Source organism: Mercenaria mercenaria, chromosome 2 (genome assembly GCF_021730395.1).
Source record: "Mercenaria mercenaria strain notata chromosome 2, MADL_Memer_1, whole genome shotgun sequence".
In the NCBI taxonomy this organism is placed as follows: domain Eukaryota; kingdom Metazoa; phylum Mollusca; class Bivalvia; order Venerida; family Veneridae; genus Mercenaria; species Mercenaria mercenaria.
In genome coordinates this window covers 93,721,499-93,784,346 of record NC_069362.1, presented here as the reverse complement: position 1 = coordinate 93,784,346, position 62,848 = coordinate 93,721,499, and the positions used below count along the sequence as shown (strand labels likewise).

At 35.1% G+C, this 62,848-nt stretch overlaps 1 protein-coding gene across 3 annotated transcripts; it reads left to right on the top strand.

Moving 5' to 3' along the window:
* The first annotated feature begins 14,609 nt into the window (after positions 1 to 14,609).
* Positions 14,610 to 42,354, top strand: LOC123564607 (mitotic spindle assembly checkpoint protein MAD1-like). 3 transcript variants are annotated; one of them, XM_045358309.2, is made up of 17 exons: positions 14,610 to 14,724; positions 21,884 to 22,108; positions 22,824 to 22,981; positions 24,931 to 25,113; positions 25,888 to 26,012; positions 27,630 to 27,711; positions 28,610 to 28,740; positions 29,145 to 29,259; positions 30,220 to 30,284; positions 31,567 to 31,653; positions 32,565 to 32,709; positions 32,984 to 33,181; positions 33,947 to 34,035; positions 36,170 to 36,260; positions 37,778 to 38,000; positions 38,933 to 39,123; positions 41,939 to 42,354. In XM_045358309.2, exons 2-17 carry the CDS (start codon positions 21,931 to 21,933, stop codon positions 42,095 to 42,097), a joined length of 2,220 nt encoding a protein of 739 aa, XP_045214244.1. In that variant the 5' UTR covers positions 14,610 to 14,724; positions 21,884 to 21,930; the 3' UTR covers positions 42,098 to 42,354. The 3 variants fall into 3 exon arrangements, with proteins under 3 accessions (XP_045214244.1, XP_053393249.1, XP_045214246.1); XM_053537274.1 differs by having other exon boundaries at positions 14,619 to 14,756; positions 30,220 to 30,278; XM_045358311.2 differs by having other exon boundaries at positions 14,619 to 14,756.
* The last annotated feature ends 20,494 nt before the right edge of the window (positions 42,355 to 62,848 follow it).

Here is a 62,848-nt window from a genome sequence, read left to right as displayed (position 1 = left end):
AAATAGTAATACAATATAAACTGACCGATTAGGAATTTTGTTGAGTGTATACAGATAGTAAGGCCAAAGCAGATGTATTAAATCGCCAGTTTTTAATCAGTATTTACACCAATGTCACCTCTTAAATTAGGTCATCTGTGCAAAATGAAAATACAAACTCTCCTGAGTAATACCCTACCCCAAAGCTTAAAGTGTTAATATCCGATAATGTCAAAGGTCACTGCTGATGTTAAAGGTGTCCAAAAATTACTGTCAACCTTAAAAACCGACAAAGCATGTGGCCCTGATGATTTAAACCCAATTGTTCTAAAAAATTGTGTGTCCAAATAGCCCCACTAGTTACCAAGTTATTTAAAAAATCCCTTGACACTGGTACCATGCCAGCTGACTGGTCCAAAGCAAATGTCACTTCTCTTTTTACAAAGGGGGATAAAGGTAACACTGCCAACTATCGGCCAATTTCTTTGACATATGTTCTCCGTAAACTATTAGAGCACATTGTTGCATCCAATATTACAAAGCACTTCCATGTCAACAATATTCTTTATGACTTACAGCATGATTTTAGAGAAAAAAGGAACTGGGAAACACAGATCCTAGAACTTGTTGAAGATCTGTCAAGAAACTTAATCCAGGTCACCAAACAGACTTAGTGCTAGGTGCTAGGTGGGCGTGGGCAGTGTTGCATTTTCCATTACTGCTCATGAACAGACTCAATCAAACCGAGTCTGCAATTTTCACTGTTTGCCTTGTTTTCGGTGCTTCCGAGGGATCTACTTTTCAGATTTTAGTACTATTGGATTTCTCGAAAGCATTCGATAAGGTCAACCACCTAAAGCTTCTCTTTAAACTGCATCAACATGGCGTCCAGGGCAACACTTTGCAATGGGTCAAATACTTCCTGATAGGCCGTCGCCAGTCAGTCTTAGTTGATGGGGAAACGTCAGATAAAGTCCCAGTAACATCCGGAGTACCTAAGGTTCTGTTCTAGACCCTCTTCTCTTTTTACTATACATAAACGACCTGCCTGAAAATATAGCTTCACAGGTCCGGTTATTTTCTGACGACACTGCTGTTTACATCACCGTCAAAAACTCTTTTCATGAAAGTATTCTTCAGCAAGATCTTGACGGGTTACAGGTCTGGGAAAGCAAATGGGACATAGAGATTAACTCCTCAAAATGTACAGTGATAAATATCACTAGATCAAAAAACCCATATAGGTCCAAATATTCACTCCAAGGCCAAATCCTTGAAACAGTAAGTGATGCAAAATATTTTGGAATCACTTTCTCCTCAGGCCTTAACTGGAACAAATATGTTAATCAGGTCAACTCCAAATGAAGCCAAACTCTTAATTTCCTGAAAAGGAACATCCCCACTAAAAGTGACAAAATAAGAGATATCACTAGAGCAATATACTATTTATAAAATTGTAAATGGACTGGTTGCAGTGCCAATGCCCCCTTACGTTATACCCCCTACCGGCTTCACTAGACACATGCAGCCCCTGTCTTACAAGTAGATCATTACACCCTGTTATTTTAACAAATTCTCTTTCTTCCCAGCTACTCTTCCAACCGAGGTTGTGCAGGTCTCTACTTTGGAACAATTCAGACAGGGAGTGACCAAATGTTCTTACACGATCTAATGTGAAAAATGCTGTTTTTAATCTCTTTTAACTGTTTATACTCCTCTTTCAAATAAAACTGTCATCTTGATGTTCAACACTTCACAAATACATCTTTTAATTCTTTTGAACAGACGCGCACCTGCACGTAATACTCGAAAAAAGAGCGTGGCAGTATAAATAGATAGATAGATAGGGTACATCCTCATTCGAATGGGAGAAATTTACAATAGGCCTATTGAAATTAAAATGATCCCTCGATCTTGTCATTATTTTTGGTATGTATAATATTGTCATAAATACAGAGATGCTTATCTAGAAATGAAGCAGTAGTATCCGAATTGTTAGTTTTATACAACTGGAGCTCCACCAATTGAGAAAAACGGATTATCCATATTAAGAATATCATTCAGATAGCATACGATGTATTATTAAATGCTTTAATAATGTTTGCCTGCAGAAAAGGAGAAAGACTAAACATAAAGTCTCTTTCATAACAACATGAAAACAAATCTGCGACAAGGGGTACACAATTTGTTTCCCAGGGAATACAAATTACTTGTCTAAAACTGTATTCCAAAACCACCTGACGTAAGTACTGTTCAACAAAAAGGAAAGAACTTTACAAACTTTGTTGCAGGTCTACATAGTATAATTTTTAACAATGCAGCTAGTAAAAATGCTTTATCGAAATTACAAGCGGAAAATGTAGCATTTTCCCTGGCAAAGGTCTTTTGAATTAAGGCAGTTAGTTTTGGCGTGGGGAGTGAAATTTTGTTTTGCAACTTGCCCTTAAAAGCTAGAGCCTTGGTGCTTTGACTTTAGACACGTTATTGAGTATATTGCTCTAGTGATATCTCTTATTTTGTCACTTATTTTTATAGCTTTAGGGAATTATTTTTTTTACATCGTTTTGCATAACTTGTTGAAAATATGGAAAATATGGTATTAAAGTACGTGCCCTAAACGGATTTTAGCTCCCAGTTTCTTTTTAATATAGATCAATGACCGTTCTAAAACAGTGCCTCAGTTTTATTTGTTCGTTTTGTATGATATGTTATCTATCTATTTTATATACTAGCCCGGCTTATAAATCCTAAAATATGGCCGAACCTTGCACATTTTAGTAGAGACTTAAGGTAATACATTTCTTAAAGAACAATACCAGAAGATAAATTCTGGATATGGAACACTCGAATGAGTCAACCAAGAAAGCCTGGTCAAACTGTTTTATGACGTCATCTTTAGGACTACTGAATTCGTAAAAAAATATTTGATCATGTTCAGCAAAGTTAAAAATTTTATCGCCCTTTTCGAAATTTCTAATAATCTGGTGACAAAACCATTGGGCTATGTAGAGCTTCTCAAAGTTACATTATTTTAAGAAATTTCAAAGAAAGGTTACTTTTGGGATAATTTGTATGAACAGGGATAAATTATCTAAAACGACGTATCACATTTTTTTAAAACTTTATATCCTGTTTTCAAACAAGGACAATTTTTTTTTATAAAACAGTGTTATAAAAAAGAGGAAACATGTGTTCATAATTAGATTATATCGCCTTAGAATTCTTCCGACTATAAATGCCTTTTCGGGTCATTTTAAACTTGGCCACACACACGGGAGAGATGCCTCATATTTTGCTCATTCTAAATGTTGTCATAATGGACTTCATAATGCTGTCTTACCGGTCTGCGCGTCAACCGTAGTTTATCGCATATTCTAACACAACCGAATTCATTTCCCTAGCTGATTATTGTGTATTTTTATATATCAATACATTTTCCTGACGTCACAATTATTACGTCAGTTGCACAGGAAACGAAATCAACACAAAATAGAAAATAGGCAAATACTAGCATTTGATGGATATCGTCAAGGATGTACTTTAAAGTCCTTCGTAAAGTGTTAGAATCGAAATAATATATCAAATTTAGTGATTTGCTCTTCATTGTTTGTCGTTCAGATGCGTATTATAATATCACTCGAGCTACGCCCACGTGATATTAATTCTTCTTTCTTAAATATACAGAGATTGGCTACTTTCTTCTTTGTTTAACTTCTAATCAAATCCAGCTATGTCAGAATGTGCAATTTATTTAAGTAAACGGTAAATCGCCATGAATGATTCCATTCAATTATTCTTTCTGAGACCACGAATTTTTTAATCTAAATACATAAGTGCCTGGATACTTGTAACTAACCAATATTAGAACACATTATTCACGGTAATGCGACAAATATGCACAGTCTATTTCCATTTACCGATTACCCCCCTTTTAATTGCGTTGACTAATGTTAACTAATTTTTTTTCTTCAGGAAAATGATATATTCGATCGCGGATAATGTCACAAAAGTGTAATAAGTGTTGTTTTAATGGTTTTTTTTATTGAAAAATGAGTATTATATTACAAACGTTTTACGGTAATTTTGATAATAAAGAAGGACCGGTAGCTGTTATAAACCACAATGAAAAATTTTGTCTTTTTCTGAAATATATTATTTATTTACATTATTTCAATTTTGCATTCCTTTAAAGATAAATTATATTACAGTTTTGTCAGGATTCATTAAAAAATGTAATTACTAAGAGCATTTTTATCAAAATAACGGAAGTCGTTGCGCATGAATAAACTTGGCAGTAAACCTGCTTTTAATACTATAAATAGAAAGATATTAACACAAAACACTTAAATCCAAAAAATCTTAAAGTTTTATTAAAAATTGAATGAAATATGACAATTTAAAAAGAAATTCGCTGAAAATATCCTTTATATGAGTTGTCTGCCCCTGACAAGAGAAGGTGCGAAAAGTCAGTGTTCCATATCCAGATTTTTATTTGACATAACCTTCAATCATTTTATGTTCATGGTTTGTCTTTACTAAAAAGTGCAAGATCGAATGACTTATAAGCCGGGCTATACTGTCTAAGGTACCCTTACAGCTTCATGTCAGTGCAAAAAAAAGACAAACAGATTAAAAATAAAGGAGACTTCATATAGGTAAGATAGTGGGGTAGATAAAAGTATGATAGTATTAATCATCAGGAAAGGTAGTTTCAATAAATAATTCAACAGATAAAAACATCGTTACTAGCATTCAAGGGCCGCAGGGCAGCGCAGAGCTTGCAGTTATGCTTGGACTGCCCTACATTTAAACATTTTAACATATGTTATTCATTAATATTTCACCCTGTATATATTCTCTTATATAACTGGGAGATGGATAAGCATCATCAGTATATTCCAGATCTCACTAAAAAGTTTTATATCAAAAAAGAAGAAACATTTGTTTTCAAGGACTTCATTGGAGTCGTTGAGCGGATCATACAATTAGAATTATTATGTCAGTAGGGGAAACTTCCCGTTCGGAAAATCAATTTATAGTTTTCCTGCTTCCCGAACAGGAAACTTGTTACTAAATATAGCGACTTGTTTCCCGTTCGGGAAGGAAAATCATCATTTTTTTTACTTGTTTCCATCGAAAGGCCCGGTGCATAAGAGTTTATATGGTGTCATTAAATGAAATATGCCAAGTTAAATTAAGATATATTTCTACCGTTCAGATTTTATTTAAATGCCTTAACAAAAATTTTATTTGACTTTTATTTTTATTAATTTCAAAGCTTCCCGAACAGAAAACATTGCTTCCCAATCGGGAAACACAGATATGTACATTTACATTGAATTCCATTCAGTCAGAATTAGTACCCCTTTTCCAGTCAGAAAAGTCCTTTTTTTGTTGTTGTTTTCAGGTAATCAGTAGGGGAAACTTCCCGTTCGGGAAATCAATTTATGGTTTTTCCCTACTTCCCGAACGGGAAACTTGTTACTAAATATAGTAACTTGTTTCCCGTTCAGGAAGCAAAATCATCATTTTTTGACTTGTTTCCATCGAAAGGCTCAGTGCATAAGAATATACATGGTGTCGTTAAATGAAATATGCCAAGTTAAACTTGGATACTTTATCTAACTTTCTACCGTTCAGATTTTCTTTAAACTTTTAAAATTTTATTTAACTTTTAAATTTATTGATTTCAAACTTTCCCGAACAGGACACATTACTTCCAAATCGGGAAACACAGATATGTATATTTACATTGAGTTGCATTCAGTCAGAATTAGTCAGAAAATTCTTTTTTTTTTCTTTTTTTTTTTTTTGTTTTCAGGTTTTTGTACAGGTCCATATGAAACTTTTAATGATGCATACTATTGCATAAAATCATTTTGGGCCAGTGTGATTTTAAGCAATAGAACATTTAAAACAAGAACTGCATGTGTACGAGTATAAAATGCCAATTTGTCACAAAAATAATGCTGAAGCAAGGCAATTTTAAGAAGTGTTTTATTAGTATTATTTGTGCAACTTAAGTACTCTATAAAAGACAAGCAATTCAATATAAATCTATATGATGAGCTGCCTGATCGGGAAGTTAAGTTTCCAATTTGGGAAATTTTGAAATTAAATAATTTCAAAGTTGAATATAATTTTTATTAGGATAATTAAAAACAATTTGAACGGTAGAAATTTAGACATATTTCTCAAGTTTACAATGGTGTATTTTATTTAATGATACCATGCATATTCATATGCACTGGGCCATTTGAATGAAACAAGTCAAAAAAGGGTGATTTTACTTCCTGAACGGGAAGCAAGTTACTATATTTAGTATCAAGTTTCCCGTTCAGGAAGTAGGGAAAAACCCGGTGGCTGACTTCCCGAACGGGAAGTTTCCCCTACTGGTATTTGTACAGGTCCATGCGAAGCTTTTAATAATGCATACTATTGCATGAAATCATTTTAGCCAGTAAGATTTTAAGCAACATAACATATAAAACAAAAACTGCATGTTTATGAGTATAAACTGCTTATTTGTCACAAAAATAGTCTTGAAGCTTTTTTGAAATTTTAATTTGTTTTAGCAGTCATCAAGCAGGGCAATGTTAAAATGTTTTATTAGTGTTATTTATGTAACTTTGGTACTCTATGGAAGGCAAGCAATTCAATACAATTCTATATACTAAGCTTCCCGGTCGGGAAGTTAAGTTTCCAATTCGGGAAATTTTAATGATTTCAAAGTTGAATATAATCTTAATTAGGATATTAAAAATGTTGAACGGTAGAAATTTAGACATATCTCAAGTTTACAATGGTGTATTTCTTTTAACCTATGTCTATGTTTTACTGCTTAGCAATCGTTAGCGATTATGACTAGCAGGCGCGTTGTCAGGGACAGCTGTTAAAAATATAGTAAGAACACTGAGATTATGTGATTTACAAAGATAAAGAAAAAGAACTATTTTACAGGTCAGATTAAAAGTAAAAGCAGGAAGTTGAATTAGAACTGATAGAAGGGTGGTAGCTGCCCAGCAAATATTTCTAAGCTGGGACTAGCTTGCAAAGTCACAGGGAGACTGTTCCACAGACGTATACTTCTGGGGAAAAAGGAATTTGTATGATAGTGCGTCTTTGAATACGGTATCAAGTAGTTCAAGTTTCTAGTTATTCTAAGGTGACTGTGGTCAACAAAAACAAGGTGTTGTTGGATCTTGTACAACATAGTAACTGCACTGATCTTACGGCGTTGCTCTAGGGTTTGCCAGTTTAGTTCATTTAACATTTTGGAAACACCACTGGTGTAACTGTAGTCATTATAAACATATCTTGCTGCAGATCTTTGACCCAAAAAGTGACCTGTAAGTTGACACCTAATCTTTGTAACTTATGGACTAGTTTATGGTGATCTACCTTATCAAAAGCTTTGCTTAGTCCATGACTATGATATCTGTTTGTTGACCTAGTTCTAAGTTGTCACTGACTTCATGGGAGAAACTTATTAGCTGGGTTTCACAGCTGTGCTTTGACCTGAAACCATGTTGGTAAGGGCTAATGATGTTTAACTGATCATAGAAGGACATGATATTGGAGACCAGGATATGTTCCATTATCTTTCTATCTATCTTTTTATACTGCATCACTCCTCTTTACGAATATTACGTGCAGCTGCGCGCCTGTACAAGAAATTTAAAAGTAGAATGGACAGGAGAATAAAAGTAATACACGATGTGTATTGCAAGCATTAATACAGTTACAAGAAGGATGTACAGATAAAAGCAGTTTAAAAACAGATCTATCATGTTAAGCATTGTGTGCAAGTTTGGTCACACCCTGTTTAAACTGGTTCAGGGCGGGGGTTTGCATAAGTTGTACTGGAAGGGAATTCCAAAGCACTATGGTGGCTGGAAAAAGAGTACTTATAGTAATTACAGGGAGTGAGGATCTGGGTATAGGAGTGGGGATGCATATCGGGGGCTGAGCGCGAAACTGTTGTATCTTGTTCTTTATTTATATACAGTTACAATAGTTCCGCGCTCAGCCCACGATATGTCTTGTTAGACAGGATGGGGGGCTGACATAGGGAGGAAGTGGTACAGCAACCAAACCATTCACTATTTTGTAGAACATAAGGAGGCGTGAATCAGATCTCCTATTTTCAAGGGTACGCCATCTCAGCTGACTTAACATGTTTGTGACACTGCTGTAAGGGGAGTAGTTATGATTAACTCATCGCGCTGCCCTCCGCTGAATCATTTCGATCTTTTTTTTTCTTTTGGATTTAACGTCGCACCGACACATGATAGGCCATATGGCAACTTTCCAGCTTTAATGGTGGAGGAAGACCCCAGGTGCTCCTCCGTGCATTATTTCATCACGAGCGGGCGCCTGGGTAGAACCACCGACCTTCCGTAAGCCAGCTGGATGGCTTCCTCACATGAAGAATTCGAGCCCGATCTGGTGGATGTTAAGTTGGGTATAAGGGTTCCAGACGCAGCTAGCATATTCCAGCTGTGGCCTGACTAGGACTTTATAAGCTACTTCCCGAACTTTTGGGTTTTTGCATGGGATAATTCGCTTAATGAAGTTAAATGTTCGAGTAGCTTTGGACGTAACTAAATTGATGTGTTTATTCCAGTTAAGATCTGAGGATATAGTAACCCTGAGATACTTTGCATCAGGAACTGTTTCCAAGACTTGGCCATGGAGTGTATACTTTGATTTGAAAGGTTTTTTTTGACCTTGTTATGTTCATAACTGTGCATTTTGAGGGGTTAAACTCCATGTCCCACTTACTTTCCCATAACTGTAACCTATTCAAGTCTTGCTGGAGAATTTCTTGGGCAGGACTATTTACAGATAAATAGACAGCAGTATCATCGGCGAATAAACGGACCTGTGAAATCAGATTTTCAGGCAGGTCATTTATGTAGAGTAAGAATAGAAGGGGGCCTAGGACGGAGCCCTGTGGGACTCCGGACGTTACTGGAACTTCATCTGATGATTCACCATTCACAAGGACTGCCAATCAAGAAAGACTTGACCCATTGCAACGTGGTGCCCTGAAAACCATGTTGATGAAGTGTGTACAGAAGTTTCTGATGGTTAACCTTGTCGAATGCTTTAGAGAAGTCCAGAAGGATTAAGTCCGTCTGGTGGCCTTGAATTAAGTTACGAGATAGATCTTCTACAACTTCGAGTAACTGAGTTTCGCATGACCTTTTCTCTCTGAACCCATGCTGTAGGTCATAGATGATATTGTTAACCTGGAAATGCTTGGTAATATTAGAGGCTATGATGTGTTCCAGTAACTTACAAAGAATACAAGTTAGGGAAATAGGCCGGTAATTTGCAGGATTGCTTTTGTCGCCCTTCTTAAACAGAGGAGTGACATTGGCCTTGGACCATTCAGCTGGGATAGTGCCCGTGTCAAGGGACCTTTGAAAGAGCTTAGCGACCTCTGGTGTGATTTGTTCACTAAGATTTTTAAGAAGGATCGGCTTAAGACCATCGGGACCACATGCTTTGTCTATTTTAAGGGACGAGAGGAGTTTCTGAAGGCGATACATGTGAGGGATATGGGGCGATAATTAGAGAGTTTACACTTTGGATCTTTTTTATATGCAGGGACAATGACTGCATTAAGGCCTAAAAATTCTTTGTTTCCGGTAACATGCTACAAAAATAGGGTAGGTAGGTCGGAAATATTTTTTTTGGGATTTTTTTTTATTAAGGGAGACTTTTCCGAAATTATTTTTGTGTCAAAAAATGAATACAACTCGAGGGTTATGCCTTAAGAGTATCAGGAAGTTGATTTCTAACATCACTGACCATGTTTAAAGCATAACTAGAATGTGTCTGTAGGACACAGGGTGTGCCCCCACTGGTACATTTGTCATAAATGAGGGCCAATAATTCAAATGTTTGCAGTCTTAATGGGATATAGCCTCAACAATCATTTTGTGAAAAGGATTCATTATTCTATGCCCTTTACTTTTTGAACTATGAGCATCACAAACAAAAAATCCACTATTTTGGTTATTTCACGGGCCATAACTCTGTAATAAGAGCTAAGATTCTCTAAAGGAATGCCAAGTGTGCAAGTTCACATCACGATAAAGACTCCAGCAAAGTTTCCTGAATTTACACCTGATACTTTTTCAGCTAGGAACATAATTAGGTGAAAAAGTGCATTTTTTTACTATTTCAGGGGCCATAACTTTAAAAATAGGGGGTGGAGCCAGCCAAACAAATAGAGGTGTGCAAGTTTATATCATGATAAAGACTTATGCAAGTTTTCAACCATTTATATTAAATACTTTTTGAGCTAGGTGCATCACAAGGTGAAAATGTGTATTTTTGACTATTTCAGGGGCCATTACTCTAAAAATAGGGGGCGGACCAAAATGAAAAATAGGAGATGCGCAAGTTCATATCATGATTAAGACTCATGCAAGTTTTTCATGAATCTATATCAAATACTTTTTGAGCTAGGCATGTCACAAGGTGAAAATGTGCATTTTTGACTATTTCAGGCGCCATAACTCTGAAAATAGGGGGCCGACCCAATGAAAAATAGGAGGTGCGCAAGTTAATATCATGATTAAGACTCATGCAAGGTTTCATGAATCTATATCAAACACTTTTTGAGCTAGGCGTGTCACAAGATGAAAATGCGCATTTTTTAATATTTCAGGGGCCATAACTCTGAAAATAGGAGACAAAGCCAGATGAAAAATAGGAGGTGCGCAAGTTCATATCATAATCAAGACTCATGCAAGGTTTCATCAATTCATAGCGAATACTTTTTGAGCTAGGCATGTCACAAGGTGCAAATGTGCATTTTTTACTATTTCATGGGGCCATAACTCTGAAAATAGGGGGCGGAGCCAGACGAAAAATAGGAGGTGCGCAAGTTCATATCATGATAAACACTCATGCAAGGTTTCATCAATTTGTATCAAATACTTTTCGAGCTAGGCGCGTCACGAACTTCGGACGGACGGACGCACGGACAGACGGACGGACGCACGGATGCACGGACAAGACCAATTCTATATGCCCCCACCACTCATGGGGGTGGGGGGGGGCACAAAAAGTGAAGTTTGACAACTTTTTGTCAAAAAGTTGAAAAAATTATTCCCGAAGGCCATAGAAACATTTAGGGTCGGGCCAAAAATTTAGGGTAGGTCGGGATACCGGAAACAAACATTTTTTTACGCCTAATGATACCATGTATATCCTTATGCACCGGGCCTTTTAAATAAAACAAGTCAAAAATGGTGGTTTTACTTCCCCATTGGGAAGCAAGTTACTATATATAGGTCAGAGACCACCAATTCATAAAAGTACAGGGAACTTACTGGAAATGAGGTAAGTGTATACCTGGTAATAAGGTAACGTCTGTGCATTCTGATTGGTCAGTGATGTAAACAAACCCAGGAAGTGATTATTTTTTTCAAAATTGATATTTTTTCACTGCATTTACAATATTTTATTATACATTTTGACAAAATTTGCTACATTTTATGTGTATTGAAAAAAAGTTTTATCAAACGAATTTCTCCCGCCATGTTGTTGTTGTCTTGATGTTTCCTCCGTTGACTTGTCGGAGCACCCAGGAGACTCTCTTGGTGAGTATCGAAGGCGGGTAGTAATTCTTTCCAGAAAATTAAGATGAACCAAAAGTTGACGAATCGAAGATCACCACAGAATAATATATCCAATCCAAGAATGAAAACACTTTTATCCAGGAATTACCTTATGGTTGTTTTTAGCCTTATTTTATAAAATCTTAATACATTCGCAACTTCTAACTAATTTCAAGTTAAGATGAAATTCTCTATAATTCGCAGATGCTTTAAGTATATTACAATGATATTAATATTTTACTGTATACGGTAGATATACATGATTCACTATTATTCCCAAGTGCCTTACTATAGTATATTTCACTGATATTAAAATTTTATAATGTACACTGAGCATATACACATGTGCCTCCCAAAGTTTATTCTCTGTTATCATCTGTATGTACGCTATATGGGACCTATTTACACGGGTATTTAACTGTCAGATACACATATCAGTTTATTATTACATAACTCCCTCAAGCAATTTTGATCTTAGAAAATGTAGATCAAATAGGAATTTTCTTGAATATTGTTCTAATTGCTCTATACTAGAGTCTTTAATTGGTATTACTTTTTGAAATTCTGGCTGAGAGCAATCTAATACCATTTGTGTAAATAAATTTGGAGTCAATGTTTGTATGATGTGAACTGATTAATTAAGAATGCTAACAGTTCTTGATATAAATCGATTTCTAATTGTTGTGTACTTTTCACAAATTGCGATCATGTGTTCGCGAGTTTCTGGGTGTTTTTTTACATACACCACATGTCGGATCAACCTGGAACTGATTAAATTTTGCTCTGTTTGCCTGTAGAGTGTATGTATCTGTTAAGAATTTAGCTTTCAACTCTGCTTTCTGAATATCATGAATGTTCGGTCTGACAGTTGCATATACTGAATGTGTCTTTCCAACTTTCATGGTGAGAGGGTTTAGGTACTTTAATGATGATTTCTCTCTAATATTATTACTCCAGTCCTGTTCTACACTATGGTTGATTGCATATCTTAGCATATCTTTCCATCTTTCCTTGTTTGGTGGTTCAGTGATGTCAATGATGTAAACAGGGGGTCATCTCATTCACACGAAAATTACTTAAATAAAGTATCACTATTCATATGTTTTTCGTCCGATATTTTGGTAGAACTAAGATAGTTCTTGAAAAACTTGTAATTAGATATACATGTTTCGATGTACGGAAGGCCGTGCACACCATAATGTTACAATGTAAGTCTATGGGAAAACAATTGGTGGTCTCTAACCTTTAGTATCAACTTTTTAGGAAGTAGGGAACACCCCAGTGGTTGACTTCCCGAACGGGAAGTTTCCCCTACTGTAAAAAGATATCTTTTATAATTGAGAAAAATATTGACTGAGTGCTTAGACCTTACAGGAGCTCAGAAGTTGCTTTTAAATGATTCATTTATGTCTTATCCCAAAGTAAATAACGTCGAGTATGTAAAACACCTTCCATAATTCATTGTATTACCTTTTTTTATGAAAATAAGTAATAACTTTAAAACCTAACTTAGATTTAATATCGGAATAATGCATCAAGATACACCCGTATACGTTTTATTTTTTCAAAAAAAATACTATTTTTCGACATATAAGTGTGGAATTATATTCTCAATAACGGCTCAACGCGATTTTAATTTTACGATTTGATTTTTCTTCCACGCAGAATAGGACGAAATCAACACTCGCATTGGATTTTCTTTTCAAAACCTTACTAAATATAAATATTTTTTCTTGAAAATTGACATGGACACGTAGAAATACATTCCTAATAAAAGCACAAAAGGATATTTTAAAATAATCATTACTTTAGATTATATGTCTTGATTTTGCCTGACACTGAGATTTCTGCGCATACAGAATCAGGCGAATTCAAGACCCACATATGCTTTCTTTTCAAAACAATACTAAATATTATTCTTTTCTCTTGAAACTTAGAAATATGTTCCTAATTAAAGCTCAAAAGGATTCTTTCTAAAAATATTCATTCTTTAAGATTTTAAGATTTGATATAAAATCTGGCGAAATCAACATCCGTATAAGTTTTTCGTTTATTAATCATATTAAATATTAATATTTGTTCCTGAAAATTGATATGCACGCATACAACTATATTCTTGATGAAAGCTTAAAAGAATTTCCAAAAAATATCCATCAATTTAAATTTTATGTCTTGATTTTACCTGTCGCTTGAGGTTTCCGCGCATGTAGAATCGGGCGAAATCAAGACCCGTATGTTTTGTGCTTCAAAACTACCCTAAATATAAATATTTTTTCTTGAAATTGACATGCAAACGTAGATTTATATTCCTGATAAATGTTTAAAAGGATTTTAAAAATTATTCATTACTTTAAATTTTATGACTTGATTTTGCATGTCACTGACTATCTGGCAAAATCAACACCCGTATTTTTCGTTTCTAATTATTACTAAGTATAAGTATTTTTTCTTGAAAATTGACATGCACACTTAGAAATATATTCTTAATAGAAGCTTAAAAGGATTTTGAAAAAGTATTCATCACTTTAGATTTTATGTCTTGATTTTGCTTGTCACTTGAGATTTCTTTGCATATAGAGTCTGGCGAAATCAACACCCGTATAAGTTTTTCGTTTCAAAACCACCTTATATATAAATATTTTTTCTTGAAAATTGACATGCAAACTGAGAAATATATTCTTAATAGAAGCCTAAAAAGATTTAAAAAGAAAATTCATCACTATCAATTTTATGTCTTGATTTTACCTGTCACTTGAGATTTCCGCGCATGTAGAATCGGGCGAAATCTAGACCCGTATACGTTTTTCGCTTCAAAATCACCCTAAATACAAATATTTTTTCTTGAAAATTGACATACACACGAAGATTTATATTTTTAATAAAAGCTTAAAAGGATTTTTAAAAATATTCATTAGTTTACATTTTATGTCTAGATTTCGCTAATTTGATTAGATTTCGCGAAATCTACTAGATTTCGCTATTCAGTCATACCCAAAACTATCAAACATGCAACCGGTTAATCTGAAATACATATTAATCAAGAGTCTCTTGACTGGTTCCATGATCTACTTTTGAAATGAGGATGGAATTACAGTAGAATTTGCTGGTTTTACATACATTTTGTTCTTAATTTTAAAAGTAATGAACTTACACTTTTCTGTCTAATTGGTTTGAATCTGATGGATAAAAACCATTTATATTTACTTATTTGTAGTGTCTTGCAGTAAATTGTAATGTCCGTACTCGTATCAAGTCGTACTGACATGTTTCGTACTCGGTCAAGCAGAAAAGCATAAGGCCTACATGTCCCAGGAATAAATGGTCGTGGTAGTGAAAAACACTACTTTAGTGAAATTAAAAAAACAATTTGTTTTTGCAGATTTCTCACTCAACTGGACTGTGTTCCTATTGCAACACCAGGGGTGTAAAATTTCACTCGCCCTCTCGCATTGGCGAGTTAAAGTCTGGATAGGACGAGTGGATCTCGCTGTATACTCGACCGATCGGGCGAGTGGTTTTTACGTCGTAGCTTTAATGAAATTCAGAAATTACATCTTGAAAAACGTCAACAAACTTTGAGATAGTTCAGTTGCTACTTTGATTGACTGGAATTTACCCGCGAATCGTAAAGATATCAAAACGTCATGCCGGTAATTTTCCATTCCGAGAGCACGTGCGACCTATCGTAATATCAATTTTACATCTCTGTTACTTTTGTTTATCGACACGTACACAAAAAAAACGCGTGTAGTGCATTCATTTTTTTAACATTATCGCTTCAATTTTTCAACATCGCTTGAGAAGTAATACAATTTGAATTCTATTAAGATTTCAATAAAATATCGACGGAAATGTAAGCAAATTTGTATGAAAACGGTCGAATTGTCATATAATCATTTGTTAAATTTCTAACAGCGCGATCTTAATTACTGATTTCTTTCTAAGAGAAAATAAGTGATACATACTATGGGTATAAAATTCGGACTTTTGACCAGAAAGAACAAAAAACAGAATTAAAAAATCTTAAATAATGAAAAAGCGGCAGTAAGATAAATACATTGAGTAAAACGATTTTTTTGGTAAAATGGTTTTTGTTAGTGCAGCGGAATACGGTACGTGACCTCGTGGACGTAAATAGAAATGTGGTTTTAAAATAAAACAAAATGATGTTGTTGCGGTTTTTAGTAAGTTTTAAATGAATCTTTGTACATGTATTTTTTTTTATAAAATATTCTTCTCAAACGATAAAGTAAATTCCTTGAGGGCAAATAGGTCACATGGCACGAAAACTGTAATATGACGTAATGCCATGACAATCTCGTGCAACAATACCGCTTTGATCTCCACTTCAGATGTCATGATACCGACACACTTCTTTTAGCTCTTTGAGAGGATGTTAATTGATGATGAAAACAGGCCAGTTACTTAGTTTATCAACAGAATAATTACCGATGATCGACAACTTTTTTTTTTTCGCTTTCAAGACGGGTAGGTGGATGATGATTATTGTGTCCATAGTTTTAGGACACTTCAAAATAATTATTTTTCGGGAAATAAGTCTTGAGAAAATGAAAATAACTGATGTTTAATACTTTCCTGACACTTTGGGAAACTACGGTAGGGGCTAGACTGTGATTATTTTTACTATTGATGCAGTTATTATGGAGAGCAACTTGATGGTGGACATGACAAAATTAGTGAAAGAAAAATGTCTGGTGTGAAAAGGAAATTTAAAAGTAGCAAAAATAAATAATCAAAAAGGAAATATAGTGTACGAGCTATGTGTTATGTTTGAAATTTGCTTGTTGTACATAATACTCCTTCCATAAAATGTGACAGTATTAAAAATGTCAATTATTAAGGCGAGTGAATGTCCACTAAGGGCGAGTAGATTTTACTAGCTACTAGTCCTGCAGGGCGAGTGGTATGAAAAAGAATTTTACACCCCTGAACACAGGAGCAATAACAACAGGAAAAATAACTGTTGTAAACCCATGATTCTGGATTTCCATAGTGACACAGAACTGAAGTGCTCCCATTCACTTATTATTAAATACAATACAATTTTTAAGTCGTAAAAGTGTACAGATTGGAAATTACACACTGTTTTTAGCTCACCTGTCACAAAGTGACAAGGTGAGCTTTTGTGATTGCGCGGTGTCCATCGTCCGTCCGTCCGTCCGTCCGTAAACTTTTGCTCGTGACCACTCTAGAGGTCACATTTTTCATGTGATCTTTATGAAAGTTGGTCAGAATGTTCATCTTGATGATATCTAGGTCAAGTTCAAAACTGGGTCACGTGCCGTCAAAAACTAGGTCAGTAGGTCTAAAAATAGAAAAACCTTGTGACCTCTCTAGAGGCCATAATTTTCAATCGATCTTCATGAAAATTGGTCAGAATGTTCATCTTGATGATATCTAGGTCAAGTTCGAAACTGGGTCACGTGCGGTCAAAAACTAGGTCAGTAGGTCTAAAAATAGAAAAACCTTGTGACCTCTCTAGAGGCCATATATTTCACAAGATCTTCATGAAAGTTGGTCAGAACGTTCACCTTGATGATATCTAGGTCAAGTTCAAAACTGGGTCACGTGCCTTCAAAAACTAGGTCAGTAGGTCAAATAATAGAAAAACCTTGTGACCTCTCTAAAGGCCATATTTTTCATGGGATCTGTATGAAAGTTGGTCTGAATGTTCATCTTGATGATTTCTAGGTCAAGTTCGGAACTGGGTCACGTGCCATCAAAAACTAGGTCAGTAGGTCTAAAAAGAAAAACCTTGTGACCTTTCTAGAGGCCATATATTTCACAAGATCTTCATGAAAATTGGTCAGAACGTTCACCTTGATGATATCTAGGTCAAGTTCGAAACTGGGTCACGTGCCGTCAAAAACTAGGTCAGTAGGTCTAAAAATAGAAAAACCTTGTGACCTCTCTAGAGGCCATATTTTTCAATGGATCTTCATGAAAATTGGTCAGAACGTTCACCTTGATGATATCTAGGTCAAGTTCGAAACTGGGTCACGTGCCATCAAAAACTAGGTCAGTAGGTCAAATAATAGAAAAACCTTGTGACCTCTCTAAAGGCCATAATTTTCATGGGATCTGTGTGAAAGTTGGTCTGAATGGTCATCCTGATGATATCTAGGTCAAGTTCGAAACTGGGTCATGTGCGGTCAAAAACTAGGTCAGTAGGTCTAAAAATAGAAAAACCTTGTGACCTCTCTAGAGGCCATATATTTCATGAAATCTTCATGAAAATTTGTCATTATGTTCACCTTGATGATATCTAAGTCAAGTTCGAAAGTGGGTCACGTGCCATCAAAAACTAGGTCAGTAGGTCAAATAATAGAGAAACCTTGTGACCTAACTAGAGGCCATATTTTCCATGGGATCTGTATGAAAGTTGGTCTGAATGTTCATCTTGATGATATCTAGGTCAAATTTGAAAGTGGGTCACGTGCCGTCAAAAACTAGGTCAGTAGGTCTAAAAATAGAAAAACCTTGTGACCTCTCTAAAGGCCATATTTTTCAATGGATCTTCATGAAAGTTGGTCTGAATGTTCATCTTGATGATATCTAGGTCAAATTCGAAACAGGGTCATGTGCGGTCAAAAACTAGGTCAGTAGGTCTAAAAATAGAAAAACCTTGTGACCTCTCTAGAGGCCATACTTGTGAATGGATATTCATAAAAATTGGTCAGAATGTTCACCTTGATGATATCTAAGTCAAGTTCGAAAGTGGGTCACGTGCTTTCAAAAAGTAGGTCAGTAGGTCAAATAATGAAAAAACGTTGTGACCTCTCTAAAGGCCATATTTTTCATGGGATCTGTATGAAAGTTGGTCTGAATGTTTATCTTGATGATATCTAGGTCAAGTTTGAAACTGGGTCAACTGCGACCAAAAACTAGGTCAGTAGGTCTTGAAATAAAAAAACCTTGTGACCTCTCTAGAGGCCATACCCTTGAATGGATCTTCATGAAAATTGGTCAGAATGTTCACCTTGATGATATCTAGGTCAAGTTTGAAACTGGGTCACGTGCCTTAAAAAACTAGGTCAGTAGGTCAAATAGTAGAAAAACCTTGTGACCTCTCTAGAGACCATATTTTTCAATGGATCTTCATGAAAATTGGTCAGAATTTTTATCTTTATAATATCTAGGTCAAGTTCAAAACTGGGTCACATGAGCTCAAAAACTAGGTCACTATGTCAAATAATAGAAAAAACGACGTCATACTCAAAACTGGATCATGTGGGAAGAGGTGAGCGATTCAGGACCATCATGGTCCTCTTGTCTTAAATGAAAGTACCATTTATATCCCCGTGACATCGGTTTTCGACGACGCAAGGAACCATACGATTGCCAAAAATAGGAAAGGAGAATAATTAAATTGCCTACTTGTCAAGCGACAAAACAATACAAGACCTTCACTTTGTGTGTGGTTATTATCCGGAAATCTGATTTTTGCAAGTTCAATTTGGATAAAAACGGAAGTTGGTTGAAAGCACCTGCTCGCACTTTACGACTTATGTATTCGACGGTTCCCGCCAATCACGCTAAAAATCTATACCGTACATTGAATTTAGTACAAATCATCATCTATAACGAGAATCATTTATTGTTATGCATTTTATTAACGTTTTAAACGTATTCAACGGTATTTAATATATTTTCAGTGAGTTATTGGTAAGTCCTATTCAAATTTGCATTTATTAAATATCATTGATTGTTAAAGTTTGGGCACCTTACATAAATCGGCTCTGCTCCGTGTTACTCATGTAGATCTTTGCACCCAACCTTAACATTTATTAAGTAACACCCAATTAACAATGTACATGGGATTTTTTTATCAATTTCTGCCTGAATTGTTAACAATTAGCATTTGCAATGTAAGCACATCTTAAAGAATGGCTTTAACGTTCTTAGTTTATTCTGCAAGGGAGTCATCTAAATTAGATCGTGATATTTTTACTGTGTGGTATAGGGTTTTTAAAAGCATGACACGACCAATAACAACAAAGATGGCCGTGTCTGCAGACGAACATCTAAACTATTTTTATGCTTCTAAGTGATTCAATAAGAGTGTCACTGAAATACCAGTTTTGGGATTAAATTAAAGATGTATAAAACGGTATGTTGATATTAATTTATCATTTTACTTTACATTTTTATTTGATTAAGACATAAAATGTAGACACGTGTAGAACTTTGTTTATTCTACCAAAATACCATGTGATCACCACCTGACATGCGCGGGATATGCAAATTAACCGGAAATATTGATATCGTCGAAAACGTATGTCCGTCGAAAACGTAAGTCGTGGGGATATGCATGGCCATGGAGCTAAAATGTCATTTTCAGTTTCTTTATGAATGGCTTCGAAATCTCTCGAACGAATTAAGAGAAATCTTCCAGGGCTCAAATTGAACTTTTCTGGTCACTTGCAAATTTTAACAAGTAGCTTTTTTCTCACTTACTAAATCTGAAAATCTACTTGCAAATTTAGACTTTCAAATTGAAAGTCTAAATTTGCTCTAGATTTTCAGATTTGAATTCAATTAAAAATGTTACAATATCCTTAAAAATCATGATAGAACATTAATATTGTTTGCAGGGTTTTCTTTCAATCTTTGACACACAGTTTTGTGAGCATTATTGATGGCCAACTTATTTTGGCGACACGAATTTTCGTACCCAATATTGTAAGTAAGTTCAGATTCCCACGTAGGTACGAAGTAGTAAGGTAGACTGTGTTCTAGTCCAAATAATAGGACATTTTGGGACAGCGTAATAACTTGACTGTCGCTGAGGGATGACAGCTATAAAATAACAGATCATAAAAAAGTCTATAGACAAGCTTACTGTCGCTGAGTGGCTGCTTTTTAATTTCTGACATTTGTAGCCACCACAGTTTGACCGTCACAATATAAAACAAACTGTATGCGTTGGATCAGTTCGACTAAAAATAAGTCATCCCAGTAAGCCAAATAAGCTTAACTGCGTTCTAGATTTAATTATCGGATTGACCTCTATGTCTCTATACAGTAAACCATTCAACAAAAATGGCTCACCAACAAAAGATGATGTGTTTTCTGTCTTCTGCAGCCGAGGAAAACCCTGTCACTGCCTCTTCCGCAAACAAAACCGAAGCAGTAACAAAAACCACAACAATTTCAACTATTATTTGTACTTGCAAAAAGATTCATGTGACATTTTATCTACTCGCATTCCGTGAAATCTACTCGCATGTAGCATCAATAATTTTCTAACATACTTAATATGCTGTTGATGACCCTTCGTGATTACATGATCCCTTGACCATGACTTTGACCTGACCTACTTTCTTCTTTTTTAAGATATTGCCATAAAATTTGGACTACTTGTACAGTTTTGAACACACATCTCAAAACTGACTTTCAGTGACCTTAATTTGACCTACTGACTTTCAGTGACCTTCATTTTGACCTACTGACCTACTTCCTTCTTTTTAAGGTAAGCAATGAAATTTGGAGATCTTTGTACATTTCCTCCCTGTACAATATACAAATGCAATGTATCATATTTTCAATACCCCTGTTCATCTGACAAAAAGCTGCTCTCTAGGGGTATTTACTAGTGATAGGTCTTGTTTGATCTGGACTGTATGAAACTTTTTTAATAGTGGAGCTCTTGTTGTCGCCCTTACATTGGCATCCACATCACAAAAGCTTTATCCACATCACAAAAGCTTTAACAAGGTCAAATGCTTTCAAAGTTCACTTTTTTCTTCAGCGTCATTAGGTATTCTCACAGGACAAGTAACATAACTCTAGCTTTTATTTCTAAACCTAGCCACACACACACACTAGCTTTTTTTCATCAAATAAGCACTTTTTAAACTTTGAGATTTTAGTTAAAGTTTTGCATGTAAGCAGGTTTCTCAGAAAGCAATGACTAATGCTGACTTAAAAAGTTTGTTGAAAGTTTTGCTTGTAACTTGTGTTTTTCAGGAACTGTTAGTAAGTCTTTGGCATATGAAATGACCATTCTGAACTTGGCTCCGTGACTGAACTTTGTTTACAAAATTATGCCACTTTTTCATCTTAGAATATTTTGGTAAATTTTTGTATGTTTAAAAGTTTACAAAATTATGCCACTTTTTCATCCTAGAATATTTTGGTAAAGTTTTTGTATGTAGGCTAGTTATATGTGGAAGGGTTTGAAATAGTTGAGTGGGCTGATAGCTCTTGCTTAAAGATGATCTAACAAAAATGTTTTATTTCAGTTGCAAGTCACTCTAGCTGTTATTGATGTTGTAATACTACGAAGACAATGGCTTTCTTTGATGAGAATACAAGTGTAGTTCGCATGAAGAGGGACTTTGATCAGTTTGTACAGGACCATGATGAAAGTAGAGGGGTGGGGATATTCAGTTTAGACAACTTAAGCAACACTAGCTTCAGGAATAGGTCCGGAGATAGCGGATCTGTATCTGTGCAGGCTTTACTTGGTGAGTACTTGCTTGTGTAGCATTGAAAAAACGAGTGGATCATCTAACTGTTTTTACGTTAGGTTTGTTATTGGTATGACTACGGAGGCACAACAGTTGTTTTTTACGAGCCTGGAGGTTTTATACCTGTATAGCTTAATAATGGTATGACTTAGGTTCAAGAAAAAAAACTTGAGCAAATACTACTATGTACATTCAGTGATAAATGGTATTATAATATAAAAGTAAATAGAAATGCTAAAAAGTGGATATGTTGAACTTGAAAAACAAAAATAGGGATTATATGTTTAGAAATATACACATTGTTGCCTTTTTTATGCCCCCGGCAGGCATATAGTGATTGTCCTGTCCGTCCATCCGTTCGTCCGTCCGTACGAGGTTAACCAAACGGGACCGTTTCGTCTAGCATCAATACCCCTAACTAGAATGACTTTATACTAATGCAGATGTAACCTGTGACCATTCCTCATCTTCAGATATCACCTGACCTCAGTTTGACCTTGACCTTGACCTCATTTTGGACTTAAGTTGCTTTGTATCAACAAGGATGCCACCGGGGGCATCAAGCGTTTATTGAATGCAGCTCCTTGTTTCCACATGTTTTGATATTTCTGCACAATATACTGGTATTAGTTTTTGGTAGGTTGTAAGTTTTCTATTCTTGGCAGTTTTTTACATTTTGTGTTGGAATGATAATTTGGTTCTAAATTACTAGAGAAAGAGAAGAGTTATAAGTTGAAAGAAGCAGACTACATCGCTGCAAGAAGTGAGATAACCCGACTAGAGGCAAAGATAGCATCACTTGAAACATCCAATAAGAGGGCGAAACTTGATTATGAACAGCAGATAGAAGCAGTCCAATGCGAAAAATCAGTAACTTGTTTTGTTTCTTCAGTTAATGAATGTTTTTGTTATGTTAAAATCACTATAAAGTTCAGAAACAGTTATATATTCCTCCTTAGAATACATAACGTACTTAACATATCAGAGATCAAATTGAGCCTTCTGCCAAAGTGTAATAAGTAAAATCCTATTTATATTTTATTTTTAAACAGCAACTGATATTTCATGTTGCATTCCCTAAGATGTTAGTTACAGACCTTAGTCATGTTCATCCTGATTGTGACACTCATGGACATTTCCCAACACTTAGGCCATACCAAATTGATATGTCGTTCGTCTGAACTACTGCATCAATAATTTCATTCCCGAGAAAAAAAATAAAAATCACCCGCCCGCACGTACATAAAAATCTCCGAAAAAAATTTTTTTTTCCGATTACGCGGTCCGGAATAATAACGGCAAAACAGGTTTTTTCGCTGTTTTAATGCGTCAAAGTGATATTGATCGGATTTCGTGCATCCGTAATACATGTAGCTGATGACCCAAACTCAAAAAGTCAGGAATTATGGTGTTGTCCATCATTTGTTTTAAATCTGGAGTGTCTGTGCTAGTGCCACACATGGTCTTCGATGTACCGGTAGGTAATGAAGTAGCCACGTTCTACGTTTGTTCAATACAGTGAAAAGAACAAAGCCCAACTTGTAAGACGTGCATGGGGATGCAGTTAAAATTATTTGGATTAAACATAGAAATATTGTTCAGATATAAAGTTTTCAAACCATTTGTTATCAGTTGTTTAGTTTAGTATGTTAGATCTAGAGCCCAAAGCCGAGGCCGACTACTATCTTAAAAAAATGTTTGTTCACAGGTCCTGACTGACCCATCACATTGTCTCGACCCAAATCTTTTTATACGTAACTTCTTTTGTACAGCAGTCAGATATTCTATCAAAACACATTTAGTCAATTTAAAAAATGTTTAGCTTTTCAAATAAATAGTGTAGATATGAAAATAATTTCTAACAAAATCTGTCCTTTTGTAACCCCAATTTTTTGCCTGTTTGTATATAAATTGGCTGTGAATTGATTGAACGAAATAAACTGAAAAAACAGACCTCCCCAACTCTAAATTTCTAGTTCAGTCAAAGCACAACAAATAACACTTTTAAGGGTGGCCATATTGGGATCATACTATGTCCGTCTGTTATCATTTTTGCCTGAAATGAATCTCTACCACAAAAACTTAAGCTAGCCTGATCTGTTAAGAAATTATTCAAAAGGGATTCGAGCAATGTCGAAGCATTTGTATGCCCAACTCTGTTTGGTCTCACTGGTCAAGTGGTTTATTTATTCCCCTCACCTCTATGGGTTAGAGTTCCACTAGGGGCACAAAGTTGTTCATGTGTCGAAGCCATCTAACTGTGTTTCAGAAATGTTATTCCACACATGTGCCTGTTTGGTCTTAAATATTCCTCATCCTGTGCCGTTAAATAGGCACGCCTTCAGATTAATGTAGAAAAATCAAAATTAAAAATAAGACACTCATCCCTTAGTAATTATAATTACAAAATAAATAAAAAAAAACAAAGTGATTCAGTGAGATTTGGCAAGAATTTATTTGCAAAATCATTCATGTAGTCTTTAAAACATGTAGAAAAGCTATATACTGTGTTAACCACACTGTAAATGTTTGATTTCTGTATTATTTCTAAAGAAATGTTAACTCATGTATAATCATAACCGCCTCCTCAAGGGTCCAAGTTGGGAAAAAAATTTTAAAAAGCCCGCTCGCTCCATATAAAATATACCCGCCTCTGAAAAAATGAAAATTGAGAAAAAAAAAATAAAATAAAAATTTCGCTCGCTCCTATTTTTTTTGAAAATTTTCCGAAGAACTATTAATCAATTTGGTATGGCCTTACTGATATTTTGGTGTTTCCTAATGTTAAATGTTTATACATTGATTTCTTACATCTCCAGCGCGAAAACCAGAGAATGTTGGATACTCAATCTCAGTTGAAGTTTCTGAAGGACCGGGAGTCTCAGGCCAATGAGGCATTGGCAGAGTGCCAGAAAGAGGCAGAGAGACAGAGGAAGAAATATGAGGAACAGATTCTCTCTCTACAGAAAGAGAGAATACAACTTTCAGATGAAATACAACAGGTGAATAATAAATAGTACATACTTCATGCATTTGACAAATTTCGCTGATTTTTTTAAATCGTCTTTGCTAATGTCTCAGTAAAGTGAAAGCAGTTAGGTTTTTTAGATCACTACTGGACCTCTGTGCTCTTTTAGGGTGCTGACTTCAAATCACTTGCCTCTCACCTCTGTGGGTCTTTAACCTGCTTCGTTCGCCACTTAGCTCAAAAAGGGAGAACGCAGATTTACGGATCGCGAGTTCGGTCCCCGGACGGGGCGTATGTTCTCCATGACAATTTGATATTAGACATTGTGTCTGACATCATTCGTCCTCCACCTCTGATTAATGTGGGGAAGTTGGTAGTTACTTGCCGAGAACAGGTTTGTACTGGTACAGAATCCAGGAACACTGGTTAGGTTAACTGCCCGCTGTTACATAACTGAAATACTGTTGAAAAACAGCGTTAAACCCAAAACAAAAACAAACTTTAACTTGCTCACATCATCATTAAGTCATTCAGCTGGATTGCCAAAGATTTGTGGTTCTACTTGGTTGCCTGCCCATGCCTAGATTAATGCATTTAGGTGCACTTACGGTTTTATGCAGCAGACATGAAACAGTTATATTTTTGCGAACTGCAGCTTTATTTTGCAAGATGCAGATGTAAACTATACATCGCTCTTGAGGTATCCAAGTACAGAAAAAGTGGATCAGACAGTAGTGTCACCCTCCACCATTAAAAGCTGGAAACTCGATATATTGATGAAAAGTCATTCAATGACATTTGTTTTCAGGAAAAGGAACAGAGTTGGGAAAAAATTACACAGTTGAAAAGTGAGATGATGAGAAATGACACGGAGCTGAAAATATGTACATGTGAACTGGAGGAAACTAAAGCTCAGCTAAAACTTCAACTCAAGTTAGTATATTTTTCAGCAAGCAGCTTGTTATACCATCAATCGGACATGAACTCATATTGTTGCATTTTTGATAAGGTTTCGGACTTGATGCATTCTTAGTTAAAAATTTAAAAGTTTCCTATTTATAACTGTAAAGTATAGGTAGATATATAACTTTGGATGATTGTCGGTGGTTAGTAGATGAGCCCCATTATTTTGGGGTTGTTATTCACGCTTCAAAGAAGACAAAGAAGTGGGAGTGTATATTGTATATCTTATGTTGGTCTGTCTTTCTGATGGTTGGTCAGTAGACTATTTGGTTTACGATCAATAACTGGAATGTGCTTTGTCTCACAGTGGTCAAACTTCTTCGGATGATTTCCTGTTGTCAGTAGATGACCCCTATTATTTGGGCGTTAGTAGGTCAAGGATACAGCAACCTTAAAACTGAAAACAGTTGCCTCTCAGTAACAAGAGTGGCTTGGCATAAAGTCATCAAACTTCATGCCTGTGGTCAGTAGATGACTCCCTGTTGTTTTAACTTTTGGGGTCAGCAGGCCAAAGGTCAAGGTCACAGTGACTTAGAGATTGAAACTGGTTTTCTCTCAGTAACTGAAGAATGCTTGAGCCTACTGCTTTCAGACTTCTTAGGATGATTGCATCTGGTCATTAGATGACAACTATTATTTTGGGGGTCAGTAGGTCAAAGGTCAAGGTAATAGTGATCTCGGGACCGAAAATGGGCCAAGCCATCTTGAAGGGCATAGGAGTTTTACTAACAGCTCTTGTTAGCTCAAACTTAAAAATGCATTAGACTGAAAATTACATATATAGCAGCCTATGACACTACATCATATTGGGCATATATTTTTTTTATGCCCCCGAAGGGAGGCATATAGTTTTTGAACCGTCTGTCAGTCTGTCGGTCTGTCAGTCTGTCCGCAATTTTCGTGTCCGGTCCATATCTTTGTCATCGATGGATGGATTTTCAAATAACTTGGCATGAATGAGTACCACAGTAAGACGACATGTTGCACGCAAGACCCAGGTCCGTAGCTCAAAGGTCAAGGTCACACTTAGACGTTAAAGGATAGTGCATTAATGGGCGTGTCCGGTCCATATCTTTGTCATCCATGGATGGATTTTCAAATAACTTAGCATGAATGTGTACCACAGTAAGACGACGTGTCGCGCGCAAGACCTAGGTCCGTAGCTCAAAGGTCAAGGTCACACTTAGACGTTAAAGGATAGTGCATTGATGGGCGTGTCCGGTCCATATCTTTGTCATCCATGGATGGATTTTCAAATAACTTGGCATGAATGTGTACCACAGTAAGACGACGTGTCACGTGCAAGACCCAGGTCCGTAGCTCAAAGGTCCTTAACTCTAACATCGGCCATAACTATTCATTCAAAGTGCCATCGGGGGCATGTGTCATCCTATGGAGACAGCTCTTGTTTTTTAATTTTATGTGCAGTATGAAAAACTCTGAATCAGTCTGCCTAGACAGAATTTACAGTTGTTGATGTCAATGTCAGCAGCTGCTCACTATTTTAATCTGAAATAGATGAATAATGTTTTGAACATGAAAATATAAACTTTTTTTTTTTATATGTTACTTAAACACTTATTTTAGGAGATCATCAGAAATAAGCAACCAAATGAAAGACTTAGAAGAACTAAGATTAAAATACACACAGGCGGAACAGAAAATAAAGGTAAATTATGGTACATGTATTTCTTTACTGTAGCAGTGATTGAAATGTCCACTGGTCCAGTTGGACTGTTTCACTAAAAAAACTGGGGGTCATGATTTCAGTCTCGGATTTGTAAAACGAAAATTACTAATGATATTTGGATGAGACTAAATAGAGATCTCTTTGTGCTTATTAGTGCTTTGTAGAGGAAATTTTGGAAAATGGAGCATTGTGACCCAAATGACTAGCTCTATTACAAGATACATAATACAGTGTATAGTATATTATATTGGTAGCAGTTATAAATGAACTGGGACATGCATACAAGAATTTGTAAGATTTTAAGTTGGTCATTTTCATGAGGGTTTTATGTCTGCTAACATGCTATCTGAACAACACACAAAATCAGAACTCGAATACATATCACAAATTCTTCATAATGGAAATAAGTCTGTTGTCTGTCTAACCGAGAAGTGAAAGTGATGTGAAAATAACCCAGTCTATAGAAAATATTCCAGTCTACATATTAAGAATAACCCAGTCTACAGAAAATATTCCAGTCTACAGAAAATAACCCAGTCTGAAGTGTTTGTTTATTGTAATCTGCTCTATGGTGAATCCACAGTGGTTGAAAAGAGCTTATATTTAAGACATCACTCGTATATAGCAAGACAAGAAGTGCTATTATAACGAAGTTTGAGACAACATAGATGATAATAATAGTAAATATATGAGGTTCTGTTTTACTTTTATCTTTAAATCCCGTATTCATTAAAAGTTGTCTAAATATGATCTGTATTTAACTATAGTAACACATTTATGGCCCTTTGCTTATTATTGTGATGAATGTGTAGCTAATAGCGTATGCAGATTTGGTGCACATATTAAAGTAATAGTATTTTTTTGTGGATATTTTCAGGATTTAGAGTTACAAATTGAACGTATGGAGGAAGACCATATTGTCGGAAAAGCTATGAAATCACAATTGACTACGTTTCAAGAAATGGAAAAAGAAAACAGAAGATTACTGGATGAAAACCAGTACTTAAGGTACATTGAAATATGTTCATATTTTGTAAGGATTTTCTTATTTGTCAGTGATAGGATAAAAGCCCACCTAGTTAGCTCATCTGGAGAAGAGAGAGAATGAAATAACTAGGGCATACGTTATAAAGGAAATCCATATAGGACAAAGGTGAAGCTGGTCTGTTTTATATTTATGAGGTGGCATATACCCAGTATCTGGTCACCAAATAACATTGTAACAATTTTACCTTGCCAACTGCCTTATATTTATTCAATTTATTACTTGACATTAATATCATAATCAGATGATTAAAAAACTCATTATCAGATGATTGAAAAACTAAACCAGTATGGAGTATTGTTTTACAAAATCAGTGTCGAAAACATGTAGAGGGTGAAATGGGAAAAATGTTATTAACATTTTACAGAGACATACAGGAGAACAACTTACTGCTAAAAGAACAGCACGACTCGATGAAGAAAAAGTTAGACAGGCTGGAAGATAAACTTGTTAATTACAACAAACTGGTAGCTGAAAATGAGGTAGAATTTTTATGCCCCCAAGGGGCATATTAGTTTTCAACTGTCCGTCCGTTCGTTAGTTCGTTCGTTCATTCGTTTGTTCGTTTGTCACAACGTTAACTTTACTTGCGAACCACTGCACCCAGGACCTTCGAACTTCACATGCTGATAGTACTTATTGAGTACACTACCCCTACTGACTTTGGGGTCACCAGGTCAAAGGTCAAGGTCACCAGGTCAAAGGTCAAGGCGCTGCGGGGGCATTTGTCACCATTAGTGACAGCTCTTGTTGAAAATGATAAGATATTTAAGTAGCCTGCATGGCTAGCTCTGACAGTAGATACAATATCAGACTGTGACTCACGAGGCTGTGAGTTAAATCAGTAGGGAGAGCATATCTTCTCAATGAAGATTTATCATTCCCCACCACTGAATCATGTACAGAAGTTGTCAGTTACTTGTGAAGAACAAATTGATATTGATATAAAGAATCCAAGAAACACTTGCTAGGATAATTTGAAAACCTTTGCATAACTTATTCGCTGTTGAAAAAATTGCTTTAACCCAATCACAGACAAAAAGACATATCTACTTCTTGCATACATAGTATATCAGATTTATACTATATGGTACTATATTTAATCATATATATGTGACTGTCTTGAAGTTAAATATGAGCCGTGCCATGAGAAAACCAACATAGTGGGTTTGCGACCAGCATGGATCCAGACCAGCCTGCGCATCCGCGCAGTCTGGTCAGGATCCATGCTGTTCGCTTTCAAAGACTATTGTTATTAAAGAAACCATTAGCGAACAGCATGGATCCTGACCAGACTGCGCGGATGCGCAGGCTGGTCTGGATCCATGCTGGTCGCAAACCCACTATGTTGGTTTTCTCATGGCACGGCTCAAATATTTTTTTTTTCAGTTTTGTTGTTGTTGCTTAATATTCAAACTTTCTTCCAACACATCCTTTTCCAGGTTATGAAAGCTCGATTAGATCATTGGGAAAATGCAGACAAATCAGGACATAGATTGAGGTATCTGTATGTACATCTTCTTTAATGATACATATGGAATGTGGGTAGGGACATGCCAGTTGCTAGTTGCTAGTTCTTAATTGCCAGTTGCCAGTTGCTAACTTGAATGATCAGAATCTGAGTCTTGCAGCTTTCGACAGACATGTGTCAGACATATTTTGTATCCTTTTGGTTATATACAATACAGTATATTGATTATAATTAGGGAGAGAGACAAGATAAAACTAAACGAGCATAAACTGACAAGTAGCAACTGGCATGTACCTTCCGTAGATACAGGAGAGAAATTGAAAAAATTGTTTTCAGTTATTCTTTATCATTTAGGTACTTTCAACAAAAATGACATATTGCCAGATTAAATATGTTTCTTTCTGTGAAGCTATATACAACTGTTGTATTCCAATTCTCAAGAAAGTTATTTACACTTAAGGCAGAAACACACCACTCAAGAAATGAAATTATTTTTTGGCAGAGTCTGTGTGAAATGAACAACAGAATATGACTGGCAAATTCATGAATTGCTCTAGTGATTCATGCTTAATTGCCAGTCATATACTGTTTTTCATGTAGAATGAATTAAAAAAAAATTAACATGGTGTTTCCATACATTGGACATAATTTGTTGTATTAACATTAGAATCTGCTTCCCAGTCATTCTGTTAATTGAAAAGAACAACTTGAATGCCATCTAAATAATGGTCTCTGTGACTTATAGTGGCATGTTATCACTTAGTGGCATTACTTTAACTTTGATGCCTTTTCTTTTGAAGCTCATAAGCAGTGAATGTCAGAATTTTCAGTGAAAGGAATTGGGAGATGTGAATATTTGGCTAAAATTGCTTACAAATCACATTATTATATGACTTTGTCTTGTATGGGAGGTTGCCAAGGGAAAGCAAATGTTAACGGCTAAACTGTCATTTGTTTGTTGAGTGAATTTGACTACTTTATACAAACATGATAAGGAGAAAGTTAAGACATATTAATACACTGAGGTCTATTTCCATCTCTTTTTAGAAGTTACTATATTTACACTATACTGTGAAATCATTAATATTCATGGGGGGCTAATTTTCGTGAATTTCATGGTTGAGTCAATCCACATAATTTAATCCCAATGAACAAGTAAATTCCCATTCATTTTATGTTCAGAAGTTGAAATCCACGAATTCATATCCCCACGAAATTGCCGTTTTGACCAAAACCACGAAATTTCATGCCCACGAAATTAAATGATTTTACAGTATTTACCACTTGCTATAACTACATACTTTTGAATTGTGAACAGGTCACCATCTGACTTGACAAAAAGAGTGACAGAACTACAGAATGCAGAAGCTATCATGTTGTCAAAGCAGGGGGAGTTACAGACCAGGTGAGACCCACTGAAAATCATTGGCCAAGTGCTTAAGTTTGCTGGCTTCTTATTATTTGACCCTCACCTCTGTGGGTTTGAGACCTGCTTTTAATGTAAGGAAGCCATCCAGTTTCGGATGGTTACAGGTTCTGCCTCGCTGCCTGCCTATGCTTGAAAGAATGTCCTGGTGTGAAAATGAAAACTATGAAAAGCCGGATAAACACCATACTGCCAGTATCAGTTCTACTTGGGTGCCTGCCAGTGCTTGAAAGAATGCCCTTATGTGACGGTTGGGTCTAACACTATTAAAAGCTGGATAAACACCATACTGCCAGTATCAGTGTGACTTAAAACCCAGCAAAAAATGGATAATTGTTATTACAGTAATTTATATCATAAATCATATTTACAGTAATCTTAGAGGATACAGAGTAAATGTGGATTACATCAAAAGAAAACTATTATAATGTAGTGGCTACCAAAATCTTTTGGGACACAACATACCTTTGTTAGATGGTCTGATAAGGAGGTGAAATCTTTACAAGAACAAGCAATTTTTAACCAGGTTTTCTGATTGTTATACCTAGTTATCAGTTTGGCACATGTTGTTAGGCTGGCAGCATCAAACTTACCATGTATACTCAATACCTCATTGGTTTGGATTGAAATATTCAGACAAAACTTAGTCAGTATGTAGCTTAAAGTAAGATCAGGTTTGGAATAACATGGATTCATTGGAGTCAAGGTCACTGTTACTGAGTATGAAAAAACATTGTCTGCTCTATAACTCATGATTGGATAAAGGGAATCAAGCAAAGTTAACATATAGTAATTATATCAAAACCATATTCATATTTGGCCAGTGGGGAGAGGTTATGATTTGAAAAGCCTGGTTTTTGCGGAATTACAACCTTTTGTTTGTTTTATAGCCTCCATTTGAAAGAGAATAGCCTGCATAGTCTACTAGAGCAAGTGAACTCACTACAACAACAGGTGGTCATAGAGAAAGGCAAACATCAACAAGAGGCAGAGCTTATAAAGAGGCTGAAAAGAAAACTCCTCCTTGTTACAAAGGTTTGTTGTTGAAATATACATAGGATGACATCATCACTGCAAGGACTTAACTTTGTTACTTTGACTTAAAACAATATGGTAATAAGATTAGGTTCAATAATGTTTTGAAGAAAATGATAACAGAATAAATGACTAAGAATATGCTAACATGGTTAGGTTTAGTATTAATGCTAGCAGTTGTATGAGTGAAGCTTGATCTTATATAGCATTATCTTTGAAAAAGTTTATAGTTGGTTATTGTATAATTGAAATCAATATAAACTGTTTCTGTTAGGAAAGAGATGGGTATAAACGTATCATAGATTCATACGAGAGTGAGGTTACAGTATCCATGGACTCAGCAGGTTCCTTAAGTAGGGTCCACCACCTTGAGGAGAGTGTACAGGGATACAAGAAACAAACAGAGTTCCTGGATGCAGAGTTAAACAGAGTGAACGAGGAACTTACATCAGCTAAACAACATGCTAGACAGGTGATTAGTATATGAGCCGTGCCATGAGAAAACCAACATAGTGGCTTTGCGACCAGCATGGATCCAGACCAGCCTGTGCATCCTCGCAGTCTGGTCAGGATCCATGCTGTTCGCTTTCAAAACCTATTGCAATTAGAGAAACAGTTAGCGAACAGCATGGATCCTGACCAGACTGCGCGGATTCGCAGGCTGGTCTGGATTCATGCTGGTCGCAAAGCCACTATGTTGGTTTTCTCATGGCGCGGCTCATTTGTATTTGCATATTTGTAGACCTTTTAGTATGTCTTCATAGGGTTAGGGAAGTAATTTTCTTTTCATCAGTTTTAGCTAGTGCTGTTAAGATTTGTTTGTGATAAATGAGCTGAGATAGTTATTGAGGCTGTGTTGAAAATCTTGGGGGTAATTAAATAATGAGGGTTTAGCATAACTATTGTATCATGTTTTTAAAATTCGCTAAGTTGTGACAGTTTTCTATTCAGCCCTTATTTATTATTCATTTGATATGTGCCAGTATTTAAAATCAAGTTTTGTACTACATTTTGAAACTATACCTGGCTACAGTACTAGAAGGCATAGGGGAAGAAAATTCTTTCAGATTTTTGTAAGCATGGTTGCTACACGATTGGTTGTTATAAATTTCATGGATTTTCTATCAAAACCCTCATAGATTGAATTTATGCATGGATTAATGCTAATCCAGAAAAGAAAAATGTGAAAATTAATTTCTGGCCATGTTTCTTATTCAACAGTATTTATATGTTGTAGGTTGAGTTGAGATTGTCACAATTACAGCATGCCAGTCACAATGGAGTATCATCTTCACCAGGAGATCAACAAACCATCCTTCATCTTAGGTTTGTTTGTTTTAGGTTTAGCATTGGTTTTCAACAGCATTTCAGTCATGTAACGGCGGGCAGTTAATCTAACCAGTGTTCCCGGATTCTTTACCAGTACTAACCTGTTCTCTGCAAGTCACTGCCAACTTCTCCACATAAATCAGAGGTGGAGGTGAAATTATTTCAGACACAATACAACCGCCTCGGTAGCTCAGCATTAAGAGGATAGTGCTAGGACTGGTCAGCCCGGTGTCAGTATAATGTGACTGGGTGGGATATTATGCCACGTGTCTACGGCTTGATATTCCAGTGAGGCAGCACTATAAAGTTGGGCATTGTGCTCACTGCTACAAGTAGACACAGTTGTTTATATGACTGAAAAATTGTTGAAAAAGACATTAAACCCGAACACACACACTCAGACACAGTACTTTTATCAAATTGTCACGGAGAACATTTGCCTCACCCAGAAATCAAGCTAAGCAGGGAAGCTATCTTAGGTTTGTGTCTGTAATAACATCTGAATAAAAAATACTGATACTGGGTTCTCTTTTCATTCTGAATGATTTATAATGACTTAAGAAAGTCTTTCAAGGACTGTAGTGGAGAAGACATAGGCAGTGAATTCTCCTAAAAGGAGAAGATATTCAGGTGACTGAGTGGTTGAGGTTCCTGTGTTCGAATCACTTGTGTGACATTTCTCTGTTAAATCTTGAAATTCCCTTTATACTGTGAAATCACTTAAATTCATGAAATTTCAGAGTATAGCTAAATTCTGTTTATTTTTAGCTCAGCTGAACTTTGTTCAGGGTGAGCCCTAAGTATAGGTGGATGGTGTGGCATCTGTCATCTACGTTTTAACTTAAACATCTCCTCAGAAACTACTGGTCAGAATTATGCTAAACTTGGTTTGTAGAATCCTGGCAAGGTCCTTGAGTTAAATATAGAAAAGCCTGTAAACAACTTCTTCTCATGAACTGCTTCATGGACACACATCAAACTTGATCTGTAGCGTCTTTTTAAGGTCCTCTCCTACATTTGTTCAAATGGGAGCATTTGGTCTGTGTTAGGGTTGCTAGAGCTAGCGTTAGAAAAAACTTTTCAGCAGCTCCTTCTCATGAACTGCTTTATGCACCTTCATCAGTCTTGGTCTAGACTGTAGCATCATTTTAAGGTCCTCTCCCAATTTTGTTCAAATGTGTGGCACTAAGGCCTCTTGAACTAAAAATAGAAAAACGTTTTAACAACTTCTTCCCATGAACTGCTTGTTAGATCTTGATTAAACTTGGTATGTAGCAATATAATGTTTAAAGTGAAGTTACTTGGCCCCTTTTAGAGGCCACTGGAAATAAAAGAAATAACTCCTGATTAAATGCTTGTTGGACCCTCATCAAACTTGGTCTGTAGCACCATTTTACTGTCCTCTTCAGTTTTGTTCAAAAATTGGGGCACTTGGGCCACTGGTCCTGAAAATGGAAAAAAAAACTTTGAATGACTGATTATGAACCTGTTGGTTCTTCATCAAAGTTAGTCTGTAGCATCATTTTAAGGTCCTCTTTTCAGTTTGTTCAGTGGGTGCACTTGACTCCTAATTTTGACCATTATAACTTAAATTAGAAATATCTTTAAACAACTTTTCATGAAGCGCTTGATGGATCTTCATCAAATCTAGTCTGTGGCATTTTTATAAAGTTCTGTGTTGAATTCTTGCAGATGGGGGCAGGGCACTTGGCCTCTTAAACAGACCATTAGAGCTAAAAATAGAAATGTGTTTAAATGATTTCTTCCTTGAAACTGTCAGAGGATCTTCATTCAACTTGGTCCATTGCTTGTAAGGTCCTGTCTCAAATTTTTTCAAATTGGGGCATTTGACCTGTTTTACTCAACACATTTTACCATTCATGTTTCAATATGTCATACATTTATTCAAGGGTCAGGTGAGCGACTTTATATTAAATTTCTGACAGTAGCATGATTTACTTTTTTGAAAATTTTCTCCACATATTTAATGTTGTTGTTATATGGAATCATTATAACATTTCTTTCTATTGCAGTTACTAACTAAAGAAAACCTTTTCTAAGTTAAAATAAATGACATAAAACCTAGTAAGGTATTAATATATTAAATTGTCTATTGATAATATTTTTCTAGAGAAAGGGTTGCCAACTTGGAGAAGGCACTGGAGAAATGTGAACAGGAAAAATATACACTGGAGTGTAGAATAGAGCAAAGACATTTACAGGTATATCTTTGTCACTTTTGCAAAAATATTTTACAGCTTTTGCTTTCAAAAGAAAGATGAATATTGAATGGAGTTTCTTTGAATACTTATTTTGTCTGAAGACTGACAATAGTGTTTATTTCCAGCAATAGTTTTAGGAATATGCATAGAGCTGTACTATGTAATTTTGAAAAGAGAAATGTGGATGAGTATTTGATTTTTAGGCTATGAAATGCTCTGTTGCAGCAAATTTAGCCCTGTATCAACTATTTTATCATTGAATAAGTCAAAAGAATTTCATTAGTTTTATTATTTATTATTATTGTGACCGCTTGATGTCCGTCGTCCGTTGTGCATAGTGCGTCATGCATGAACAATTTCTAAAAAAATCTTCTTCTTGAAAACTACTGGGCAGAATTACACCAAACTTCACAGGAATGATCCTTGGGTGGCCCCCTTTCAAAATTATTCAAAGAATTGAATTCCATGCAGAACTCTGGTTGCCATGGCAACCGAAAGGAAAAACTTTTAAAAATCTTTTTGTCCAAAACCACAGGGCCTAGGGCTTTGATATCTGGTGTGTAGCATCATCTATTGGTCCTCTACCAATATTGTTCAAATTATCCCCCAAGGGTCAAATATTGCTCCGCCCCGGGGGTCACATGGTTTATATAGACTTATATAGGGAAATCTTTGAAAATCTTCTTGTACAAAACCACATGGCCTAGGGCTTTGATATTTGGTATGTAGCATCATCTGGTGGTCCTCTACCAAGATTGTTCAAATTAACTCCCTAGGGTCAGATATGTCCCCGCCCCGGGGGTCCCAAGTTTTACATAGACTTATATAGGAAAAAATGTGTAAAAATCTTCTTGTCTGAAACCACAACACTTAGACCTTTGATATTTGGTTTGTAGCATTGTCTTATGGTCCTCAACCAAAATTATTCAAATTGTATCCCTTTGGTGAAAAGAGGCCCTGCCCTGGGGGTCCCAAGTTTTATATAGACTTATATAGGAAAAAGCTTTAAAAATCTTCTTCTCTGAAACCATACGACCTAGGCTTTTGATATTTGGTATGATGCATTGTCTAGTAATCTACCAAAAGTGTTCAAATTATGTCCCTAGGGTTAAAAGAGGCCCCGCCATGGGGTCACTTAGTTATTATGTGAGTTATATAGGAAAAATACCTAAAAAATCATCTGATCCTATTTCCAAGACTGTTTAATTATAACTACCTGATGACCCCAAGTAATATGATGTCACTTGACTGTGACCTTGACCTACTGACCTACTTTCTTGTTTTTTAAGATACAGCCTTGAAATTTTGATGACATACACAGTTTTGCACACAAATCGTAAAACTGAATTTCATTGACCATGAATGTGACCTACTGACTTTCTTAATATTTTATCATTAGTTTGACATTTGAAACATGTAGCTCATATTACTCAGGTGAGCGATCCAGGGTCATCATGACCCTCTTGTTTATTCTACTGAAGTTAGATAAAAAAAAACTACTATTCATGATTTCTCAGGGTGATTATGATCCAACAAAGTTAAAGGTGCTGCATTTCAAGATGAATCCTGTTGATATAGCAACAGAACAACGTAGAGAAGAGGTTTCTAAATTGAAAGCAGAGAATGAAAGATTGAAACAGAGAATTGAAATTCTGGAGGAAAATGAAGGCCGGATAGAAGACCTCACTGTCGCTGTTGAACAGAAATTGAAGGAGCCAGGATCTAGCAAAGATATTGAAGGTAACAGATTGCCATACAACCATTTTTGCTCGGAAAGAAACTTTATTTGGGTAGCAGATCTTTCTGTTAGGTTTGTGTATTATAATGTGCATTTGTACTGCCGAATATCATGATATTTTGCTATGTACTGGGATATTTTCCAGATCTAAGTCTAGGGAATTACGTCTTTGACAGGAATAAAGTCTTCATTTTTAGCTCATATGAGCAAAAAGGTCAAGGGTAAGATATTAGTATAGGTGGATGGTCCTGCTTCCATCGGTCCTTGTCCACAATTTACATAAACATCTACTCTCAAACTAGAGTTTAGAATTACACCAAACTTGGTCTGTAGCATCCTGACAACATACTCTCACAATTTTGAAACAGTTCTGCTTGACCCCTCTTAGGGGCCTCTACAGCTATAAATAGAAAACATTTTAACAATTTTTTCTCATGAAGTGCTTTTTGGATCTTCATCAAACTTGGTCTGTAGTATCATTGTAAGGTCCTCTCCCAACTTTGCTAAAAAATACAATTGTTACCATTCATGAATCAGTATCATACTTGTATTCAAAGTTAAAACAAAAGGTCAGTCAGATGAGGGCTACTATGGCACTCTTGTTAACTTTTGCCAGCTTGATATTTGCTGTTGAATATAGATCTTAGTCTGTGTCCACAATGTTTGACAGACATAGCATACACTCAGCATATGATGAATTATCAATAACAAACAAAAACAGTTCACATTATTTATGCATGACTGTATTTCTTGAAAAAACACATTTCATAACTTTTGTAGATACTTGTGATATTTTCTAAAAATATACCGTGCTTATGCTTCACATTTCCATATATACCACAATCAGCTGACAGCCCTACTTTCTATATTTTGAAAAAGAAAATGTTTGTAAAACTGCTGATAATTTGCTTTAACATCTTGTTCTGAACTTCAGAAATGCGGTCACAATTGACAACAGCAGAGTTGAAGAATAAACGTCTGATGGAGGCCTTTAAAAAGACGAGTCAGGAAATACGAGAAGTATGTTATCAGCTGACTGGATACAAGATAGATATCCCGACTTCCAACCAGTACAGGCTGACCAGCATGTATGCAGAGTCCTCTAACGACTTTCTGCTATTTAAGGTAAAATATTTATCTTTTTAACTAGACTAATATGTTTAAACTAGGGATGGGAACGAATAGTGAAATCAGTATTCGAATATTCGGTTTGCAATATTCGAATATTCGGCATGTTTTAATGGAATTTTTAAATCTTTATTAATTGATACATTTACACCTGTTGAAAACTGTTAATCCGTAACAGTAGCCCCTGTCAATTATGCATAGTCTTTTTCTTGTTAATTGGACATATTTTGATATACGATAAACAAACACGACAGAACAAACGGTTTTATTCTGAAATATTCCAAATAAACTATACTTAATATACACTAATTTACGAATATTCGAATTTGATTTTCATATTCGAATATTCGGCCGATTTTCGAATATCCGAATATTCGTTCCCATCCCTAGTTTAAACTAAACTAAGCAAGCATAGGTTAAAATTCATTTTGTTCTTTTCTTCATATGTTCTGTTTTTAGCTCACCTGTCACAAAGTGGCAAGGTGAGCTTTTGTGATCGCGCGGTGTCCGTCGTCCGTCCGTGTGTCTGTAAACTTTTGCTTGTGACCAACCACTCTACAGGTCACATTTTTCATGGGATCTTTATGAAAGTTGGTCAGAATGTTCATCTTGATGATATCTAGGTCAAGTTCGAAACTGGGTCACGTGCCATCAAAAACTAGGTCTGTAGGTCTAAAAATAGAAAAACCTTGTGACCTCTCTAGAGGCCAGATATTTCACAAGATCTTCATGAAAATTGGTCAGAATGTTCATCTTGATGATATCTAGGTCAAGTTCGAAACTGGGTCACGTGCTGTCAAAAACTAGGTCAGTAGGTCGAATAATAGAAAAACCTTGTGACCTCTCTAGAGGCCACATTTTTCAATGGATCTTCATGAAAATTGGTCAGAACGTTCACCTTGATGATATCTAGGTCATGTTCGAAACTGGGTCACGTGCCATCAAAAACTAGGTCAGTAGTTCAAATAATAGAAAAACATTGTGACCTCTCTAAAGGCCATATTTTTCATGGGATCTGTATGAAAGTTGGTCTGAGTGTTCATCTTGATGATATCTAGGTTGAGTTCGAAAGTGGGTCACGTGGCATCAAAAACTAGGTCAGTAGGTCTAAAAATAGAAAAACCTTGTGACCTCTCTAGAGGCCATATATTTCATGAGATCTTCATGAAAATTGGTCAGAATGTTCATCTTGATAATATCTAGGTCAAGTTCGAAAGTGGGTCACGTGCCATCAAAAACTAGGTCAGTAGGTCAAATAATATAAAAACCTTGTGACCTCTCTAGAGGCCATATTTTTCATGGGATCTGTATGAAAGTTGGTCCGAATGTTCATCTTGATGATATCTAGGTCAAGTTCGAAAGTCGGTCATGTGCCTTCAAAAACTAGGTCAGTAGGTCAAATAATAGAAAAACCTTGTGACCTCTCTAAAGGCCATATTTTTCAAGGGATCTGTATGAAAATTGGTCTGAATGTTCATCTTGATGATATCTAGGTCAAGTTTGAAACTGGGTCACGTGCGGTAAAAAACTAGGTCAGTAGGTCTAAAAATAGAAAAACCTTGTGACCTCTCTAAAGGCCATACTTGTGAATGGATCTTCATGAAAATTGGTCAGAATGTTCACCTTATGATATCTAGGTCAAGTTTGAAACTGGGTCACGTGCCTTAAAAAACTAGGTCAGTAGGTTGAATAATAAAAAAAAACTTGTGACCTCTCTAGAGGCCATACTTTTCATTGGATCTGTATGAAAGTTGGTCTGAATGTTCATCTTGATGATATATAGGTCAAGTTTGAAACTGGGTCATGTGCGATAAAAAACTAGGTCAGTAAGTCTAAAATTATTAAAATCTTTTGACCTCTCTAGAGGCCATATTTTTCATGGGATCTGTATGAAAGTTGGTCTGAATGTTCATCTTGATGATATCTAGGTCAAGTTCGAAAGTGGGTCACCTGCCTTCAAAAACTAGGTCAGTAGGTCAAATAATAGAAAAACCTTGTGACCTCTCTAAAGGCCATATTTTTCATGGGATCTGTATGAAAATTGGTCTGAATGTTCATCTTGATGATATCTAGGTCAAGTTCGAAACTGGGTCAACTGCGGTCAAAAACTAGGTCAGTAGGTCTAAAAATAGAAAAACCTTGTGACCTCTCTAGAGGCCATACTTGTAAATGGATCTTCATGAAAATTGGTCAGAATGTTAACCTTGATGATATCTAGGTCAGGTTTGAAACTGGGTCACGTGCCTTAAAAAAATAGGTCAGTAGGTCAAATAATAAAAAAAACCTTGTGACCTCTCTAGAGGCCATACTTTTCATAGGATCTGTATGAAAGTTGGTCTGAATGTTCATCTTGATGATATCTAGGTCAAGTTTGAAACTGGGTCACGTGCGGTAAAAAACTAGGTCAGTAGGTCTAAAATTATTAAAATCTTTTGACCTCTCTAGAGGCCATATTTTTCAATGGATCTTCATGAAAATTGATCAGAATTTTTATCTTGATAATACCTAGGTCAAGTTGAAAACTAAGTCACTATATCAAATAATAGAAAAAAAGACGTCATACTCAAAACTGGGTCATGTGGGAAGAGGTGAGCGATTCAGGACCATCATGGTCCTCTTGTTTCCCTTTGTATTTATTTTTTTTCAGAGGTACTACTGATGTCAAATTTGAGATATACTTTGACATAAAGATCAATTTTCAAATTCATGTCAGTGTTTGATCTTGTACTGATACTGCTATCATAAAATTCATTTGATTCTGGTCTTGCTGCATTTAGTTATCAGAGTTTGATGTAGTTACTGTTGATTTCAGCAAAACTCGAATGGCGATATAGAGATGTTGGGTACAAGCTTCTCGTCGACAATGCAGGACCTGATGGAGATGTATCTTATACGTCAAGATAGTATCCCAGCATTCCTTAGTGGTGTAACACTTGAATTGTTTTCCCGACAAACGATGAACTTTGGCTGATCAGTTTCATTTGATATTCGTATTATTGATTGATTAACAACATTAACCAGTGTTGGTACCCCTTGGGCTTTCAGAATTTAGGAAAAATAGCTTGTGTTGTTCAAGCAGTCTTAAACAGCAACTTTGAACTTGGTTGCAAAGGAAAAACTGTTACAGATTAAAGAAACTTCATGTAGTTATGTACTAACATAACAGTCTTGTTTTTTAATGTACCAAATTGAAATGTACATGTAATTGAAATATATTCTCAAAACATGCACTTGTCTCTTATTATTATAACGAGGCTCTGCCTATTACCACGAAACAATTACTCGAGAGCCAGATATTCCTGTCTGCACCTTCAAACTAGTGATAGATTCTTTTTCTTGCAAATCGTATTCTGCAGTGAATAGCAAAAATAAAAAAAATGAATGCTTTTCTGTTAAGCACTATTTTGTTATAGTAGCATATGGATTTATGCATTCATTCATAAATTACTGCACATGAGTCATCTTATGCCCAGGGGTATATGCATTCTTAATGCTGAAAGAATTTTTAAAATCAGACCACTGTTGAAAAAGATATGGCACTTTAAATAGTAAGAAAATGGTACCATGGAGGTAGCAATTTTACTTTATATGATGTCATTTACACACTTCGGAATTGATAATTTAAGAAATGCCTGTCTTTTTAGATTAATTTCTACAGTTTAAAATATGAGCATGATAATTTCTTCTGCGAAGCTAGAGAAATTATTTTTTAGAATAAGGAAATACAGATGAAAAAAATGCCTGGAAATCAATTAAATCTGCCATTTTTAGTTCGACTATTCGAAGAATAGGGGAGCTATCCTACTCGCCCTGGCATGAGCATCACACAAATGTTTTGCGTACCACCCCAAATATTTTCAAAGTCCATTGAGATATTGCTTTCATATTTTGCATACTTGTTTACCATCATGACCCCAGTCTTTAAAAAGGAGGAGGCAACTCTATCAAGCATTTTGACTGAATTATGGCTCCTTTTTGACTTAGAATAAATGTTAAGTTTGCGTACCACCCCAAATATTTTCAAAGTCCATTGAGATATTGCTTTCATATTTTGCATACTTGTTTACCATCATGACCCCAGTCTGTTAAAAGGAGGAGGCAACTCTATCAAGCATTTTGACTGAATTATGGCCCCTTTTCGACTTAGAATATGCTTATTGTAATGTTAAAGTTTTACGCATTGCTTATATTATACTATCAAGCACTGAGAATAGTCGAGCGTGCTGTCCACTGACAGCTCTTGTATTTCCTGTTTTTCATGGAAATAAAATGTCTGCTATTCATGTTTTTCTCATTTACCGGTATAAGCTGACTTTAAAATTTGTGGGGGCAGGGAGGCATTTAGAATTACATTTGTCCTTGTAACTGTCGGGATGTCTGTCCGAATTTGTGTTGTGCATTTGACCTAAAATCATCAACCATCATAGAATTGTTTATGGGCCCAGTCTTAATCAAATATATGCACAAAGGACCTGAAAGTTTGTGTTGCATGTTTGACAAGGGTTATGATAGTAATGTAAGTCAGCATATGAATATGTGCTTATTGGGTTTTTAGCTCAACTATACGAAGTATGGAGAGCTGTCCTACTCGATCCGGCGTCCGCGTTGGGGTCCTTCCGCGTCCGCACCTTGGTTTAAAGTTTTAATGCATTTTCTCTTTAACTCTGTAATTACTTGATGGATTTGTTTCAAACTTAAAATAGTTATTCCACATCATATGGCACAAGGGCCATAACTCTCACACCAATATTTCATGAATTATCTCCCTTTTTACTTAGAATTTCAGGTTAAAGTTTTGATGCACTTTCACTCTATCTCAGTTAATACTAAATGGATTTAATTCAAACTGAAAGTAGTTGTTCCACATCATATGACACAAGGTCCATAACTCTGGTACCAATATTTAATGAATTATCCCCCCTTTAACTTAGAATTTCAGGTTAAAGTTTTGATGCACTTTCACTCTACCTCAGTTATTATCTCACCTGTCACATAGTGACAAGGTGAGCTTTTGTGATCGCGCAGCGTCCTTCGTCCGTCCATGCGTCCGTTCGTGCGTGCGTAAACTTTTGCTTGTGACATCTCTAGAGGTCATAGTTTTCATGGGATCTTTATGAAAATGGGTCAGAATGTTCATCTTGGTAAATTCTAGGTCAAGTTCGAAACTGGGTCACGTGCGGTCATAAACTAGGTCAGTAGGTCTAAAAATAGAAAAACCTTGTGACCTCTCTAGAGTCCATATTTTTCATGAGATCTTCATGAAAATTGGTCAGAATGTTTACCTTGATGATATCTAGGTCAAGTTCGAAACTGGGTCACGTGGGGTCAAAAACTAGGTCAGTAGGTCTAAAAATAGAAAAACCTTGTGACCTCTCTAGAGGCCATATTTTTCATGAGATCTTCATGAATATTAATCAGAATGTTCACCTTGATGATATCTAGGTCAAGTTCGAAACTGGGTCACGTGGGGTCAAAAACTAGGTCAGTAGGTCTAAAAATAGAAAAGCCTTGTGACCTCTCTACAGGCCATATTTCTCAATGGATCTTCATGAAAGTTGGTCAGAATGTTCACCTTGATGATATCTAGGTCAAGTTCGAAACTGGGTCACGTGGGATTAAAAACTAGGTCAGTAGTTCTAAAAATAGAAAAACCTTGTGACCTCTCTAGAGGCCATATTTTTTCATGAGATCTTCATGAATATTGGTCAGAATGTTCATCTTGATGATATCTAGGTCAAGTTCGAAACTGGGTCATGTGGTTTTTAAAACTAGGTCAGTAGGTCTAAAAATAGAAAAACCTTGTGACATCTCTAGAGGCCATATTTTACAATGGATCTTCATGAAAATTGGTGAGAATGTTCATCTTGATGATATCTAGGTCAAGTTAGAAACTGGGTCACGTGCGGTCAAAAACTAGGTCAGTAGGTCTAAAATTAGAAAAACCTTGTGACCTCTCTAGAGGCCATATTTCTCAATGGACCTTTATGAAAATTGGTCAGAATGTTTACCTTGATGATATCTAGGTCAAGTTCGAAACTGGGTCACGTGCGGTCAAAAACTAGGTCAGTAGGTCTAAAAATAGAAAAACCTTGTGACCTCTCTAGAGGCCATATTTTTCATGAGATCTTCATGAATATTGGTCAGAATGTTCGCCTTGATGATATCTAGGTCAAGTTCGAAACTGGGTCACGTTGGGTCAAAAACTAGGTCAGTAGGTCTAAAAATAGAAAAACCTTGTGACCTCTCTAGAGGCCATATTTCTCAATGGATCTTCATGAAAATTGGTGAGAATCTTCAGCTTGATGATATCTAGATCAGGTTCGTAATTGGGTCATGTGCGGTCAAAAACTAGGTTAGTAGGTCGAAAAATAGAAAAACCTTGTGACCTCTCTAGAGGTCATATTTTTCATGAGATCTTCATGAAAATTGGTGAGAATGTTCACCTTGATGATATCTAGGTCGTGTTTAAAAGTGGGTCATGTGCCTTCAAAAACTAGGTCATTAGGTCAAATAATAGAAAAACCTTGTGACCTCTCTAGAGGCCATATTTTTCAATGGATCTTCATGAAAATTGGTAAGAATTTTTTATCTTGATGATATCTAGGTCACATGTGCTCAAAAACTAGGTCACTATGTCAAATAATAGAAATAACGACGTCATACTCAGTTCAACACTGGGTGATGTGGGGATAGGTGAGCGATTCAGGACCATCATGGTCCTCTTGTTACTAAATGAATTTGATTTAAACTTAAAATAGTTGTTCAAAATCATCACTCACATCATATGACACAAGGGCCATAACTGTTGCACCAATATTTCACGAATTAACCCCCCCCCCCCCCCCCCCCCCCCCTTTTTACTTAGAATTTCAGGTTAAAGTTTTGATGCACTTTCACTCTATCTCGGTTAATACTAAATGGATTAAATTCAAACTGAAAGTAGTTGTTCCACATCATCTCCCACATCATATGACACAAGGTCCATAACTCTTTCACCAATATTTCATGAAATATCCCCCCTTTTTACTTAGAATTTCAGGTTAAAGTCTTGATGCATTTTCACGCTATCTCTGTTAATACTAAATGGATTTAATTATAACCCCACCAAACATGTTGTGAGGGGGGGCTATATAGGGGTCAGTTTTGTAGCGTCCCGTCACGTCCCGAAATCTATATCTCAGTTGTTACTAAGAGTTTGATTCAAACTTAGAATAGATGTTCCACCTTATCACCCACATCATGTGACACAAGGTGCATAACTCTGACATCAATTTTTCATGAATTGTGCCCCCTTTTACTTAGAATTTAAGGTTAATTTTGATGCATTTTCACTATATCTCAGTTATTACAAAATGGATTTGATTCAAACTTAAAATAATGTTCCACCTTATCAGCCACATCATGTGACACAAGGTGCATAACTCTGACACCAATTTTTCATGAATTATGCCCCCTTTTACTTAGAATTTAAGGTTAATTTTGATGCATTTTCACTATATCTCAGTTATTACTAAATGGATTTGATTCAAACTTAGAATAGATCTTCCACCTTATCACCCATATCATATGACACAAGGTGCAAAACTCTGACACCGATTTTTCATGAATTATGCCCGTTTTTACTTAGAATTTAAGGTTAATTTTGATGCATTTTCACTATATCTCAGTTATTACGAAATGCATTTGTTTCAAACTTGAAGTAGTTGTTCCACATCATCACCCACATCATATGACACAAGGTGCATAACTCTTGCACCAATATTTCCTGAATTACGCCCCCTTTTTGCCAAGAATTATACTTATATAGTGTTTTGATACACTTCATCTGTACCTCTCTTATTATTTGATATTTTTTAACACAGACTCGAGCTATTGTGCAATATTCATCCACCATTGGAGTCATTAAACACTCCAGTGACAGTTCTTGACAGATTTAAATGTTTTTGGTACACAGGTGTAACATCATAAAATACATGTAAAGTTCGACTTTGGCTACAAACCACCAATTTTATATGTAGTTAATGGCCCCTTTCCAACTTATAATTTGTCAAACTCGTGGTTGCCGGACAATAACTCACAAAAGGCTTGACAGATTTAGATAAATTTTGGTACACATATGTAACATCATAACATACAGGTCAAGTTCGATTTAAATTGCACCTTCTTGTGGCCATGTCTTTCTTATGGTTGCCATTCTTCTGTGACAAGACCGTATTGTGGTGGTATTCGTCACTCCTGTGACAGTTCTAGTTCAAACTGAAAGTAGTTGTTCCACATCATATGACACAAGGTCCATAACTCTGGTACCAACATTTAATGAATTATTCTCCCTTTTACTTAGAATTTCAGGTTAAACTTTTGATGCACTTCCACTTTATCTCAGTTATTACTAAATGAATTTGATTTGAACTTAAAATTGTTGTTCAACATCATCACTCACATCATATAACACAAGGGCCATAACTCTTGCACCAATATTTCATGAATTATCCCGCCTTTTTACTTATAATTTCAGGTTAAAGTTTGGTGCACTTTCACTCTGTCTCAGTTATTACTAAATGGATTTGATTTAAACTTAAAATAGTTGTTCCACCTTATCACCCACATCATATGACACAAGGTGCATAACTCTGAAACCAAATTTTCATGAATTATGCCCCTTTTACTTAGAATTTAAGGTTAATTTTTCACTATATTTCAGTTATTACTAAATGGATTTGATTCAAACTTGAAGTAGTTGTTCCACATCATCACCCACATCATATGGCACAAGGTGCATAACTCTTGCACCAATATTTTATGTTAGCGGAAACAGTACTAACAGCAAAGGAGTCGGTATATTATTAAGTGATTCATACGAAATAACAAAACATGAAGAGATAGTGGAGGGCCGCCTGCAATGTTTAACGGTAACAATAAACGAAACGGTACTAGTTATAATTAATGTATATGGACTAAATATGGAAGACATATAATTTTTCAATATTCTCGAACGACTCATAGCGGATAATGATGACAAAACACTTATAATTGGGGGAGATTTTAATGTTATTCTGGATACTGATATGGATAAGAAAAATGGCAAAAAAGACACAAATATGTGCTGTAGAAATAAAATAAAAAACATTGTTGAAAACTTTGAATTAGTAGATATATGGCGTGTTTTACATCCACAAACAAAAAAAATTACATGGCACTCTAATCACAAACCTCCTATTTTTTATCGGTTAGATTATTTTCTTATTTCATCAAATATTTCTAACAGAGTTAAAAATACGAAGATAACGACCGGTATCAGGTCAGATCATTCATTAATCACTGTTGATATTGACTTAACCTCTCAGACTCGTGGCCCAGGTTATTTTAAACTAAACAACTTAATCTTATTTGACGAAAAATATCAAACGGATATAAAGAAAGCAATAAATGAAACTGTGGAAATAAATCATGAAGCTAATGCCAACACACGTTGGGAGTTAATAAAAGGTTCAATCAGAAATGTAACAATAAAGTATTGCTCCTTTAAAAAGAAAAATGATTCATTAAGGGAAAAGCAGCTTATAAAAAGTATTGATACCTTACACGAACAATTTGAGAATAATGAATCAAATGAACAGCTAACTGATCAAATTAAAAGTAAAAAAGAGGAACTAGATAGCATTACTCAATATAAAACACAAGGCTGTTTCATTAGGGCAAAAGCACAGTATATAGAAGGCATGGACAAAAATACCAAATATTTTTCTAACTTAGAAAAAAAGAAAAGTGAAAACAAATTAATTAAAAGATTAAACGTACACGGAAATGAAATAACAAACGAAAAAGAAATATTACAAGAAACGAAACTTTTTTATGAAAAACTATAAAAAAGACACGCTGTCAAATACTGAACTTTACAACTTTCCAGAAAATAACAAAAAAACTTAATGAGGTTCAAAAACAGTCGTGTGAAGGTTTCTTAGCAGAAAGCGAATGTGCAAATGTACTCTTAAACATGCAAAACAACAAGAGCCCAGGATCTGATGGACTAACTACAGAATTCTACAAAATATTTTGGCCAGAACTAAAGAAACATTTTATTCAGTCTATCAATTATTCTTATAACTTAGGTCACTTAACTCAACTACAAAAACAAGGAATTATAAATCTGATACCAAAGAAAGATAAAGATCTGTCATCTCTTAACAACAGGAGACCTATTTCTCTTTTAAACATTGACTATAAAATTGCAACTAAAGCAATAGCAAATAGAATAAAAAATATACTGTCTGATATAATAGATGAGTCGCAAACTGGTTTCATTAAAGGGAGATATATTGGAGAAAATATAAGATTAATTTATGATATAATTGATTTTTTAAATGGAAATAATAAGCCTGGACTACTTTTCTTCGCCGATTTTGAAAAAGCATTTGACAGTCTAGATCACGATTTTCTTATGAAAACTCTTGAATACTTTAATTTCAGCTTCTTTAAGACAGTGGGTGACTACTTTTTATAACGATATGCAAGGCTGTGTTTCAAATAATGGACATCTGTCTGAATATTTCCGTATAAGTCGTGGCGTAAGACAAGGCTGCCCTCTCTCTCCCTATCTCTTTATCATAGCGATAGAAATTCTCTCTCTAAAAGCAAAACATGAGCCCCATATAAAAGGTGTAACCCTAAAAAACCATGAGATTAAAGAATCATTTTTTGCTGACGATGCAACATTCATCTTAGATGGGTCAGCAAAATCTTTCAACTGTTTGCTAAGCAAAATCGAAGAATTTAGTCAATTTTCCGGATTAAAACTAAACACAAAAAAGTCAACTATTTTACGAATTGGGTCCCTAAAACACACAGACAAAATATTTTGCAAGATGAAATCATTTAATTGGACATCTGACAAAGCCACAACGCTAGGAATTGTATTTACAAATCAAAAGAATAGAGTGGAGTTGAATTTAAATAATAAATTAGAACAGTTATATCTCTGCTTAAATAGATGGCAAAAACACAAACTAACTTTACTTGGAAAAATTACAGTTATAAAGACCTTCGCTCTACCTAAAATAATATACCCTTTGACGGTCCTTGAAAATCCTCCAGAACATATACTGACAAATATAACAAAACGTATATATTCTTTTCTGTGGGATAATAAACCAGAAAAAATCGCACGAAATGTAATAAAAAAAGAATATGCAGAAGGCGGACTTAAGATGATAGATATAAAAGCATATATAAGCTCAATAAAAGCAAGCTGGGTAAAGCGCATAACAAATATTGAAAATACAGGCTTCTGGAAAGATAAATACAAAAAAGAAATACAAAAATTTGGCGGTAACTTGTTATTTGAAGCAAACATCTTTGAAAACGATATAAAAGGAAAAATAAAAAACACATTCCTAAAAGACGTACTTATAAGTTGGGCACGTATAAACTTCAACTCAGATGTAGGAAGTGTGTTAAATGAAATCATATGGAACAACTCTTTTATCAAAAATGAAAATAAAACCATGTACTATAATGAATGGTTTACAGCTGGAGTTAAATACATTAAAAATATATAAGACTTTAGAAAAAATCAGTTTTTGCCATTTGTAACAGTTCAAAATAGGTTTAATCTAAACAATTCAGAATTCCTTAATTATCATACAATCGTCTCTAATATTCCGTGTGAATGGAAGGGAAAGCTAAAAAAAATGATAATCAATATGATGAGACAGAGACATTATTTGCAACTATTCAGAAAGTTAAAAAACCAAATAAATTACTATATAAACAATATCAGAGAAAACAAAACACAATGACAATAAACAAATATGAAATTAAATGGAATAGTGTCTATGAAAATTTAAATTGGAGAATGATATAGAGTGCGACTTTTTCTAGTTGTATAGACTCAAAATTAAGGGTTTTCCAATATAAATATCTTAAAAGGATTATAGCAACTAATCAGTTTGTGCATAAATGCAAAATAATCGAATCTAGCTTATGCGATTTTTGTAACATGGAGATAGAATCTTTTAACCATCTCTTTTGGGAATGCCAAATCGTACAAGACTTTTGGTCATGTATCAAACAATTTTTAAATAACAAAGGTATAGAATATACATTAAACTTCCAAAATGTTTCATTTGGTTCTCAAACAAAATCTCCAACTCAACAGATAATAAATTACATCATAAGCTTAGCAAAATACTTTATATATACATGTAAATGCAAATTAGGAAATCATAATCCAAGGATTGAATCGTTTATTAATTATATCAAAACAATGAAAGAAATTGAAAAGCACATAGCATTAAAAAAAGAATAAAATAACCAGCTATAACAAGAAAATGGGATCGGCTGCCGCTATAAATTGCGACATTCCAACATTTTGAAGATCTAAGTGAAGGATACTGTTACTTTCTTCGGACCATTTTAGTTACCGTTTTTCCTTGAATTATCTCTTTCCAACTAATACTCTAACTCTCTGACGCCTTTAGACTCTTATCTCATATCAAAACATCATACTTTACACGCCCACATTCGAACCATCATACAATCATAATATATTGAACTACACACTGATGTATATTTGAATGTTCTTTTAGTTTTTTGTTTACAATCATATTATACATGTTATATTGAATTACGTACTGATGTATATTTGAATGATTTTTTTTCTCTGTTCACTGATCTATTCAGAAGTATGTATCTATATATGTTATGTGTGTGTAAAGTTTTGAATAAACGGGCTATATTCTTTGTAGCTCAAAAAAAAAAAAAGGTTATTTTACTTGCTATACTGATAGGAGGCACATCATTTATTTTTTGCAATTTTTGTACCTTGTCATGAGAAAACTTAATAAAACAGCTCTTGCAATAAATTGAAAAGCATTAGAGGTAGATCAATTAAGGGACTTTTTTACAGAATGAGTACACACATAAGGCATTAGACCGATAATTTTAAAAGTATTTTGGTTGTGTAAAAATAGGGAATATTGAGAAGATAGTGACATTTATGCCCCCATGTATTTTAGCAGAAGTATTTTGTACTTAAAGAAAACAAATTCAGTTTAATTTTTGCGTGCAAGTTAAAATCTCTGTAACTATTAAAGATATTCAATTTAAACTTCACACATGTCTTCAATGTCATAATGTTAGGTCACTGGCTATGTCCCGTAACTCTGACCTCCGTTTTAGCAGAATTATGCCCTTTTTGTACTTAGAAAATTCTGGTTAAAATTTTGCATCAAAATATCTCTTTAACTACTAAAGTAGTTATAGTACCGCGATATTTACATACAACATAGTCTAATGTTGTTAGTTATCTATAAATGTATCTTCTCCACTTACAACATGCTTTTTAGCTCCACTATTCGGAGAATAGGGGAGCTATACTACTCTCCCCGGCGTCGGCGTCGGCGTCGTCGTCGGCGTGACCCTTCTTGGTTAAAGTTTTTTGGCAACCTTTGTTTTTCTGTCATAACTTTGTTACTATTGATTATATCTTACCGTAACTTCACATAAACATTGTCCAGTATACAAACAAAGTATGTGTAGGGGCTGAGCCCATTATACCCAAGTTCAAGGTCACCCAGGTCTTATACTTGGGTTATTTTAAGGTTAAAGTTTATCGGCAACCTTTGTTTTTCTGTCATATCTTTGTTACTTTTGCTTATATCATACTGTAAGTTCACATACACATTGTCCAGCACACAAACAAAGTATGTGCAGGGGTTGGGCCCATTATACCCAAGGTCAAGGTTACCAAGAAGTTATACTTTGAATTATTTTCTTGTTTAATTTTTTCGAGAACTTCGTTTATAGACATATCTTTGGTACTTTAAAATATAATGACTTGAAATTAAAAATATTTGTTTATAATCATCTGCATGTGTGGCTACATACCCCATAACTCTAAATGTGTTTTCGACAGAATTATGCCCCTTTTGTACTTAAACTTTTTTGCAATCTTCGCTTTCTGGATATAACTTAAATGCAATATAAGATAAAGACTTGAAACTTAAAATGTATCTTTATCATCATCATCTGCATGTGTGGTAACAATCCCCATAACATTGATTTGTATTTTTGACTAAATTATGCCCCTTTTACACTTAAATTTTTTACAAACTTTGTTTTCTGGATATAACTTTGGTACTATATAAGATAATGACTTGAAACTCAAAATATATCTTTATCATCATCATCTGCATGTGTTGTAACAATCCTTATAACTCAGATTTGTGTATTTGATGGAATTATGCCCCTTGGTGTATCTTCCTTTTGAAGTAAGTCTCTTATTCAGACATATATTCATTTTACTGTCAAATCCCCGAATAGTGGAGCGCGCTGTCTTATGGACAGCTCTTGTTTGTTGATCACTACTGCAATCGATCCTACCGATCCCTGTACTGTAACATGCGCTGTACAGAATGAGGTACATACTATCAAATTAAAAAATGTGTACTTCTGGCACGTGCAAAGAGCGTCTGACCATGAATTGTTTGAAAGAATACGTTTTTCCTTGTGCCTAGTGTCAACATTACTTGTATGAACCACATCTTCTTGCACAGTAGTACAAATATGGGCAGTTCTGTCTTTATTCCAAAATGTACCTTTAAATTGATAGGGAACAGATCTTGAGCGAAGCGGTAAAAATCGGGATCGATCCATTTTCGTTAAATGTTATGTTTGATCGATTCCCAGTTGAGGCAGTCCTTTTTCATATAATTATGACATGATTGTTTTCTTTTCTAAAGGTCAAGTAACACTTGGAATTAACTTACAGCATGTTACCATATATTTTTCTATGAAATTTTAGTTGTCTCTTCATAGAAAACAAGCCCGCCCGCTTAGCTCAATAGGTAAGAGCGTTGGTCTACGGATCTCGGGGTCGCGAGTTCGATCCTCGGGCGGGGCGTATGTCCTCCGTGACTATTTGATAAACGACATTGTGTCTGATATCATTAGTCCTCCACCTCTGATTCATGTGGGGAAGTTGGCAGTTACTTGCGGAGAACAGGTTTGTACTGGTACAGAATCCAGGAACACTGGTTAGGTTAACTGCCCGCCGTTACATGACTGAAATACTGTTGAAAAACGGCGTTAAACCCAAAACAAACAAACAAATCATAGAAAACAGTCAAAGACCTGCTCCGCTACTATTCAAATTCTTTTGTGTGTATGCAACCCATGATTACAATACGTAACCGCTGTAACGGCTACGTGCCTCACTTTAGCACGCAATACCACAGGTATTTAATATAGAATTTTATACAAAATAGACTCAAGTTTGACAGGAGTCACTGTTCATAGTCAGGATTTTCATGCTTTTTCACTGACAATTCAAGATTAAACGGTAGCACGGGAGCAGGGCTTTAACTGTTACCTATTGTAATCATGGGTTGCATACACACGGAAGACATTTCTCTCTGTTTTGCAATATCATTGAAATAAAAATACTACATGCTATATTTCTGATTTATAATTTAAACTTTTAAAAAGCAACGCTAAATTATGCTCTGAGCAAATAAAGGCCAATTTCGTCAGAAAGTTTATAACTTTCTAGGTAAAATAAATGATGTTTGTAATTATGGCATGTTCTAATCTCTGGCCTGGCCTGGCCCGGCCTGGCCTGGCCCGAAGAGCCCAATTTTCGACTGGGTCGGGCCAGGCCAGGCCATAGATTTCAATTTCGTAAAAGGTGAAAGTGATTTCTATAGCATCTGACTTTTGAAACTTATTAATTGAGGAATAAGTTTGGATATTTCAGACATTATATAAATACATTTTGAATTCCCACTCTGTAAAATTATACACCTGGGAATAAGCCTGTAGCTAACATCACTATTAAGTCTAATTTAAAGATGATGCCTGATTTATTGTTATGACTATTATCAGGGGATCTCCACCTCAATTGACTCTTGACTGGTGGTTTGGTTTCCCCCCAACTGAATAACTAATTATTATTATTTTGTCTATTGAGGATTATTTAGTATTGTCCGAAATTATTGAACTAGCACTCAAGAATATTCCGTATGCTTCCGTAAATATAAATAAAAATATAAATATTGCAACCAAATAAAATATAAACATTTCTTTACTGCCAGGTCGTACATGCAGATATAGTTGTGCTGACAAAACGTTCAGCTACCAATCTCGGGACTTTGAGTTCAAGACATCTGTTTGACCATTTTCATTATCATTTTTTAAAAATTTCATCTGTAAACTTAGAATGCAAGAAAATTTTCACTTATCGTGATTTATTGTTCATTTATTGAAAGAAATACACAAGTATTTGACATTCTTCTACAAACAAGTTATTACCATAAAATGTTGTAAGAATAAAAACAGTATCGATAAAATGACATTATATTGATTTAATGAAAACAATCTGAATTGAAATCGAACCCACAGTAACATGCGTAAAAGTCGGAGAACTTATCACTATGCCACTGTGCCATTGGTAAACTGTGCATGTTATTTTGGTCAATTTAGATATTTTCAGGTTACAAAATTTAATATGGTGTAAAATATAAAAAAAAAAACGCCCGAAAATATTGGCGAAGATTAATGAGTGGCACCTGTCAATACTTACGGACAACAACTTTCAATTTCTAAAATAATGCTGTCTCCGTTCTAGGATCTGGGATAGTATGATGCGGGGAAGCGATAAATAAATTTTGTAGTTTAGGTTATACACATACTCAATATTTTTGTAAGACTGTTTTTATATTGATCTAAGTATGTGAAAAAAATCCTACAAAGTTTTGTGAAACAGGCGCAAGAGCATCTTTTAGCGTTAAATATATCACTTAGAAATAACATAAACACAATGCACCATTATTTTTTTTGCAAGAAAAATATCAATAATCTAAAATGCCAACACCCTGACAATGAGTTAGAGGTCCCACAATGAATATTATTTTTATTACTCTTCAACAAATTGAACATCAGCTTAGCTAAACCAAACACACATTAAAAGTTCAACTGAACAGTTAAGAGGTCAGCTAAGGATAGTAGGGACACAACCTGTAATTACAATTCCCAAAGAGATGCATTCACTGCATTCAAATATTCAGTTATATTGCAGTAGGTAAACTTATCAATGAAATTAGCCATTAGTTTTAAAACCAAGTGTTAAAGTTGACTTTAAATAATTTGATCACAGAAAAAAATGGGTAGTTATCATTTAGTTACACCATTTTCTTCAGTGCAAATCTGTATTTCAAATAAGATTAATGACAGCTAATTAATGATTCTCCAGAGGACTGGTTTCTCATTTTGTTTGACCTGCAGCAGTAAACAAAAGAGCTTAATACTGCCTGCTACTGTAATTGTATATTTTTATATTTTATGCCATTTATTTCTCTATGTACAATAAAATCTGGCCTGGCCTGGCCTGGCCTGGCCCGGCCCGGTCGAAAATTGGGCTCATCGGGCCAGGCCAGGCCGGGCCAGGCCAGGCCAGAGATTAGAACATGCCTGTAATTATTACATTCAAAGTATTACTGGGCCTTTAAACTATTACTCCAATATGAACTGCTAATTGTAAAGATTTCATATGTATTGAATTTCAAGTGTGTGAAATTTCCTTCAACATTTCATTCAAAATACAACAATTGTATCTTTTTCTTGATTCCTCATGCAATAAAACCACCTGACCTAATGTTCATCTCAATGTCATAAGCTGACCATGGAGAAGAGTGCCGGTAATTTGATAGGGCTATTAAAAGCCAATCTAAAGATGCTATCTGAAACTCTCTGGCATTCCATGTTATTATAATTTCACGCAAATCATTATTAACCCTCTGACCAGAAATTCTGGGAGAAATTGAAATCTTGGACATTTTAGTAGGACTGATAGTTGTTTAATGTTGCTCTTAAGACAATTGGCGCTGCATGAATTTACCGTGTGCAACTTTTAAGTTTGAAGTCCTTATCATATGTTGTACTAAAGTTATATGAAATAGTAAAAATATGCACTTTCTCACCTAATTATGTGCATAGTTTAAAAAATATTAGATGTAAATTCAGGAAACCTTGCTGGAGTCTTTATCGTGATGTGATCTTGCACACTTGGCATTCATCTTAGTGCTTATTACAGAGTTTTGGCCCTTGCAATAGCCAAAATAATGGATTTTTTGTTTGTGATGCTCATAGTTCAAAAAGTATAGGGCCTAGAATAATGAATCCCTTTCATGAAATGTTTGTTGAGGCTATACCCCATTAAGACTGCAAACATTTGAATTATTGCTCCTTATTTGTGACAAATGTACCAGTAGGGGCACACCGTATGTCCTACAGACACATTCTAGTTTTCTTCTTGATTTAATATTTTCAAGAGAGAGCAGAAACAAAAATTTATGTTATAAAGAAAGATTATTTTTAGCCAAAATCTGGAGGTCAGGGGTTTTAAGATTTTACAATTATAAAGACTAGTTTGCTCTGGTTTGCATTATTGGTTGGAAGCAGGCGCTTGATTTCAAACCCGGAATGTGCAATCAGCAGTGGTAAGATAGTTGATAGGTTGTTATTTCTAAGATTATGAAAATCAAGGGATTTAAAAATAACATATTCTTTACTATATAGTTTCGACCTTTATGTCTTCGTCAGAAATAACAACGTACAATACAAACGACGTCACGCGAACGTCAACGTGACAAAAAGCGCAAATATAGAATATATTTCTATTAATGTATATATAGACACGGATCATAATGATACGGCGGGTATTTATCGAAAACATATTTCTTCAATATGAAGCAGAGAAAAAAATAAAACCCAACATATCTACATGACAAATTTTGAAGTACACATGTGAAGCATAAGTGAGAATTAATGATAGAAATATAGTAAAATAGCATTAATTTAAAAGCTAACCACACACATATATATAATTACAGAAACAATAAAAAAAATTGAAAACCTTCATTAAAATACGACTTAAAGACAAAGTGCAGTCAAACGGCGGAAAATGGGGTCTCGACGCAGTAATAAGGGGAGGTAATAAAACGACAATAAAGTATCAAAATGCTGGAAAATAGAGCAGGTATATTTTCTTAACTTTAATATAAATTATTAATATTATTTTTAAAGTTAGAAAATATCCTAAAAACATTACTAAACAGTGATGATATATAAGCTGTAGGAATATTATGAAAAAGTTAGCATATAAAACCCAATTAAATGTTACTCAGTAACTGTATTCACACAGTAAACAATACGCTGGTGTTCATGCCAGATGGGTGCACTGTATTTAATCGGTGTATCCAGGACATTTCACGAAATAACCTATATAAATCATTTTCAACAATATCAATTGGTAAAAAGCTGAAATCATCTAAATTGTGATGAGTACTGTTGAAATGCGCAGACACGCTACTAGCATATACAGGATCGCTGAAATTGTTAATGTCAAATTTATGACTGTTCATACGTTTAGAAACCTGTTGTCGTGTTTGACCTACATATTGCATGTTGCATTTTTAGCTCGACTATTCATAGAATAGTAGAGTTATTGGACTCGCCCATGCGTCCGCGTCCGCGTCCCGATTTGGTTAAGTTTTTGTATGTAAGCTGGTATCTCAGCAACCACTTGTGGGAAGGGATTGAAACTTCACACACTTATTCACTGTGATAAACTGACCTACATTGCACAGGTTCCATAACTCTATTTTGCTTTTTCACAAAATTATGCCCCTTTTTCGACTTAGAAATTTTTGGTTAAGGTTTTGTATGTAAGCTGGTATCTCAGTACTCACTAATTGGAATGAATTGAAACTTCACACACTTATTCACTGTCATGATCTGACATGCACAAAGCAGGTCCCATAACTTTATTTTGCCTTTTTTCAAAATTATGCCCCTTTTTCAACATAAAAATTTTTGGTTAAGTTTTTGTATGTAAATTGGTATCTCAGTATCCACTAATGGGAAAGGATTGAAATTTCACACATTTGTTCACTGTCATGATATGACATGCAATGCAAAGGGTCAATAACTCAACTTCGCATTTTACAAAATTATGCCCCTTTTTCAACTTATGAGTTTTTGGTTAAATTCCTATATGTAAGCTGGTATCTCAGTACCCACTGATGGGAATGGATTGAAACTTCACACACTTGTCCACTGTCATGAGCTGATAACAACTATGTAGGTTCCATAACCCTATTTTGTTTTTTTTACTAAATTATGTCCCTTTTTCGACTTCCGTATTCATTCAATCGACAAGGCTGTTGAATAGTCGGGCGTTGCTGTCCTCCGACAGCTCTTGTTTTACAAGTTATGACATGAAAATCAAGGGATGCACATATAATTTATGTCCCTGAAGAGAGGGGTTATAGTAATTACACCATCCAATTACTGGTAGTTTCTTAATTTGTTTGTCTGAAACTTGTTTTTTTTTTTTTGTAGGGTTTAACGTTGCACCAACACAATTATAGGTCATGTTGCGACTTCCAGCTTTGATGGTGGAGGAATACCCCATTGGTGATGAAATAATGCACAGAGGGACACCTGGGTAGAACCACCAACCTTCCGCAAGCCAACTGGATGGCTTCTTCTCATGAAGAATTCAATGCCCCGAGTAAGGCTCGAACCCACATCGGTGAAGGGCAAGTGATTGGAGCCTGCGACCTTAACCTCAACCTCTCAGTCACAGAGGCTCCCTACACTTATTAAATGGCAATGGCAGGCCAGAAGATGATGTTAGCACGACTAAATCTATATTGCACGAGGGCATATAAGTACTATAAATGACATTTTTAGTAATACCAGTGTGTCAAGGTGAGAAAATAAGTACAGAGTACATTTTACTTATCTTTCTGTTTTGTATTACATTTACATTAGTTCGATCTGTAAAGTTACAGTGTGACAGTTGTATGTGACATATATCTGCACACAAAATTCATGGTAAAGCTCTTTTTTCTTTGCATTCCCTTTGTCACTGGTCTCATGAAATACTGTCAAGTCCTTTAATTTGTTTAATTTTCTTTTGCAAAATTGTGCTTTTTTTGTAGGGACTACATAAAGAAAACAACACAATGGGATTATAAACCCAATGTTGGCTATGACATGAAAAAACACTTTGCTTTCAATGAATATCCGAGCTTCAAGAAACAATTTCAGTGATAATTGTAAGTTAACCAAAATTGAGGATCTCTCAGCTTTTAAATTAATGTTCATAGACAGGCAAATTACAAGCTGGGCTGATTGTAAAATGGTTTCAGGTAAGGTCAGGTTTTTGTCTTTACACGGTAGAGATTGTTTTCCAAATCTGGATATCCTTATCTTTCAGTGTTAGAATATGACCCTATAGGTTATTGTAATGATATAAAATCAAAGTTAAATAGACTATGAGCCAGAAGGGGTTTTGCCCCCCAGGGGGAATTTTGTGGACCATATTTTTTTGAAACTCCAATGTGTGGTGAACATTTTGGCATAAAGTTTGCAACTGGCGAATGGAGCTTTTCTCCGTAACAACGCCTTAAAATACGTTACCCTCAAAACCAGTAATTTTTTCATCAATTTTTACAGACAAATGGTACCATTATGTTAGTTAATCATTTCAAGTTTGCATATTTTATTTCAAGGTGTATACTAGATACTGCAATTTGATTAAATTTCAATGTCTAAAATGTGATGTTAAAGAAGAAAAATATCAGAAAAAGATACGTTACCCTAAAAAATCAAATATTCTTGGCATAAAGTTTTTACTGCAAATTTAGATGACCAGGTAATTAAAAATTGAAGTTACTATTAAAAAGTTCAAATTTCAGCAAAAAAAAATGATATATAGATTGCTAGTATAAATTAAGGGAAAGCATACTTTTCGCGATTCTTAAAATGTAACGTCATTCTTCCAAAATATGCTATTTTTCAATCATACCTAATTCAAACATGTTTTTCATTAAAATGTTCTATCAATTTTATATTGACATTCTTTAGTTACATGTAATACAACTATATACTTATTTATCAACAAACCTCTAACTTGTGAGATGTGTTACACTGAATTCTACATTACATTTTACGTTACCAAACATACAAATTATATTGTATGTCTTCAGTTTTTTTAAAACATACTTTATCATTTGAAAAAAAAAACATTAAAATTCTGTTCTCAACAGTATAGTTTTGCATTTCAAACTGAAGGTTTAACTTAAAACAGATGTATTAATATATCAAATTAAGTTACAGTTTACGTTACCGAACACACAAACTATATCTCTTGTGTTCTGTTACCTTAAATATACTGCAGCATTTAGAAAAAGCATATTTACAATCAATCAAAATATGTTTTAACATAGCTTTGCATTTTAACTTTAAACCCATGTATTTAAAAAACAATCTACGTTACAATTTACGTTACTTAACATATAAGCTATACATTTTCATGTATTCTGTATTGTGAACATATACTTTATCTTTGAAAAATAGCAAGCTTACAATGATTTTTTTGTTTTAAATATTTTGCTTTCAATTTTAAACACATACATTTAACAATCAAACTATGAAACTAGAACCTAATTTACATGGTCCATGATTACACCTTCACGAGAACACTACCCACTCAGACATTTTTTTAAACAATTAAAATATATGTATATATATATATATATTAAGCTATTTAAGCACATTGTAGTGACATACTTATAATATATACAGACAGACATTGCCCGAAACAGTGCTCTATAATGATGCTAAATTTGAAACAGGCATATAAATATATTTAGAAATCTTGTGCATGTTTATGCACACAAATGTTACATTTTATTAACTGCTGTATGTTGTAACTGTGATTGTTTTGAATGTACAGTAGATTCATTCATCAACATAGACTTCATCCAACATGTTGACAATCTCAACTTTTATCCTTAAGTAGATATACCATGTATATATAGCTTCTATGGAGCCGGTATCCAGTAACGGTCATGTCTGGAATACTGTGACTTTCTTTAATACTGTCTGTATATATCGATGGTAGTTCAATAAGACAATTATAGGAACTTCCTCAAAATAGGATATTCTGTAAGTGAAATTAATGTAACTCTAGAAGGTAAAGTAAAGTGCAAAATGGTACATTAGATTGCCCAGTCTGAAGGCAAGTTCTTACAAAAATAACTCTTTTGATGGCAAATATTGGGACTTTAAACTTTTATTGGTGAAGGCCGTTACCCCTTGACAAGTTTATGCCAGACAGAGGCCCTATTTGATTTCCAGTCATTTGAACCTCAACTGGTTTCTAGAGAACCTAAGGTTGGAGACAAATAACAATATTGGGGAATATTGTTACTAAAAGTCAAGCCACTTGTGTGAAGTTCAGAGGCCACTTCCTTCCAAAGGTTTGTGGACCTCATACTAGCAACCCCATTCAACATCAAAAGCTCGCTAGAGTATTACCCTTCAATCACACTGGGCAGTTGCCTTTTAATAATGTTGGGTACCAACAGTTAATCTATCATAGTTTTGTCTATTTGTCTAGGTCATGAGGGCATACAGGTCTGGTGGTTGCAACCACTAGAAACGCTGTCATTGTATTCGGTACCACCTTCTCTAACAGGATTCCATCTTCCTGCATGTACATCAAGTCCATCTCCATGATAGCAACAATGGAACAAATATATGTTGAGCAATACTTGTCATGCGTTGCAAACTGCAGTGTCGTTCATTGGGGATCTGTGTCCTTTACGTCCATTTTACTAATTCTTTCATTACGAGAAAGGTAGTTTACACTACCCTC

Bases quoted from the DNA above. Each gene is read 5' to 3' on its own strand.
- LOC123564607 (XM_045358309.2), top strand. From the start codon at position 21,931: ATGGCTTTCTTTGATGAGAATACAAGTGTAGTTCGCATGAAGAGGGAC. The intron at 28,741-29,144 runs GTACATTGAAAT...AACATTTTACAG, and splicing joins GATGAAAACCAGTACTTAAG to AGACATACAGGAGAACAACT. The intron at 32,710-32,983 runs GTTTGTTGTTGA...TGTTTCTGTTAG, and splicing joins AACTCCTCCTTGTTACAAAG to GAAAGAGATGGGTATAAACG.